This window comes from Dendrobates tinctorius, unplaced genomic scaffold, assembly GCF_039654945.1.
Source record: "Dendrobates tinctorius isolate UK_male_01 unplaced genomic scaffold, ASM3965494v1 ptg000039l, whole genome shotgun sequence".
Classification (NCBI taxonomy): domain Eukaryota; kingdom Metazoa; phylum Chordata; class Amphibia; order Anura; family Dendrobatidae; genus Dendrobates; species Dendrobates tinctorius.
This window is the reverse complement of record NW_027361707.1, coordinates 28,534,672-28,606,760: the sequence shown is the minus strand read 5'-3', so window position 1 is coordinate 28,606,760 and position 72,089 is coordinate 28,534,672. Positions and strand designations below refer to the sequence as shown.

Below are 72,089 nucleotides of genomic sequence, written 5' to 3'. Positions count from 1 at the left end.
TCCCCTCTGCCTCTGACACTACAAGTATGCAATGACGTCACTTCATTACGAATCCGCTGTATGCTGGGCAGACGACAATGGGAGTGCAGCTGCTGAGACCGGAGTAGAGCCGGAATTAGCGTGGGAACGAGGAGAGGCGAGTGTGTTCATTTTTGTATACATATATATCAGTGAGTCCTGGTTGCATTATACCCTATGAGGGGATGCATTATACTGTATGAGGGGGCAGCGTTATACCATATGAGGGGGGTGCATTATATCCTATGAGGGAGCAGCATTATATCCAATGAGGGGGGCTGCAGTAAACCCTAAGAGGGGGGCTTCAGTAAACCTTATGAGGGGGCTGCATTATATTCTTTGGGGGCTGCTTGATACTCTGAGGGGGCTACATTATATTCTGTGGGAGGATACATTATACTATACGAGGGGCGCTGTAATATACCCTATGAAGGGGCTAAATTATATTCTATGGGGGGCTGCATGATTCACTATGAGAGGGCTGTATTATAACCAATGAGGGGGCTACATTATATTCTAAGGGGAGGCAGCATTATACCTTATGAGAGGGTTGCATTATACTCTGAGGGGACTACATTATATTCTGGGGGGCTGAATTATAATATACGAGGCTGGCTGCATTATACCCTATGAGGGGGCTACATTATATTCTATGTGGAGCTGCATTATATTCTATGAGGGGGCTACATTATATTCTATGATAGAGCTGCATTATACTGTATGAGGGCTGCATTATATTCTATGAGGGTGCTACTTTATATTCTATGAGCGGGTTACATTATATTCTATGAGGGGGCTGCATTATACTATATGAGGGGGCTACTTTATAATCTATGAGGAGGGCTACCCCAACCCCTGCTACATAAATAAGACGTGATTAACAAAAGTGTTGAAGCCAAAATCTGAGGCATTTCTAACACTTAATCAAGTGAAAGAATATAAATAAGCCCCTTACTACATGCTGGACATACTATTGAGTTCAGATAAAGTTAGATAGATCCGAAAAGAGAGCACATGTGAACCCAAAAGAGTATATAAAAATATAATTTTTATTGAATAGGCAAAAAGACATACATAACATACAATATATTAAAAATTGGGAAACCCAAAGGTAAACACCATTACCCACATTTACAATAAAGAGAGATTTGCACATATCTAAAAAGACCCCAACAATCCCTCATAGAGACGCTGTATAACTGTGAGAGAGTGCCACAAAGGCACGGTAATTACCATATCAATAGCCAGTAGTCCTATTCAAATAGTGCAGAGATTAATTGTTTACCTCTGTGGGTGATGGTGTGAGCCCCAACGCACGTTTTGGGGTTCAGCCTTCTTCCGGGGGTTGGTATCACACCAGCAGGAGCACATCTTTATATTATGACCGTTACAATAACAAGTCACGTACCAGATTGTATATTCTTACATAGATTCTGATTGGTCCAGAGACCTACTATGGCCAAATATGTCCCACACCTCAGTCCACAAAGGACCAATGAATAAACAAAGGGGGAGGTTCCGGTCCTTCATATGGGAGGAATATACCTTCCTTTCAATCTATCAAATCGCCGCTAGATATGCCCACTTTCCAGCAGTGAGTATATGTACTTATTATAAAGTCCGGGTGTCCCAACGGCGCCCCGCTATAGCGGCGCACACTGTCCCGACAAGGCAGCTCCGGAGGATCACGAGACGCGGCAAAGCGCCACGCTCCGGGCTGCGAGTCAAACTCCGCCCACTGTGAGCAGAGCAGAGTCACGTGACTGGGATGAGGCGCCGAGAGCCGCCTCCTGCAATATCCCAGAAACCGTCCAGCGGGCGTGTGCTCACAGTGGTCACCCCGGGCAGCCAGAGTCCATAAAACTTATAAAAAATAGAAATACATAGAATGTAATAAGGATATTAGACAGCAAATATAAAGGAGGGTCATAGTACAGATGGAAACCTATTACAGACTTACAAATAACCAAATTGGGCCAAAAATAACGCACAAATTAACCCTATATATAGGCACATCATTTCTATGTACAAAAAAAGAAGCATAGCATAGATGGAAATATATTATGGACACCCAAATAAGACATGGACCATACTCAAGCAGGTGTAAAGCACAGATTAACCCTATGTATGGGCACATTATTTCTACAGTCATGGCCAAAAGTTTAGAGAATGACACAAATATTAATTTTTACAAAGTCTACTGCTTCATTTTTTCTAATGGCAATTTGCATATACTCCAGAATGGTATAAAGAGTGATCAGCTTAACAGCAATTACTTACAAAGTCAATATTTGCCTAGAAAATGAACTTTATCTCCCAAAACACATTTCAACATCATTGCAGCCCTGCCTTAAAAGGACCAGCTAACATCGTTTCAGTGATTGCTCCATTAACACAGGTGTGGGTGTTGATGAGGACAGGGCTGGAGATCAATCTGTCATGATTAAGTAAGAATGACACCACTGGACACTTTAAAAGGAGGCTGGTGCTTGGCATCATTGTTTCTCTTCTGTTAACCATGGTTATCTCTAAAGAAACACGTGCAGTCATTATTGCACTGCACAAAAATGGCCTAACAGGGAAGCGTATCGCAGCTAGAAAGATTGCACCTCAGTCAACAATCTATCGCATCATCAAGAACTTCAAGGAGAGAGGTTCCCTTGTTGCCAAAAAGGCTCCAGGGCGCCCAAGAAAGACCAGCAAGCGCCAGGACCATCTCTTAAAAGTGTTTCAGCTGCGGGATCTGGCTACCAGCAGTGCAGAGCTTGCTCAGGAATGGCAGCAGGCAGGTGTGAGTGCATCTGCACGCACTGTGAGGCGGAGACTCTTGGAGCAAGGCCTGGTTTCAAGGAGGGCAGCAAAGAAGCCACTTCTCTCCAGAAAAAACATCATGGACAGACTGATATTCTGCAAGAGGTACAGGGAGTGGACTGCTGAGGACTGGGGTAAATTCATTTTCTCTGATGAATCCCCTTTTCGATTGTTTGGGACATCTGGAAAACGGCTTATTCGGAGAAGACCAGGTGAGCGCTACCACCAGTCTTGTCTCATGCCAACTGTGTTGCTTCACAGCCAAGGGAATGGGCTCTCTCTCAGTCTTGCCTAAAAACACAGCCATGAATAAAGAATGGTACCAGAATGTCCTCCAAGAGCAACTTCTCCCAACCGTCCAAGAGCAGTTTGGCGATCAACAATGCCTTTTTCAACATGATGGAGCACCTTGCCATAAAGCAAAGGTGATAACTAAATGGCTCAGGGAACAAAACAGAGATTTTGGGACCATGGCCTGGAAACTCCCCAGATCTTAATCCCATTGAGAACTTGTGGTCAATCATCAAGAGACGGGTGGACAAACAAAAACCGTCAAATTCAGACAAAATAAAAGCATTGATTTTGCAAGAATGGACTGCTATCAGTCAGGATTTGATCCAGAAGTTGATTGAGAGCATGCCAGGGAGAATTGCTGAGGTCCTAAAGAAGAAGGGTCAACACTGCAAATATTGACTTGCTGCATTAACTCATTCTGTCAATATAACCTTTTGTTACTCATAATATGATTGCAATTATATTTCTGTATGTGATAAAAACATCTGACAAACACACATAAAAACCAGAGGCCAGCAGATCATGTGAAAATATAATATTTGTGTCATTCTCTAAACTTTTGGCCATGATTGTATGTACAATAATGGGAGGTCATTCAAGTATTATCATAAATTCTATTTGGCGATACAAAAAAAAAGTCCATAAAAACCCGACTTTGCCTAATATACTGTATGGGTATATTCTTTGACCAAGGGATACGGCCTCTCACCATTGCACATATAGTAATCCTACCCTAAATGGGCAGATGTATGTACCCATACAAAAAGGAAACCATAGGAATTAATGTGTATTGAGCTTGACTACAATTTTTAAAAACAAATCCCCTCAGGAACTCAATGTTGAACAAATTGTAAACAATTTTTGTAAGAAAAAGAAGGGGAGGCAATCTTGCATACGTCCCTGTATAGATTAGATAGTAGTAATTAGAGTTGAGCGAAACGGGTCGAAAAAATTCAAAAGTCGCCAACTTTTGGCAAAGTCGGGTTTCATGAAACGAAACCCGACCCTAGGATGAGGTCGGCCACGAGGTCGGCGACTTACGCGCCAAAGTCGCGTTTCAAAAGTTTGTTTTGCGCTGTTTTTCAGCCAATCAGGATCCACGGACACTGTGGGCAACGTGATGACCTAGGCACGGGTCACCACCATCTTTCAGAAGGGCATGCAAGTGATTGGCTTGCTTTGGTGGGCGTCACAGGGGGTATAAAAGGGCGTGCACGCCGACCGCCATCTTACTTCTGCCGATCTTAGTATAGGGAGAGGTTGCTGCTGATTCTGTAGGGAGAGCGTTAGGCAGGGAAGAAGACAAAAGAACTGCTTCTGCTGCTAGTGATTTGGCCTGCACAACACACAAGTCACTGTGTGTGCAGTGCAAGGGGAGGCTATATTGTGGTGTATCAGTGGTGTTGGTTGTTGGGCTGCCTTCTAAGGCTTCCTGACACGCTGGCATTGCTGTTTACCCACTGCTCCGCAAACTGCTTTTTTAAAAGCAATCCAATCTCCCTTATCCTCTAGTCACTTTTGTCACAGCTGTGCCATCGAGCGTGTCACATAGCGCTCAGATATCAGTGGGCCTCACACAATCCACAAGTGTCCAGTGTCCAAAAGTGTACGCAGAGATTCAAAATCTCCATTATCCTCTCGTCACTTTGGTCACAGGCAGCTGTGCCATTGAGCGTGTCACATAGCGCTCAGATATCAGTGGGCCTCACACAATCTACAAGTGTCCAGTGTCCAAAAGTGTACGCAGAGATTCAAAATCTCCATTATCCTCTCGTCACTTTGGTCACAGGCAGCTGTGCCATCGAGCGTGTCACATAGCGCTCAGATATCAGTGGGCCTCACACAATCTACAAGGGTCCAGTGTCCAAAAGTGTACGCAGAGATTCAAAATCTCCATTATCCTCTCGTCACTTTGGTCACAGGCAGCTGTGCCATCGAGCGTGTCACATAGCGCTCAGATATCAGTGGGCCTCACACAATCTACAAGTGTCCAGTGTCCAAAAGTGTACGCAGAGATTCAAAATCTCCATTATCATCTCGTCACTTTGGTCACAGGCAGCTGTGCCATCGAGCGTGTCACATAGCGCTCAGATATCAGTGGGCCCCCTCACACAATCCACAAGTGTCCAGTGTCCAAAAGTGTACGCAGAGATTCAAAATCTCCATTATCCTCTCGTCACTTTGGTCACAGGCAGCTGTGCCATCGAGCGTGTCACATAGCGCTCAGATATCAGTGGGCCTCACACAATCCACAAGTGTCCAGTGTCCAAAAGTGTACGCAGAGATTCAAAATCTCCATTATCCTCTCGTCACTTTGGTCACAGGCAGCTGTGCCATCGAGCGTGTCACATAGCGCTCAGATATCAGTGGGCCTCACACAATCCACAAGTGTCCAGTGTCCAAAAGTGTACGCAGAGATTCAAAATCTCCATTATCCTCTCGTCACTTTGGTCACAGGCAGCTGTGCCATCGAGCGTGTCACATAGCGCTCAGATATCAGTGGGCCTCACACAATCAACAAGTGTCCAGTGTCCAAAAGTGTACGCAGAGATTCAAAATCTCCATTATCCTCTCGTCACTTTGGTCACAGGCAGCTGTGCCATCGAGCGTGTCACATAGCGCTCAGATATCAGTGGGCCTCACACAATCCACAAGTGTCCAGTGTCCAAAAGTGTACGCAGAGATTCAAAATCTCCATTATCCTCTTGTCACTTTGGTCACAGGCAGCTGTGCCATCGAGCGTGTCACATAGCGCTCAGATATCGGTGGGCCTCACACAATCTACAAGTGTCCAGTGTCCAAAAGTGTACGCAGAGATTCAAAATCTCCATTATCCTCTCGTCACTTTGGTCACAGGCAGCTGTGCCATCGAGCGTGTCACATAGCGCTCAGATATCAGTGGGCCTCACACAATCTACAAGTGTCCAGTGTCCAAAAGTGTACGCAGAGATTCAAAATCTCCATTATCTTCTCGTCACTTTGGTCACAGGCAGCTGTGCCATCGAGCGTGTCACATAGCGCTCAGATATCAGTGGGCCTCACACAATCTACAAGTGTCCAGTGTCCAAAAGTGTACGCAGAGATTCAAAATCTCCATTATCCTCTCGTCACTTTGGTCACAGGCAGCTGTGCCATCGAGCGTGTCACATAGCGCTCAGATATCAGTGGGCCTCACACAATCTACAAGTGTCCAGTGTCCAAAAGTGTACGCAGAGATTCAAAATCTCCATTATCCTCTCGTCACTTTGGTCACAGGCAGCTGTGCCATCGAGCGTGTCACATAGCGCTCAGATATCAGTGGGCCTCACACAATCCAAAAGTGTCCACTGTCCACAAGTGTGTGCAGAAATTCTAAATCTCCCCTGTCCTATAGACACCTTGTACCTTGTTTTACATTACTATATAGTTTGTTGGATTTTGTCTACATTTCTACCAAAAATGAGGAAGGCTGGTGGAAGAGGCCGTGGAATTGGGCGGGGGTTGGAAGCTGGTAATGATGGTGTTGGTGGTGGATCTGATGGTAGTGGCAAGAGAAAAATAGGACCGAATGCAGGAGGTGCTGACCCTGCGTCATCGTCTGGCTACATAATGCCTCGAACGCTTAGTTTTCTAGGAGTTGGCAAACCGCTTTTAAAGGCAGAGCATCAGGAAAAAGTTTTGTCTTACATTGCTGACTCAGCCTCCAGCTCTATCGCCTCCTCTTCTTCAGTTGTAAAAAGTAAAAGCACTGAGTCGTCATTGGAGGCTCATGTTCATGAACCACACCTTTCCTTGTGTCCTTCACCCCAACCAAGATTGAAGGATGACGCAGGCCATACTACTGATTACTCCATGGAGCTGTTTTCACATACCATGCCTGGATTATCAAGTCAAATGGTGAATTACCCAGGCCAAGATGAATCTGACATGGAGTGCACTGATGCACAGCCGCTGATGGATGATTCTGCTGGTACATTCACTCAGAGCACTACATTGTCCTCGCAGTGTACAGAGCCAGATTTTGACCCTGATGAGACTCAGGTGCCCCTTCCCGCACACTATACCACCATACACGGTGACACAGAGAAAGGTGCACATGACATAGAAGAGGAGGTGATGGATGACCCAGTTGTTGACCCAGATTGGCATCCATTGGGGGAAGAGGGTGCTGCTTCCAATAGCTCAGATGAGGAGCATCCACAGCAGACATCGACATCGCAACAGCTGTTATCTGGCAGGCCCGGAGCACTCCAAAGACAGGTTCCAAACATCAAAAGAGTTGCTGGGCAGCTTGTCCAGAGGGTCAAAAGATCACAGCGTGCTAGGCCGCAAAATGTCTGCCAAAGTAGGAAGAGTGCAGTGTGGCACTTTTTTGACCAAAATCCTCATGATCAGGCCAAGGTTATCTGTAAGAAGTGCGCAAAGACCTTTAGCCGAGGGAAAAATCTGAAAAATTTGAATACCAGTTGCATGCTTAGACATTTAACCAGCATGCACTTGCAAGCGTGGACACAACACCAAACCTCAAGTGCCACATGTGCAACTGATCACAACGAAGGTAGTCAGCAACGCTACATTGTTTCCCCCACTGTAAGCCCACCGGTTAGCACAGCAGCAAATGTTGAGGTGTCGTTGCAAGGCCACAGCAGTCAGGGAATCCCACTGTTATATCAACGAAAGACTGATTCTAGGCCATCAGAAAGAACACCAACTCCATCACCATCATCAACCCTCTCTCAGTCCGCCCTGTCCACCGCTACTTCCACCATATGCAGCTCTCAAGTCCAGCTCACCCTCCCAGACACTATGAGTAGGTCAAGAAAGTACTCAGTCTCTCATCCGCGTACACTGGGTTTGAACGCCCACATTGCCAAACTAATCTCGTTTGAGATGATGCCCTTTCGGTTGGTGGAAAGCACAGCTTTCCGCGAACTCATGGCCTATGCAGTACCACGCTGTGACCTACCCAGTCGCCACTTCTTCTCTCGCAAAGCCATCCCAGCCCTCCACCATCATGTGAAAGACCGCATTGTCCATGCACTCAAGCAGTCAGTGAGCGGAAAGGTGCACCTCACAACTGATGCATGGTCCAGTCGACATGGCCAGGGCCGTTACGTGTCCATCACTGCGCACTGGGTTAATGTGGTGGATGCAGGGTCCACAGGGGACAGCGGTGGTGGGACAGTGCTGCCTATCCCACGGTATAGGAAACAGTTGGCTGTAGGCGTTCGACCCTCCTCCTCCTCCTCCTCCTCCTCCTCCAGAAGCGAAAGCTCGTCCACAGAGCGCAGTCGTACGAGCACTCCAACTGCAGCTGCCACTGTTGCACACGATGTGTCCCCCTATCGAGCAGCTAGTGGAAAGCGTCAGCAGGCTGTGTTGCAGATGATGTGTTTGGGCGACAGACACACCGCCGAGGTGCTGGCCGAGTACTTGAAGCGACAAACTGAGTCATGGCTGGGCAGTGTACATCTTGAGGCAGGCAAGGTAGTTAGTGATAACGGCCGTAATTTTGTGGCAGCCATAGCCCTTTCAAAACTCAGCCACATACCTTGCTTGGCTCACACATTGAACCTGGTGGTGCAGTGCTTCCTCAAAAATTATCCGGAGTTAACAGCCCTGCTCCAGAAGGTGCGAAGACTGTGCGCGCACATCCGCCGGTCGCCTGTACACTCCGTTCGTATGCAGAAGCTGCAGCGATTGCTCCACCTTCCCAACCACCGCCTCATTATCGACATTGCAACAAGGTGGAACTCCACCCTGCACATGGTGGAGCGGCTGTGCGAGCAGAGGCAGGCCATAATGCATTTGTGGGAGGATACACGGCCAGGCACTTTGAGAGCAGACATGGAGTTGACAGGCGTGCAGTGGTCGAAGCTGAAAGACCTTTGTAAAGTCCTTCAGTGTTTTGAGGAATGCACACGGCTGGTAAGCGCAGACGACGCCATCCTAAGCATGAGCATCCCACTTATGCGTCTGCTCATGCAAACTTTGACGCACCTTAAGGAGCAGGCGTCTGCAGCCAATGTTGATGAGGAGGAAGAGGAGGAGGGAATCCTTGATGACATTCAGCCATTGTCTGCTCAGGGACCTCTCCTGGACGAAGTGGAGGAAGAAGAGGAGGAGGAGGAGGAGGATGATGGGGATGATTACTTAGGGGAGGAGGATGCATCTCGTGGGGCAAGTGAAAATGTTGGCTTGGCAAGGTCTGGTACAGGGTTTGTGCGTGACTGGAGGGATGTGGATTTGCCAGAAAGTGCTCCTCCACCCAGCACTCGCAGTGCATCATTGACACCGGGAACATTGGCCCACATGTCAGATTATGCCTTGCGGATCCTAAAAAGGGTCCCCCGCATTGCCAAAATGATGAACGATGACGACTACTGGTTGGCCAGCATCCTGGATCCACGCTATAAAGGCAAATTACAAAACATCATGCCACAGGAGAACCTTGACCTAATATTGGCTAATAAACAAGCAACTCTGGTAAATCGGTTGCTTGAGGCATTCCCAGCACACAGCAGCGGTGATGGTTCTCACACGAGCCGTACGGGCCGGGGGCAGCTTGGCAGAGGTGTTCGTGGTGCACACAGCAGAAGTGGCGTTGGAGACAGGGGTTTCATGACAATGTTGTGGACTGATTTTTCAAATACCGCTCACACAACTGGTAATACTGCATCGATGGAAAGTGACAGGAGACAGCAGTTGTCAACTATGGTTACAAACTACTTTTCCTCCCATATCGATGTTCTCCCACACAGGTCATTCCCCTTTGACTATTGGGCCGCTAAACTGGACACCTGGCCTGAATTGGCCCAATATGCCTTACAGGAGCTCGCTTGCCCAGCTGCAAGTGTGCTATCGGAAAGAGTCTTCAGTGCAGCTGGATCAATCCTTACAGAAAAACGGACCCGTCTGTCAACCCAAAATGTGGATGGTCTAACCTTCATTAAAATGAACCACGCATGGGTTTCCAAGGATTTTGTCCCACCTTCCCCTGATGACACATAGGGTGACAGAAAAATGGCTTGCTTTGGTCCACCTCTTCCTGGTACTTCACCTATTTCGCCTTTTGCATCAGCTGAATGTCCAACATCAACATATGCCACTTTCTAAAACTCCCTAACTGTGCTGCCTCCCCCCCCATGGCCGGGGTCACCACCTACCGCACGACACCGTGCGAGTGCCGTTGCCCTGGACAGGTGGGTAGGCCGACTCTTGGGCGCGGGCACTGGCACAGGGTCCCTCATAGTGCAATCAAGTGTCTCTGACGGCGGTGGTGCACACCCGCCGTCAGACACACCGCTGTACTATGAGGGGCCCAGTGCCAGTACCGACGCCCACGAGTGGGCCCCCCTTGCTTGGGCAGGGCCCCAGCATTTGCAATCTTTACCTCTCCCTGCTCCTCCGCTGTGTAATCTGGGCCGTCAAATCCATACTGTGCCTGACACCGTCTGAGCTTGCCTCCTGAGACATATATTTTGAATGTGTACGCTATCCATACATGTTATCCGGGGATACGGTACCCTTTCTAACCTTTGTGCAATGATGTGCAATCCATACTGGGCCTAACACCGTCTGAGCCTGCCTCATGCTGTATAGACATATATTTTGAATGTGTACGCTATCCATACATGTTATCCAGGGATACGGTACCCTTTCTAACCTTTGTGCAATGACGTGCAATCCATACTGGGCCTAACACCGTCTGAGCCTGCCTCATGCTGTATAGACATATATTTTGAATGTGTACGCTATCCATACATGTTATCCGGGGATACGGTACCCTTTCTAACCTTTGTGCAATGACGTGCAATCCATACTGGGCCTAACACCGTCTGAGCCTGCCTCATGCTGTATAGACATATATTTTGAATGTGTACGCTATCCATACATGTTATCCGGGGATACGGTACCCTTTCTAACCTTTGTGCAATGACGTGCAATCCATACTGGGCCTAACACCGTCTGAGCCTGCCTCATGCTGTATAGACATATATTTTGAATGTGTACGCTATCCATACATGTTATCCGGGGATACGGTACCCTTTCTAACCTTTGTGCAATGACGTGCAATCCATACTGGGCCTAACACCGTCTGAGCCTGCCTCATGCTGTATAGACATATATTTTGAATGTGTACGCTATCCATACATGTTATCCGGGGATACGGTACCCTTTCTAACCTTTGTGCAATGACGTGCAATCCATACTGGGCCTAACACCGTCTGAGCCTGCCTCATGCTGTATAGACATATATTTTGAATGTGTACGCTATCCATACATGTTATCCGGGGATACGGTACCCTTTCTAACCTTTGTGCAATCACGTGCAATCCATACTGGGCCTAACACCGTCTGAGCCTGCCTCATGCTGTATAGACATATATTTTGAATGTGTACGCTATCCATACATGTTATCCGGGGATACGGTACCCTTTCTAACCTTTGTGCAATCACGTGCAATCCATACTGGGCCTAACACCGTCTGAGCCTGCCTCATGCTGTATAGACATATATTTTGAATGTGTACGCTATCCATACATGTTATCCAGGGATACGGTACCCTTTCTAACCTTTGTGCAATCACGTGCAATCCATACTGGGCCTAACACCGTCTGAGCCTGCCTCATGCTGTATAGACATATATTTTTAATGTGTACGCTATCCATACATGTTATCCAGGGATACGGTACCCTTTCTAACCTTTGTGCAATCACGTACAATCCATACTGGGTGTGAGAACGGCTGGCGAGCTGTTAAGCAAGCTACAGCACCTGTCCAGACAAGTACAGGGATTCCCTAGCGAGGAGACTTATTTGATTGTTTTCAATGTTGGGACAGCAATTTTTGGGGAGCACTATACTCTGGAGAATGATAGATGGGGCCCACCATACACTGGAACATTCCAAAGGTGGACATCAGACACTGGAGCAGCATTTACAGGGCCCATTATACACTAGAGCATTAGAAATGGGGCCCATTATGTTTGGAGCATTATTTGGGCCCATAAGACAGTGGAGCTTCATCCATGGGGACCAACATATACTGTAGCATTATGTGGAGCTCATCATATACTGTTTCAAACATTATATGGGACCAATGATTCTGTATGGAGAAATAGATGGGCCTCGTCATGAGATGTAAAAAGTGAGGTATTTTTCATTGTACTATACCGCTATTTATCTGCCGTATCGGAGCATGATGAGTTGTGGTATGTGTTAAAGGGGCGCTCTTTCGCCCAGGGCACCTGAAAACCTGCAGCCAGCCCTCCCCCCCACAACTTTAGCCAAATAACACCCATTTTTCAGTGCGTAACTTCTATTATGAAGTTAATTTAGGTTGACAAGCTTAAGTAAGAAGAATTGATGCTTTTGGCATTCAAATGGGCAATGTTGGTGTGTTTCCTGTCCTCCTCTCACTGCCGACTTTTATTCCCCATTGACTTACATTGGGTTTCGTGTTTCGGGACGACCCCGACTTTTCCCTATAATCGGACGATCTTGCTCGACCCGACTTTTGGAAAAGTCGGGTTTCACGAAAGGAAACGCGACCCTAAAAAACCAAAAGTCGCTCAACTCTAGTAGTAATAAACGTTCACAATAATAACCACAACAAGAGGAAAATCTTGTATATTCGTCTTGGAGTATTTGACCCGTCGTCCATTCCACGATTTTTATATTGTCCCAGTCCATGTTATGACTTGTAAGGAGTGGTCACACAAAAAAACAGGATTTTTGGGTTGCTTACCGTAAAATCTGTTTCTCGGAGCATTCATTGGGGGACACAGAGACCATGGGTGTATGCTGCTGCCACTAGGAGGCTGACACTATGCACAAAAAAGGTTAGCTCCTCCTCCGCAGTGTACACCCCACCGACCGGCAGGAAATTCCTCAGTTAGTGAGAAAGCAGTAGGAGAAGTAACAGAATAGATTGAAAACAGAACAGACAACTCAACTGTAAACAGCCAACAAACATAATAACAGGAGTTGTAGAACATGGGAGGGTGCTGTGTCCCCCAATGAAGGCTCCGAGAAACAGATTTTACGGTAAGCAACCCAAAAATCCTGTTTTCTCTGTCGCCTCATTGGGGGACACAGAGACCATGTGACGTCCCAAAGCAGTCCCTGGGGTGGGAAAAACAAACTTCCATCAGGCCAGCAGACTCACTACCGCAGCCTGCAGGATCCTTCTACCTAGGCTGGCGTCCGCCGAAGCGTAGGTGTGGACCTTGTAGAATTTCACAAACGTGTGAACCGACGACCAGGTTGCAGCTTTGCAAAGCTGCAGCGCGGAAGCTCTGTGACGTACCGCCCAGGAGGCCCCCACTGCCCGGGTAGAATGCGCTCTAATTCCCGGAGGGGTCGCTCGATGTTTGACCCAGTAGGCCTCCAAAATTGCCGATCTGACCCAGCGAGCAATAGTGGCTTTGGAGGCCGGCTGACCTTTTCGCGCTCCATCTGGAATGATGAAGAGAGAGTCTGTCTTCCGCAAAGGAGTCGTCCTAGCTAGGTAGACCTTCATCGCCCTGACCAAGTCCAGCTTGTTTTAGGAGCGCTCCCGAGGGTGAGTTGGACCCGGACAAAAGGACGGGAGAAAAATATCCTCATTCAGGTGGAAAGTGGACACCACTTTAGGAAGGAAAGAGGACGGAGGCCGCAGAACTACCTTGTCCTGGTGGAGTACCAAGAAAGGAGAGCGGCAAGAGAGCTGCCAATTCCGACACGCCGGATGGAGGTGATGGCTACTAGGAAGGCTACTTTCCATGAAAGGAGAGATAGGGAAAACCTCCCTGAGAGGTTCAGAGGGAGGACCTTGCAGGGCCTCAAGAACCAGGTTAAGATCCCAAGGATCTACGGCCGCTCGGTACGGAGGAGCCGTATGAGCCACTCCTTGAAGGAAGGTTTTGACCTGAGGACGAGAGGCCAAGGTCTTCTGGAATAAAATGGACAGCGCCGAAACTTGACCCTTTAAAGAGCTGAGGGCGAGGCCTGCATCAAGCCCTGCCTGAAGAAACGCCAGGACAGAAGGGAGCGAGAAACGCATGGGCGGAATATCGTTGGCTTCGCACCAAGTGAAATAGGCTTTCCAAGTACGGTAATAAATCTTGGAAGACGATGGCTTCCTGGCCCAGATCATGGTATGAATAACTCGATCCGAAAAGCCTGATCGTTTCAAAACCTCGGTCTCAACAGCCAGGCCGTTAAATTGAGCGGCCGAGAATTGGGGTGGCAAATCGGACCTTGAGACAGCAGATCTGCCCTGTCTGGAAGTTTCCAGGGGGCTTCCGCGAGAAGGTTGACGATGTCCGCGAACCAAGCCCTTCTGGGCCAATTCGGGGCGATGAGGATGACTGGAATTCCTTCCGCCTTGATTTTCTTCAGCAGCCTGGGAAGAAGAGGCAGGGGAGGAAACAGGTAGGGGAGCTCGAACTGCGACCAAGGAATGGCCAGAGCGTCGGCGCCCACTGCGAGAGGATCCCGAGCCCTGGATACAAACTGTGGGAATTTCCTGTTGAGGCGAGAAGCTAGCAGATCTACGTCCGGGGTTCCCCAACGACGGCAAAGCTGAAAAAATACTTCCGGATGTAGGGACTACTCTCCCGCCGCGAGACCCTCGCGGCTTAGAAAATCGGCGGCCCAATTGTCCACGCCGGGAATGTGCACCACGGATATTGCCGGGACTGAAATCTCCGCCCAAAGAAGAATCTTGGACACTTCTGCCAGGGCTGAGACACTCCGCGTCCCCCCCTGGCGGTTGACATATGCCACAGCCGTGGCATTGTCTGTCTGAATCCGGATAGGCAGTCCCCTGAGAAGTCTCTCCCAGTGAACGAGAGACAGATAAATCGCTCGTATCTCGAGGACGTTGATTGGCAGGGCTGACTCCTGAGTTGACCAACGACCCTGAAGAATGTGAATGCAGAACACTGCCCCCCAGCCGAGGAGGCTGGCATCTGTCGTCACAATCTGCCAGTGAATGGGGAGGAATGACCGTCCTAGGGAGATAAGAGGAGACGTCAGCCACCAATTGAGGGACTGCTTGACACGGTTTGAAAGACAAATTGGGTGATCCAGGGAAAGGACAGACCTGTTCCACCGGGATAGGATGGCGAGTTGGAGAGGTCTGGAGTGAAATTGGGCAAAGGGAACCGCCTCTGTTGCCACCACCATCTTTCCCAGGACTTTCATGGTTGTCCGGAGAGATGGAAATCTCATGATCTGCAGCGATCGTACATCCCGTTGCAGGGAGCCAATTTTCTCTTGAGGGAGAAAAACCCTCGATCGACGAGTATCGAGCAATAGACCCAGAAAAACAAGACGTTGTGTCGGGACAAGACAGGACTTCTTTTTGTTGATGAGCCACCCGAAATTGGACAGGGTGTCTAGGACAATGGTAAGACTTTGGCAAGCTTGATGAAAGGAAGGAGCTTTGATCAGAATGTCGTCGAGGTACGGAAAAAGAACGAGACCTCTGATTCTCAACAAGGTCATCAACGCCGCCATGATCTTTGTAAATACTCTGGGTGCGGTGGCGAGACCGAACGGCAGTGCAACAAATTGGTAATGTTCCTGGCGAATCGCGAAGCGCAGGAATTTCTGATGCCCGGAGAATATGGGAACATGTACATAGGCATCTTGAATGTCTATTGAACACATGAACTCCTGCGACTCCATGGAAGCGATTACCAACCGAAGAGAATCCATTCGGAAATGACGCAGTCGGACTCTCCTGTTGAGTAACTTGAGGTCCAAGATGGGACGAACTGTCCCGCCTTTTTTTGGTACCATGAACAGGTTTGAATAAAACCCTGTGAAACGTTCTGATTCGAGAACGGGCACAATCACCCCGGAACTGAGGAGAGAGGCGATGGATGCAATGAACCCCGGAACTAAGGCTGGATCTTTTGGAGGACGGGACTCAAAGCGATCCCGTGGACGAGAAATGAACTCGATCTTGTACCCTAAAGATACAACCTCCCTGACCCAAGCGTCCTCTACTGAGGCCAGCCAGACGTCCCTGAAGAAACAGTCGACCTCCCAATTGGGAGGGACCCTCGGGAGATCGTTGATAGTCATGCTGATGTGGACCGTCCAGATCTGGACCTGGAGGGTCTGCCCTGGGAGAAGTGAGATCGCCAGGAGGGAGTGGGTCTGAAGGACACCTTCTTTCTATCCTGGCGTGCCTGTGGTCTTTGTTGGTTAGAGAAGTTCTCTGTCGTATTGAAGCAACGGTAAGTCCGAAAGGGCCGAAACTGACGCCTTGGCGGGGGTCTGCGAGGCTTGGACTGAGGGAGGAAGGTACTCGTGCCTCCAGTGGCGTCCTTAATAATCTGGTCCAGCTGGGACCCAAAGAGACGCGCTCCCTGAAAAGGCAGATTGGTAAGAGACTTTTTAGAAGACAAGTCCACCTGCCAAGCCTTGAGCCAAATTGTACGTCGGATTGCCACAAAGTTGATTGACACCTGAACAGCGCAGGACGCGGCATCCAAGGAAGCAGAAAGCAGATAATATCCTGCATGGGAAATCTGGTTGGCCAGAACGGCCAATTGCTCTGGTTGGGCCTTATCTAGGATACCCTTACGGAGATGCTCTGCCCAAGTGGCTATGGCCCTTGCCACCCAAGATGAGGCAAAGACTGGACATAGCGCCGCTGCAGCCGCTTCAAATGCTGACTTTGCCAAGGATTCAATAATTCTATCATTAGAATCCTTTAGTGAGGCTACACCTGAAAGCGGGAGAACCGTGTTATTAGAAAGTCTGGACACGGGTGCGTCCACCGAGGGGGAAGCAGACCAGTTGTCAGTGAGCTCTTTAGCAAACGGATACAGCATGCTGAGGCGCTTCCCTCTTTGAAATTGCCTGGACGGATTTTCTCTTTCCCTGGCAAGGATCTTGCCAAACTCAGAGTGGAAAGCGAATACCCTGGATGGTGTTTCTGCCCGTCTGAACGAAACCTCCTGATCTGAGGATTTCGCAGGGGAGTCAGATATTTCGAAGGTGTGGTTAATCGCCGCAATGAGGTTCTGTACCATAACCTTCATGTCCGCGTCTTGGTCAGATCCAGCTCTAAAATCCCTTCAGAAGACATATCCGAGAACGCTTCACCTGACTCTGGTGAGGAGGCACGGGAGGGCAACTGCTGGGAAGGACTAGGTGCAGATGAGAGGCCAGGAGAGGATTCCGGCCGGGGATCCTGCCTGGGCCTTTTGCGGCTTCTGCTAGCTGGCTCAGATGGAACGTCTTGCGACCTGCTGGACCCTGCAGAAGTGTCCAGGGGCAACTTATCAAGAACGGCCACTAGGGACTGAGACACCCTGGTGAGGTCTGCCACTGATTGTGATAGAGACGAAGCCCAGCCAGGAATGGGGGGTTCACTCTCACGTGGAGCAATAGAAGGCTCCTGAGCGGCGTCGGGCTGAATGGGGTTGCTGCAGTCGATGCAGAGGGGAGTGGACTGACTTGAGGGAAGTTTGCAATTGCAGGAAGAACATGCAAAGAACTTGACTTGAGTGCAAGAGGGAGCCAGAGGACGGGCACGATCAGGCTTAGAGTTAGACATAGTGAAGGAGAACAACTGAAGCAGTGCCGGAAGGTTGGGGGACTGAAGGCAAAGGAGGGTGTCAGTCTGCAGTTGCAGAGCTTACTCACGGTCCGGTGTCCCAAGAAGCTATGCTACACGACTTGTCTGCAGATGCAGGGCAGAGGAGAGCGGTGTCCGGCTGACAGGCTGAGAAGATGGCTGCCGCCTGAGAGGAGCAGGAGGAACACGCGCTTTCAGGGGAAGAAGGGTGGAGCTAGCCGTCGAGCTGAAGGAGGTACTGCCCGCTGGCCAAGAACAAGCTAGGGTCCAAAGGAGAGGCGGTGGGCGGACCTAGAACGGGCGGGAGAGAAGCCCACTTAGGAGAAAGGGGCGGGGGGCGTGGCCGCAACGCTGAAGTCGGCCCAAAATGAAGCCGGGACCTAAATTAATAGCGGCGGCCGCCTGTCAGCGTGGGGTGGCGCGGAGGTCCCGCAGCGCTGCCGCGGCAACCGTCTTGAAGAACGCCGCCTGATGTCTGCCGGGCGGGAGAAGCCCGCCTAGGAATGAAAGCGGGGGGAGAAGCGCAGAGCAAGGCCCACACTGAAGCCGGGGCCTGGATTAATTGCGGCAGCCATAGAGGTGCGGGCGGTGCAGAGACCTTGCATTAATGCCGCAGCAACCTCTTTGAAGAATCTTGAGGAAACCGGAAGCAGCTGAGAAGCCCGCCTAAGAATGCGGAGGACCCCATACTTACCTCCGTTTGCATTCAATAAAGGTACCTCAATATCCCACGCTGTCCGATCCGTCTTCTGTTGTGTCCGCGCCTCATCCAACCGACAGGCTCTGGTAGGCGAGTGGGTGGGAGACGGAGGGCGAGGACCATCTGGATCGCTGGCACGCAGACGTGTTCTCATAGTCCTGCTGTGAAGAGCTATGAGGATACGGGGTGGCAATACACGCCGTACTCAGTCTCTTTGTGGGAGTACAGTTGTGACTATTCACACTGTATCCCTCTGGAAACCTGAAAAGGACCGACGCACGTCGAGGTAGATAGGGGTCTAACGAAAGACCCGTGTCCACCTCCTACTGACACTAAGCTAAACTGAGGAATTTCCTGCCAGTCGGTGGGGTGTACACTGCGGAGGAGGAGCTAACCTTTTTTGTGCATAGTGTCAGCCTCCTAGTGGCAGCAGCATACACCCATGGTCTCTGTGTCCCCAATGAGGCGACAGAGAAATACAAAGATATGCTCTACAAAAGACAAACAAAATAAAATTAGTAAAATAAAAACAAGGTGAGATAAAAATTGACCCAAACATATCAGAGAAATGGAACAAAAGTGCAGGTTTCATTTAGACCCTGTGGATGCATAGTCTTCAGAGTCCAAATCTATTTGGTCTCTAAACGTGCTAGAGGCCGACTCACTTCCCCTCCCCTGATATCAAGTAGAAGTCTATCAATGCCTCTAACTTTCAGCCCTTTGGGGTCGCACTGGTGATATAATATGAAATGTTTTGGCAACGTGCGTAAATGATCTATACATGTCTCCTCTTAGGCAGCAAGAATATCACGCACATGTTCTCTGACCCGTATTTTCAAGGCTCTAGTCGTAAGACCTACATAAATCTTCCCGCAGGGGCAGCGAGCATAATATATAACTGCCTTGGTTGAGCATGTAATAGATTGAGTAATCATATAATTCTTGCTGCCATCCGAGGAAGAAAAAGTAGTTGCACATTTAATGTTTGGACACGCCACGCATTTTCCACACGGAGTGCAGCCCCATTTTTCTTTTTGGGGTTGAGTAAATGGGAGTTGTTTCTGATCACTTTTTTCGTAAAGACTACGAATTAGAATATCCCTCAAGTTTTTGCTACGTCGAGCAGTAACAGTTGGAGTTGGTGACAAATAGTTGCCAAGGGTACGATCGGCAAGAAGTATAGGCCAGAACTTGGCCATAGTCTTACGCATGTGATGTTTTTATGATCTGGCAAGGTACTTTAGAACAGCTAGCCTCTTTTTTCTCGACGTGAAAAAAGGAAGTGAGTGGGCCTCTATCACGTTTAGAGACCAAATGGATTTGGACTCTGAAGACTATGCATCCACAGGGTCTAAATGAAACCTGCACTTTTGTTCCATTTCTCTGATATGTTTGGGTCAATTTTTATCTCACCTTGTTTTTATTTTACTAATTTTATTTTGTTAGTCTTTTGTAGAGCAAATATTTGTATTTTTTATGTGACCACTCCTTACAAGTCATAACATGGACTGGGACAATATAAAAATCGTGGAATGGACGACGGGTCAAATACTCCAAGACGAATATACAAGATTTTCCTCTTGTTGTGGTTATTATTGTGAACGTTTATTACTACTATCTAGTCTATATGGGGACGTATGCAAGATTGCCTCCCCTTTTTCTTACAAAAATTGTTTACAACTTGTTCAACATTGAGTTCCTGAGGGGATTTGTTTTTTAATAATTGTTGTCAAGCTCAATACACATTAATTCCTATGGTTTCCTTTTTGTATGGGTACAAACATCTGCCCATTTAGGGTAGAATTACTATATGTGCAATGGTGAGAGGCCGTATCCCTTAGTCAAAGAATATACCCATACAGTATATTAGGCAAAGTAGGGTTTTTATAGACTTGTTTTTTTGTATCGCCAAATAGAATTTATGATAATACTTGCATGACCTCCCATTATTGTACATAGAAATAATGTGCCCATACATAGGGTTAATCTGTGCTTTACACCTGCTTGAGTATGGTCCATGTCTTATTTGGATGTCCATAATATAGTTCCATCTATGCTATGCTTCTTTTTTTGTACATAGAAATAATGTGCCTATATATAGGGTTAATTTGTGCGTTATTTTTGGGCCAATTTGGTTAATTGTAAGTCCGTAATAGGTTTCCATCTGTACTATGGCCCTCCTTTATTTTTGCTGTCTAATATCCTTATTACATTCTATGTATTTCTATTTTTTATAAGTTTTATGGACTCTGGCTGCCCGGGGTGACCACTGTGAGCACACGACCGCTGGACGGTTTCTGGGATATTAGCAACAAAAATCCCATAGGTAAAATAAATGGTGTGGATACAAGGGACAACCCTGATCCAACACCATAAACATAAGCTCTGCAACTGATATGAAAAACCAGGAGGAGCAAAAAGAGCATAAAGTCACATAATTGTAATAAAATGTCAAAATTCTTTATTTAAATATCAACAGTGCAATACAGATCATAATGAGGTGCTCATGAATAAATATGGACATATATCCCAGGGAAAACCCCCCTCAAACTCCCCAAGTTGGAAACAACCCGGCAAGTATACAAAAAAAAAATATATATATATATATATATATATATATATATATATATATATATATATATATATATATATAGCACGAAGCCCCAAAAAGGGTCCTATTACCATATTAGTCACCAGGGGACGGAGTCATATCAAATCAGTAACAAAAATAGGCCTTTAGTGCTACCTAATATAAGAGCATAGTGGCAATAGATCATAGAAAATGCTCATAAAAGTTTTCACAAGAAGCCATGTGGCAACTTACCAGGAAGGGGAGAAGAGGGAGAGCCCAGCGTAGGTACCCCCGACGCGCGTTTCGCGACGTCCCCCGTCGCTTTATCAAGGAGGCGATAACGCTAAGTGTCCCAGTAGGGCCTTAAAATAACCCTTAACCCCGATCATGTGACCGATATCGGCCAATCAAAATGGCGCTTGCGGCGCATGCGCCATGACGTCTGCAGGGCCTGCCCTGCAGCCTGGCGTCAAACACAGTGCGCACACGCCGGGAAAACCCAGAGCAGTGCACACCATGTAAAGAGACACCGGCCACAGCGCGGAGCCGCAGATAGCATGGCGATGCGCTCGGCCATAAGGGCACAAGATAGTAAGGATGTAGGTACAATACCACGGATCAAGGAGAGAGAGGGAATTACAATAATATATTTAGTGGCCTTCTACCACCATGTAGGTCTATACGCCAGAGTAAAATTCATCTCAATAACATATATAATTTAACCCTCTATCTTCCTGCAAAAATTGGAAACCACCACAAAGAAAAATATATGACGCATATACAATGAGATCATTAATATAATGCAGACTCAATAAGCATATAATAGGTTTCTGGGATATTGCAGGAGGCGGTTTTCGGCGCCGCGTCCCAGTCACGCGACTCGGCTCTGCTCACAGTGGGCGGAGTTTGACTCGCAGCCCGGCGCTTTGCCGCGTCTCGTGATCCTCCGGAGCCGCCTTGTCGGGACAGTGTGCGCCGCTATAGCGGGGCGCCGTTGGGACACCCGGACTTTATAAGTACATAAACTCACTGCTGGAAAGTGGGCATATCTAGCGGCGATTTGATAGGTTGAAAGGAAGGTATATTCCTCCCATATGAAGGACCGGTACCTCCCCCTTTGTTTATTCATTGGTCCTTTGTGGACTGAGGTGTGGGATATATTTGGCCATAGTAGGTCTTTGGACCAATCAGAATCTATGTAAGAATATACAATCTGGTATGTGACTTGTTATTGTAACGGTCATAATATAAAGATGTGCTCCTGCTGGTGTGATACCAACCCCCGGAGAAGGCTGAACCCCCGAAACGTGCGTTGGGGCTCACACCATCACCCACAGGAGGTAAACAATTAATCTCTGCACTATTTGAATAGGACTACTGGCTATTGATATGGTAATTACCGTGCCTTTGTGGCACTCTCTCACAGTTATACAGCGTCTCTATGAGGGATTGTTGGGGTCTTTTTAGATATGTGCAAACCTCTCTTTATTGTAAATGTGTGTAATGGGGTTTACCTTTGGGTTTCCCACTTTAATATATTGTATGTTATGTATGTCTTTTTGGCTATTTATATAAAATTATAATTTTTATTGCTCTTTTGGGTTCATAATTAAGACATGTACTACCTTACATTATACCCTGATATTAGCGCGGTTTACGCACAATTGGTGGTCTTGTATTTATTTCTTTGTAGCCACATAGTGGGCCCCATGAATGATTTTCTCTGGTGGTCCCAAGATGCTCCACTCCGATGCTGCCAACGAGTAAGGATTAAATTACTTTAGATGAGGTGGGAGGGTTGGTATTTCGATAGGACACATTATGGGGCTATGGGGAAATGAAGGGAATATTGTGAAAAGGGGAATAATATAGCGAGGGACAGTAGGGTGGGAGACTTTATGCAGAGTGGCAATGTGGGAGGATATTTTGGAATGCCTCTCTATTCCCTTTGCCTTTATCGGTGGCTCATAGGTTAATGTCACCTTGCTATTGAAAGGTGACATTAAAGATGGATGCCACAGTCTACAGGAAAGCACCATCACCAGCTTCCAGCCTTTCACCAAACTACTTAAACCAATCCTAAAACCAGGGGTCTAACTGGTTAAATACGAATGGATTTTTTACGTGTGGTGCCACAATGTGCAAGACTTGTAAGTTTGTGCAGAAATGCCCCCATGTTACTGACTCTAGTAATAAAGTCGCATATCCAGTAAAAACGCTTTTAAACTGCAGCTCACACAATGTAGTGTATGTAATGGAATGCAGAGTGTGTCATCTCAAATATGTCGCCAGCACCAAGCGCCAACTAAAGAATAAGGGAGCATGTTACTGATGTCGCGAATAGTAAAGTAGATAAAAACACATCTCAGATTTCCACTCATTTTATCAATCAACAAAATAGTAACTTGGAATCTCTAAGAATCTATGCGATTGAAAAAGTCCATAAACCACCAAGAGGAGGAGACGTAGAAAAAACGCTCAGAAAGAGAGGCCTCGTGGATGTTTAAACTGGAAACTAGAATTCCACAGGGTTTAAATAAAAAGAGACATGATGTTATTTTATTGATATAATCCCAACAGATTGCATAATTGGAAGGAATATCATTATCATGCTAAGTTTTGATAATAACTTTTATATCTTTTTCTTATATAGAGATGTTTATCATGAAAATTTGTTGTATACAGCTTATTTCGACAGACAAGGCTTTAGGCTGTGTGCACACGTAGAGGTTTTTTTTTTTCGCGTTTTCACGGCATTTTTTAACTTGCAAAATTGCCACAAAAAAGGGGGAAAAAAAAAGCATCCCATGTAATCCTATGGGATTCCGCAATGCTGTGCTAATGCTGCGGATTTTTCCGTGGAGGAATCGCATCACGGAAAAATACGCAGCATGCTCATTCTTTTTGCGGAATCGCGGGAATTCCGCACACATAGGAATGCATTGTTCCGATTACTTTTCACATGTGGCTATGCCCATCTTGCACAAAGTAAGCGGATAATTTGCGGATGGTACCCTGTGTAAAAAAAAAAAAAATTAAAATAAAAAATCATGATATTCTCACCTTCTGGCGTCCCACGCAGTGTTCCCGATCCTCGCGATGCTCCCGGCAAGTCCTGTTCCCAGCGATGCCTTGCGACCATGGCCTTTGATGATGTAGTGGTCTCACGAGACCGCTACGGTATCGCGAGACCGCTATGTCATATGGGGTCATTGTCGCAAGGCATCGTTGGGAACGGGATTTGCCGGGAGCATCGCGAGGATAGGGAACACTGCGTGGGACAGCGGAAGGTGAGAATATCACGATTTTTTATTTTTTTTTTATTATTTTTACATTCTACCTTTTACTACTGATGCCGCATAGGCAGCCTCAATAGTAAAAAGTGGGTCACACTTGTCAAACACCATGTTTGACGAGTGTGACAAACCTGTCAATCAGTTTTCCAAGCGATCTGTAGCATTCTGCAAGCTAATTACGCTTGTAAAGCGCTATTTTTTAACCCCAATTTAGCTGTGTGAATATTTTTTTTTTTTAGTTCAACATAGTGATAATTATGTCTTGTCTTTGGTAAAATTAACATTTGCAGCAGACTATTTGTCTGTTCGTTGCTTTATCTATGCTTCATATGTTTTTGATTTGCTCAGCTAATTAACCAGCACACTGCTGTGTGGAAAGGAAACTGGGCATATAAGCATTGTGACACTGCAAACTTAGATGTCATGATTAAGGGTGCTAGTCCACCAGAAAGGCGTTGATATCGCATTTCCATCTTGAATTATGCTGATGCTTTTATCCTCAACTTGTCACTTCGCATGGTGAATAAAATATTGGTTTCACTATATTGTTGAGCTGGATATTTTCCTTTTCGTAATTTTAATTCCTCCCCCAAAGAGATTTTAAATGATCTTTTTACATACACAAAATCAGCAGGGAATGATTTAGGATTTGAGCTCAGATGTAATTGAAATGCTACCATATCAGTCACATTTGGATTGGCAGATGGAGCGCTCTTCACGCTTGTTAATGCTCTGTTCATAGAGGCATAATAATGAATCGATTTTCACACAGATCACATTGACTTGAAGGTGCAGGATAAAAAAAAAATGGTTAAAAAATAAATGTACAAAATTTATTTTAGCTTAGAATTATAATATAACCCACATAAAAGCATAGCTTTTACTCCACACTTAATACAATTACTTCTGCCGACGAACTCCGTGCTTGCTTGATAAGAGACGGCTTTATTCCACATCTCAGTCTCTGATATCCCATTTTGAAATATTGGGAAAAAAATGCAAACAATTGCAAGGATAATTTCCACACAAAATGGAAAAAATGGGAACCAGCCTGTCCCTATAAGAGACAGGAGAACACACAAGTCTATGAGAAGCTTGTACCGAACGGCTCCAGTCACCATTGTCTCTGCGATGCTAAGTCCATATTACTTCCCTCTCATTTTTCTTCTTTTCAATTCTTTCCATTCACCCTCCTGTGTAGATAAACTGTGGAAAAGTTCCTTTACCTTCCTCTTCCTCTCTGAATCCCTGCAAAAAAAAAAAAAAAAAAAAAACACAAGACAATGGGTCAGTTAAAGAAGGTAGAAACATGTATCAACCGTCCTCTAATGGGAAACTGGAAAGTCATCCCCTACATAATTCCAGGAAAAAGTTATAACAAAAATAGTTTGAAAAAAATAAATAAAATCACATTTTTATGAACAATTCTGGAATAAAATACACTTGCAGTCCCATGCCACCAAACTTAGAGAACATCACTGATGTCAGTAATAGTTGATATTAGCAGCGCTCTTTACAGGACGTAAATATGAAGACAAAGGACGTTTTCCATTGTCCTCACTGCTAATATTAAATTTGATGAGGGGCGCTACATAGGCACCACTGATCTCCTGGCAGACGCTGTCTGCACAATTCTGCAGGTAATTCATTCTCTTGCGCCAGTTACTGACCAATAAAAGTAAATAAGCTTGTTACCTCCACAATTGGTAGCACCAGGAAATCACCCTACAATAAGTCAATGTCCTACCCCATTACGAGCTTTGCACCAAGACTTAGCATGCTCAGTCAGAAGAAAAAGACAATGACAACTTCTAGACTCGGGGTTATGGCTTCTCACCCGTGCAGAATAGGATATTAGTTGGCTGGGGGAAGAGGCCTGGAAAAGGGCAAGAACCCTAATGGCCGACTGCAGGTGGATGTCTTTTCCTATTCTAAAGAAGACTCTGGTTTGGTTGAAAATCTAGTCATGATGCCGGGGTCAGACATGAAGTTATAAGGTGGCCATCTTCAAAAGATGGCACTAGAGAGTCACCTTGCTTCTTTCTGAAAGAGACCAATTTACATAGGTTTTCCCCAAGGTGCAGGGCCTGGTCTTTACCTTACACCCCTGGACCTTAGTCATCAAGGTGACTCACATATACTACACCCTCTTTATTTGAAAAGAGTTTCTTCAGCAGCTGCAGTTGATATTTTATAGTTTCATGCAGCTGCAAACCCATCTGTAGGCTTCTTTTGTTCTACCCCTTGCTCTTCACAAAAGAGGTTATTCAGCATCTGAGGCATTTAGTTTAAGGATACGTGCCCACGATCAGGAACGGCTGCGGGTCTGACGCTGCGTATTTATGCAGCTTTTAACCCGCAGTGGCAAGTGTTGACAGCACAGTGGATGGCATTTCAAGAAATCCCACGTGCAATATGCGTGCATGTGCGCCTGCGGATCACCCGCGGACACCAACATGTGGCACAACTTTTAAGACTACAGTATGTCAATTGCTCTTGCAGAGACGCGAGTCTCTGCAACAGAAATTAAGAAATTACACCAACAGAATGTATTGAATGTGGCCAATCTGTACGGTTCAGTGAACACATGCAGATTTACCTGTGTTTAATAGAAGGCAGCGCTTTGGATTCACTGAACATGTGCTGTCCAAAACACTGTTATTTTCAGATCGTGGGCACCCGGCCTTAACTTTATACACCCTTTGAGACCAGGAGCCTTTTTCCAATACGCAGGGCATAATGACTATGAAAAGTCAGTAGAAACCCGCTCCCACCCCCCAAAAAAAGGACGTCAGACAAGACTAACCTCTGTGCAGTCTCTTGAAGTTTCTCTCTGGCCAGGAACTGATTGTCCCTGCGGATTTCTCGGACGGCGCCCTTAAACTCCCTCTTGTGTTTATGGATCAGCCTCTTTCGCTCGCGCTCCACTCTGTTGCATCCCTGTTTCCTGCCAAACTCCAGCCTGCCAAGTGAAAGCAACAGAAATGACCAAAATTGTGCAAAAAAAGACCCTCAACAGTCTCAGTTGTATCAGAAGTCACCACACTCAGTGTGTACCGACACCAGGGTGGCAGCTCTAAATTTCCTGATACATAAGCTGGACATACTCACACTGGCATGACTTTGGGAGTGAACATCTTCTTTAGGATGGGCATCTGTTTCTCAAAGACGAGAGGACTGTAGGGCTTCGAGCTGTACTTCCCAATATCTCCTAGTATGTTCTTACATGCGTCCTGAAGCACAAAAGATACTGGTCTCTTACCGGTATAGAATAGGTCCATATGTACACTATGAGGCCACACGTAGCCCTAGCCTGGATGGACAATCACAGCACCGACATGTAAATCTAAACTCTATATCCCAAATTACAACATAGTAACTCTAGAGCTGCATTCATAATTCTGCTTTTATCAGACACAGTTGTTTAACATAAGGAGCCATCATGCAGCACATCTAATGGTGCAAATCACCAGGCAAGCCATGTGAAGACATGGAGCAAACCGGGGAGGCTAGGAAACTTCAGATCTGAAGCCAAGAGAATGGTATACACAGACTGCAAATCAGTGCAGAAATCAGGCTTATGATTGGCGACAGCGGTCAAGAACGGCATGTCATGGGACAGCAGCACTGCTGAAGTCAGTGATTGATAGCAGCAGTTATGTGAACAGAGAGCACATGATCACTGCTGCAAAGTCAGTCAAAAATGAGGTGGTCTTAACATAGAAGTGGATCATGGGCGATTTAGTTCCCCCTCTGAACCCTCTTAAAATAAAGTTAAATTCTTCAATTTTATAACCAGTCCTCCACCTAGGACAAAATATTTACCTGGATTTTCTCAGGGTATGTGTTTCGGGGCAGATGTTCGCAGATAACCTTCTCTATTGGACCGAAAATCTCATGAAAGGCAGGTAAAGTGCTATAGTTGTCTAAACATCTCTGGACCAGATCCAAACACACCGAAATGCACGTCAGCCTACACAGGAGCAAGGCAGAAAGCGTTAGCAAAGAACAGTACGTCTATGAAAATGTACACAGAGTGGAAAAAAAAAAGCCACCGATGGGCTGCAGTGGTCATACACACTGTCCAAGTGATGTCACCGCTGCAGTCAAAAAGAGACCCAAGCAGCGGAGAGGGACAGTCCCTGCTCTGTTGATTATTTTAGGTATACATGAGCATTTGGGGTCCCCTTTCCTTATAGTGGAAAACTCCATTAAAGTGGTTCTCTGCTTGGTCCACTCCCTCAATTGTTACATTGGTTTCCTTACAGGCAAAATCAGATCAGATGTGATCTCTATGAGAATCTGGTAGTAAGTGTTCAACTTTCCTGCAGAGCCAACTACAGAGGAAGATAAAGCATTACATGGTTCCCCCTGCAAATCAATAGGTTAATTGTATAAAGCAGGGCAGGACGGGTTCTGCAGAGATGTAAATGTGTTTCCATTTTTTGTCAAACACAGAAACCCCTCTATAACTAAGAAAAGAACTTTCCAAAAATTTTTTAGGTTAGTCCCAACTACAATCCTTGCAATACAAGAAAAATGGAAATGTGCTAGTTAACATTTTGCTTAAAGGGAATCGGTCACCCTTTTTTTCCCCTATTGGCTGCCGGCATAGACATCAGGGGCTTATCTACAGCATTCTGTAATGCTGTAGATAAGCCTCCGATGTAACCTGAAAGAGAAGAAAAACACGTTATATTATACTCACCGAGGTGGGCGGTCCGATGGGTGTTGCGGTCCGGTCCGGCGCCTCCCATCTTCATGCGATGATGTCCTCTTCTCCCGTCCTGAAATGGCTCCGGCGCAGGCGCATTGCTCTGCCCTGCCGAGGGCAGAGCAGAATTCTGCAGTGCGCAGGCGCCAGACCTCTCCCGACGCCTGCGCACTGCAGAACTGTTGAGGGCAGAGCAGTGCGCCTGCACCAAAGCCATTACAGGACGGAAGAAGAGGACGTCATCGCATGAAGGGAGGCGCCGGACGGGACGGCGTCACCCATCAGACCGGACCACCCACCTCGGTGAGTATAATATAACATGTTTTTCTTCTCTTTCAGGTTACATCGGAGGCTTATCTACAGCATTACAGAATGTTTTAGATAAGCCCCTGATGTCTATGCCGGCAGCTCAAAGGCCAAAAAAAGGGTGACAGATTCCCTTTAAGTTATACATTGACATCAGAGGGTGAGGTCCTTTCATCGATACTCACTTAAAATGATTGATCTCTGTTTCGTCCTCCGAGTTTAGGCCATTGATTGCCCTCAGGGGCAGATTCTTCTTCACCCACGACGCAGCGTCCTCCGTGTTATCGATCAGCAGTAGCTCCGAGAACTTCCCATGAAGTTTGAATGGAGGAACCACAACATAATCTGTCAAAGATAAAGAAAACCAAATACACTAGTTATGAGACTGGACACAAAACAAAATGCTGAGGTAATAATAATAATAATAATAATAATAATAAATTTTATTTTTATAGCGCCGACATATTCCGCAGCACTTTACATTTCAGAGGGGATTTGTACAGACAATAGACATTACAGCATAACAATAATCACATACAGTAGATTATAACAAATACCAAGAGGAGTGAGGGCCCTGCTCGCAAGCTTACAGTCTATGAGGAAAGAGGTAGACACGAAAGGTGGGTGGTAACAGTTGCCCTGATTGTATGGACCAGCCATAATGTTAAGTGTGTAACAGTACAGACACAGAGGGCTAATGGATGCATAAAGCATGTGGGAACATGATGCTGGGAACCTGGTTATGGTAAAATTTTTGGCTCTGCCACACAGGGATAGGTTAGGTTAATGTGTTGAGGCGATAGGCCAGTCTGAATAAATGCGTTTTCAGGACACGCTTAAAATTGTGGGGACTGGGGACTAATCGTATTGACCTGGGAAGTGCATTCCAAAGAATTGGCGCGGCACGTGTAAAGTCTTGGAGACGGGAGTGGGAGGTTCTGACTATTGAGGATACTAACCTCAGGTCATCAGCAGAACGGAGGGCGCGGGTAGGGTGGTATACTGAAACAAGGGAGGAGATGTAGGGTGGTGCTGAGCCATGGAGGGCTTTGTGGGTGAGGGTAATAAGTTTATACTGAATTCTGGAGTGGATGGGTAGCCAGTGTAATGACTGGCACAAGGTAGAGGCATCGGTGTAACGATTGGTGAGGAATATGATCCTGGCTGCAGCATTCAAGACAGATTGGAGAGGGGAGAGTTTTGTAAGAGGGAGACCGATTAGAAGAGAGTTACAATAGTCGAGACGAGAATGAATAAGAGAAACAGTAAGAGTTTTTGCAGAGTCAAAAGTAAGAAAAGGTCGAATTCTAGAAATGTTTTTGAGGTGCAGATGACAAGAGCGAGCCAGTGATCGAATGTGGGGGGCAAAGGAAAGCTCGGAATCAAGTATGACCCCAAGACAGCGGGCATGTTGCTGGGGAGTAATAGTGGAACCACAGACGGAAATGGCAATGTCGGGTGTAGGTACATTAGTAGCGGGAGGAAACACAAGGAGTTCAGTCTTTGATAGGTTCAGTTTCAGATATAGTGAGGACATGATATTAGACACAGCGTTTAGACAATCGCCAGTGTTTTCTAGAAAGGCTGGCGTGATGTCAGGAGAAGAAGCGTATAATTGGGTGTCATCAGCATAGAGATGGTACTGGAAACCAAATCTACTGATTGTTTGACCAATAGGGGCAGTGTACAAGGAGAAGAGGAGGGGGCCTAGAACCGATCCTTGAGGAACCCCAACAGTAAGAGGAAGGTGAGAGGAGGAGGAACCGGCAAAAGAAACAGTAAAGGAGCGGTCGGAGAGATAGGAGGAGAACCAGGAGAGAACGGTGTCCTTGAGGCCAATGGAACGGAGCATAGTGAGGAGGAGCTGATGATCCACAGTGTCGAATGCTGCAGAGAGATCCAAGAGAATTAGCATGGAGTAATGACCATTTGATTTAGCTGTTAGCAGATCATTAGAGACTTTAGTGAGGGCAGTTTCAGTGGAGTGTAAAGAGCGGAAACCGGATTGGAGAGGGTCGAGAACAGAGTTTTCTGAGAGATAGCGGATAAGACGGGAGTGGACCAGGCGTTCCAGGAGTTTAGAGATGAAGGGAAGATTAGAGACAGGTCTATAGTTAGCGGCACAAGTTTGGTCGAGGGATGGTTTTTTAAGTAGTGGATGTATGATGGCATGCTTAAATGAGGAGGGAAAAATACCAGAAGAGAGAGAGAGGTTAAATATTTTAGTTAGGTGAGGGGTGACAGCAGGGGAAAGGGACTGGAGGAGATGTGACGGAAATGGGTCACTGGTGCAAGTAGTTGGGCGAGAAGATGCAAGGAGCCTGCTTACTTCTTCTTCTGTGACTGGTTCAAAATCAGAGAGTGAGTTAGATGCAGTGGGGGAGGGAGGACAGTGCATGGTATGAGGGGATTTGGAGATAATTTCCTGTCGGATCTGGTCAATTTTTTCTTTGAAGTAATTGGCCAGATCGTCAGCTCGGAGCTCAGTGGTTGGGGCCTGTACTCTTGGATTGAGTAGAGAATGAAAAGTGTCAAAGAGACGTTTCGGGTTATTGGACAGTGAGATGATGAGGGTGTTGAAATAGGTTTGTTTGGAGAGGTGAAGGGCAGTGTTGTATGTTCTAAGCATAAACTTAAAATGGATGAAATCTTCGTGTAGATTGGATTTTCTCCACAGACGTTCGGCGCACCTGGAGCACCGCTGCAGGAAACGTGTTTGCACCGTGTGCCAGGGTTGTCGCCGTCTGCGTTGTGGTGTTCTATTTATAGGGGGTGCAAATTCATCCAGGGCAGTTTGAAGTGTTTCATTGTAATGCTTCAATGCAGAATCAGGACATGAGAGGGAGGAGATAGGGGCCAATGAAGACTGCAAGTTCTTCAGAAGTTTCTGGGTGTTAATGGCCTGTGTGTTTCTATAAGTCTGGACAGTGGGGGTGACCTGAGCAGCCTGGCAGTTCTTTATAGAGAATGAAAGAAGATTGTGGTCAGAGAGCGGGAGAGGGGAGTTTGCAAAATCATCCACTGCACAAAGCCGAGATAGCCGAGGTAGACCCCACAGTACTACAGGGAGGGCACATTGGGCAGCGTGCCATCTATTCACATAAGTTTGCAATCTTCTGCTGCAGACACTACGTGTTAGTGCCGAGAAGAGAGAAGATTCCTTTGGTCTTCATGACAACCCTGGAGATAACTAAGGAGACCTCCAGAAATCCACCACCCCGTCTCAACCCGTGTGCACAGAAAATGAATATTTTGGGTACTTACCGTAAAATTTTCCCCTTCATTGGGGGACACAGGAAACCATGGGTTGTATGCTGCTGCCACTAGGAGGTTGACACCAGCAGTATATACCCACCAACTGGCAGGAAGATCATCAGTTAGTGAGAAAGCAGTAGGAGAAGCAACAGGTATACAACTATCATAACATAACCACAACGAACAAAAAACAAGGGCGGGTGCTGTGTCCATCAATGAAGGCGCCGAGAAAGATTTTACGGTAGGTAGGTACCCAAAATCTTAGTTTCCCTATCGCTTCATTGGGGGACACAGGAAACCATGGGATGTCCAAAAGCAGTCCCAAGGGTGGGTAAAGGTGGTACTGTCAAATCAGAGCTCGGGTCAAACCTATATGTGCACCTTGTAGGACTTGGCAAAGGTATGACAGGAGGACCATGTAGCAGTCTAACAAATCTACGAGACCAACGCCTGGCTGTGGGTGACAAAGGAGGCCCACCACTGAGCGAGAGGAGTGTGCGGTGACCTCAAATGGATGCGATCTGTCCATTAGTCAGTAGGCTTCAGAATAGCAGAGCGAACCCAGCAGGCCTCGATAAACTTGGAAACAGCCAAGACCTTTATGAGTACATTCTGGGATAAAGAACAGTTAATCTGCACATCTGACTGGTGCTGTCCTGGGAAGGTAGTTACAGAGAACTCTACCAAGTACAGTTTGTTTAGAGACCATACTTGATAAAGAAAGGGAACACAAATGGACAAAAGGAAGAAAAAAAACAGTATCCTCATTGGGGAGAAACACAACAAAAAAAAAAAAAAAAAAAAAAAAAAAAAAGACACCTTAGGATGTAGCGGATGGTAGCGGATGTAAGGCTGGTTTCACATTAGTGTTTTTTAGCGCAGCGCATTGTGCACGTCCATGCGCCTCTATGTTTAACATGGGTGCGCATAGGCTAGCGATTGCACGCGTTTGTATGCGTTTTTCGTGCGCATGCGGGTTTTTTGTAGTGTGCGCCTAGGCGTGCCGGACGCAACCTGTTGCATTTTTGGTCCGTCTAACCGCTGTCAAAACACGGAATGCGCCAAAATACAACATTACAGTCTATGGGAACGCAGGCGCGCGCATGGACATGCGCACGCCTGCTTTTAAAATCGCATGCATTTTAAGAGTTAACATGGCTAGAAACTTGTTAAAACGCATGCACCTAAAAAAAAAAAGCAAATGCATGCAAAACGCATGATGCAATTTTTGCATGCGTTTCTATTGCGCACGAAGCACAGTGCTAAAAAAAAGCTAATGTGAAAGTAGCCTAACACCACCTTGTCCTGGTGACACTCTAGATAAGGAGGAACAAGAGATCTGCGAGTTTGGAAACTCATCTGATAGAAGAAATGGCAACCGGGAAGGCAACCTTCCAGGGAAGGAGTGAAAGGTGCCTCTTAGAGGTTTGAATGTTGATTCTTGAAGAACATCGAGTACTAAATTGAGATCCCAAGGTGTTACCGGAGGCCGGTAGGGGGAATACAGTGCTCAACTCCCTGCTGAAAGGTCTTGATCTACAGGTGAGACGTTATAATCTTTCGAAAAGGATGGAAAAGCAAAAACACCTGTCTCTTGAGAAAACTGAAGGAGAGGCCAGATCTCAGACCCAAACGTAAGGACAAAATGGAAACATGCTAGGGGAGGTCTGATTAGTTACAACCAAGCGGAAAGATTTTCCAGGAACGATGGGAAATGTGAGAAAAGGAAGGCTTCGTAGCTCTGATCATCATCTTGAAAACCTGATTGGAGAACTCGGCTTATTTCAGAAACATGGTCTTAGTCATGCTGTCAAAACAGAGTGACAGAGAATTCTGGTGGAACACAGAACCCTGTGAGAGAAGATCTGGAAGTTCCTGGAGTTTCTACGGCGTGCCTGTGAAGAAGTTGATTACTTCTGCGTATCCAAGTCTTCTGGGGTGAGGAGAATGATAGGCACTCCAAAGCGTCAGTGCTGATTGCTAGCGTGACGTGTGATCTGGAGATCACATTAAGAATTTTGTGACTTAGACTGGATTATCAGGTTTATGTCAGGAAACCCTCAAAGGAGCCAAATGTCATAGGAGACTGAATGATTCAGGGACCACTCGCCGGCGGCGGGAACCTCTCGGCTGAGAAAATCGGCGGCCCAGATCTCCACTCTTGGAATGTGCAGTGCCAAGATCATAACCGAGTATGCACTTATGACAATACTGCTAGACTTTGGGTTCTTCCTTGAAGGTTCATCTCTGTCACCGCTGTGGCATTGTCAGTTTGGACCCAAAACTAATGGTAGAGAATAGGATCCTTGCTAGAAAAGTAGAGCAAGAGGGAGGGACCCAAAATCCAGAACGTTGATGGGAAGAGACGATTCCTGGGTGGTCTATCAGTCCTGGACTGTTAAGTTCTGAAAATAAGCTCCCCAATTGAGAAGATTGGCTTCTGTAGTAGCGATCTTCCTACATGGTGTGGGAAAGATCTACTGCAATTGACTAGAGGAGATTAAGTCCACCAGACTAGAGACTTATTTATCCGGAGAGGGGCATGATTAGTCGATACAGGCCATTTCAGGACGGAAGAAGAGGACGTCATCTCATGAAGAAGGGAGGCGCCGGACGGGACGGCGACACCCATCAGACCGGACCGCCCACCTCGGTGAGTATAATATATCGTGTTTTTCTTCTCTTTCAGGTTACATTGGAGGCTTATCTACAGCATTACAGAATGCTGTAGATAAGCCCCCGATGTCTATGCCGGCAGCTGAAAGGCCAAAAAAAGGGGTGACAGATTCCCTCTAATCACAGAGGAAAAAAGCACAAGATTACTACTCTAAATACTTGGAGAAGACTCGTTTACGTGATGTTCGGACATCAGATCCAAGGCTGAAGAGGCTCTTGTGCTCTTGGCTGCAACTTGACAAGGACAAAGTGCTAACCAATCTCTGTAAAGGCCCCGTCACACACATCGATATCGCCCGCGATATACAGTGCCTACAAGTAGTATTCAACCCCCTGCAGATTTAGCAGGTTTACACATTCGGAATTAACTTGGCATTGTGACATTTGGACTGTAGATCAGCCTGGAAGTGTGAAATGCACTGCAGCAAAAAAGAATGTTATTTCTTTGTTAAATTTTTTTTTTAATTGTGAAAAGTTTATTCAGAGGGTCATTTATTATTCGACCCCTCAAACCACCAGAATTCTGTTTGGTTCCCCTAAAGTATTAAGAAGTATTTCAGGCACAAAGAACAATGAGCTTCACATGTTTGGATTAATTATCTCTTTTTCCAGCCTTTTCTAACTATTTAAGACCCTCCCCAAACTTGTGAACAGCACTCATAAATGGTCAACATGGGAAAGACAAAGGAGCATTCCAAGGCCATTCAGAGACAAGATCGTGGAGGGTCACAAGGCTGGCAAGGGGTACAAAACCCTTTCCAAGGAGTTGGGCCTACCTGTCTCCACTGTTGGGAGCATCATCCGGAAGTGGAAGGCTTATGGAACTACTGTTAGCCTTCCACGGCCTGGACAGCCTTTGAAAGTTTCCTCCCGTGCCGAGGCCAGGCTTGTCCGAAGAGTCAAGGCTAACCCAAGGACAACAAGGAAGGAGCTCCGGGAAGATCTCATGGCAGTGGGGACATTGGTTTCAGTCAATACCATAAGTAACGTACTCCACCGCAATGGTCTCCGTTCCAGACGAGCCCGTAAGGTACCTTTACTTTCAAAGCGTCATGTCAAGGCTCGTCTACAGTTTGCTCATGATCACTTGGAGGACTCTGAGACAGACTGGTTCAAGGTTCTCTGGTCTGATGAGACCAAGATCGAGATCTTTGGTGGCAACCACACACGTGACATTTGGAGACTGGATGGCACTGCATACGACCCCAAGAATACCATCCCTACAGTCAAGCATGGTGGTGGCAGCATCATGCTGTGGGGCTGTTTCTCAGCCAAGGGGCCTGGCCATCTGGTCCTCATCCATGGGAAGATTGATAGCACGGCCTACCTGGAGATTTTGGCCAAGAACCTCCGCTCCTCCATCAAGGATCTTAAGATGGGTCGTCATTTCATCTTCCAACAAGACAACGACCCAAAGCACACAGCCAAGAAAACCAAGGCCTGGTTCAAGAGGCAAAAAATCAAGGTGTTGGAGTGGCCTAGTCAGTCTCCTGACCTTAACCCAATTGAAAACTTGTGGAAGGAGCTCAAGATTAAAGTCCACATGAGACACCCAAAGAACCTAGAGAACTTGGAGAAGATCTGCATGGAGGAGTGGGCCAAGATAACTCCAGAGACCTGTGCCGGCCTGATCAGGTCTTATAAAAGACGATTATTAGCTGTAATTGCAAACAAGGGTTGTTCCACAAAATATTAAACCTAGGGGTTGAATAATAATTGACCCACACTTTTATGCTTAAAATTTATTAAAATTTAACTGAGCAACATAACTTTTTGGTTTGTAAGATTTATGCATCTGTTAATAAATCCTGCTCTTGTGTGAAGTTTGAAGGCTCTAACTTATTTGCATCTTATCAAACTTGCTAAATCTGCAGGGGGTTGAATACTACTTGTAGGCACTGTAGCTGTGTGTGACATGGATCAGCGACCGGCCCCCCTGCCGGGTATCGCTGATCGTGCAGCAGGATCGTCCTGGGCCATTTTTTGATCGCTGGTCTCCAGCTGGCCAGCACGCATCGCTGCGTGTGGCAGCGAGAGACCAGCGATCAGCAACACTGGTTTCCAATGCAAACAGCGGGTATCTAAGAGCCGCGCGGCTCTTCAGTCTTTTGACGTCAGTCGAAATCCTCCGTTTTTAGAAAAAAGCGGATCCTTTTTTTCTTATAGACTTGCATTAGCGACGGATGGATGTCCGTTGCATCCGTCATTTGACGGATCTATCGGAATCTCAGCGTCCGTCGTCTGGATACAACGGACATAGTAACGTTTTTGTCTGCGTCGAAAAGACGGGCGTTGATGGATCAGTCTCCGTCCGTCGTCTGCTAGAATGGACGTCGGATCAGTCACGTAACGGAATCCGTTTATTTAAACTGAGCATGCCCAGAAGAATTTCCATTCATTTAACCCCAAAAGCCGTTCTGGCCCAGAAGATCAATCTCTCTCAGAATCCTATTCCTTTAAATTTCCTACTGTGGCAGCTTCGACGGATCCGTCAAAAAAACGAATCCGGTGCATCAGTTTTTTGCCAATCTTCACTGGATCCGTTTTTTCACAATTTGATGGATTTTCGCTGACACCAAAAGACTGAAGTGTGAAAGAGGCCTATAATAAAAGTGTGTCCTGGAGTCATGAACTTTTTTTTTTTTTTTACATAACATTAGGCTGGTTTCACATTAACTTTTTTTGCGCAGCGCATCGTGCGCGTCCATGCGCACCTATGTTTAACATGGCGTGCGCATGGTCTTGTGTTTGCACGCGTTCGGATGCGTTTTCATGCGCATGCGTTTTTTCAAGGTGTGCGCCTAGGCGCGCCAGATGCAACCTGTTGCATTTTTTGGTCCGCCGAAAGACGTTAAAAAACTGCATGGGCACGCTTGCGCACGGAATGCGACAAAATAACGCATTACAGTCTATGGGAACGCAGGCGTGTGCATGGACATACGTTCGTCTGCGTTTTCGGCGTAAAAATGTGTAGACACTTGTTTTAACCCCTAGAGAATGAATGCGCATAAAAAACGCAAATGCATGCAAAAACGCATGATGCGTTTTTGCATGTGTTTCTATTGCGCACGATGTGCTGCACAAAAAACCGCTTATGTGAAACCAGCCTTTAAGCCCCCATCACACTAAGCGACGCACCAGCGATCCCGACAACAATATGACCTGGTCAGGATCGCTGGTGTGTAGCTACATGATCAGGACCAGCGACGACGCGGATAACAAGCGCGTGCGTCGCTTAGTTACTCGCTGTGTACCCTGGATACCAGCGTGCTCGCGCTGGGAGCTGGTATCCAAGGTAAACAGCAGGTAACTAAGCGCGTGGCACTTAGTTACTTGCTGTTTATCTTGGATACCAGCTCTCGGCGTCTGCTTACAGCACTGGGAGCTCGCTGATCGATGGTTCCCGCTGCCACCCGCAGCGATGCGTGCTGGCCAGCGGGAGACCAACAATCAAAAAAAAGCCCAGGACATTCGTGCACGATCAGTGATACCTGGCGGGGGGGCCGGTCGCTGGATAGGTGTCACACACACAGCAAGATCGCTGCTGAGCTCACTGTTGCGTCACAAAACTTGTGACTTGGCAGCTGTCTCACTAGTGATCTCGCTTAGTGTGACGGGGGCTTTAGAGACACAGGTGGTTTAAAGCCCCCGTTACACATAACGATGCCCCAGGGATCCCACCAACGATCCAACATGATGGGATTGCTGGGACATCGTTAGACAGCCCCTCCAGCGATCAGGACCAGCAACGCTGGACGCTGGTTTCTAATGTAAACATCGGGTATCCAGGAGCCGCGCGGCTCTTAGTTACCCGATGTTTACCTTGGAAACCAGCGTCGCTGATCGTTGGTCTCTCACTGTCACATGCAGCGATGCGCGCTGGCCAGCGGGAGACTAGTGATCGAAAAACGGCCCTGGCCGATCGAGCACGATCAGCGATACCCGGCAGGGGGCCAGTCGCTGATCCCAGTCACACACAGCAATCTCGCTGGCGAGATCGCTGTGGCGTCACAAAATCAGCGATCTCGCTGTGTGTGACGGGGCCTTAAACTGCTGAGCCACAAGCTCTGGACATTAGGAGGGAGAGGAGGAGGGGGTAGGCTCTCCTGCAGGGAGAGGAAGAGGGTGCAGTTCTCCTAGAGGGAGAGGAAGAGGGGGCAGTTCTTCTGGAGGAGGAGGAGGAGGAGGAGGAGGAGGAGGAGGAGGAGGAATCTGCTGCGGTGTACAGTAGTGTACGGTAGAATTTAAATGAAGCCAAAATGAAAAACGCTGTGCACTTGCTGCGGCTTTTGTACAGATCCGCGTTTTGACACCTGCTCCAAAACCTGCAGTAAATTTGCACAAAGACTATGTGCACACGGAGTTTTTTGCCTCTGCGGATTTTGTAGTGAAAACCGCAGATAAATCCGCACTGCGGTTAATCTGCGGTTTTACACCTCATAATGGATGATGTGTGAAACCGCAGCGTTTCAGGACAAAAGAATTGACATGCTACGGATGGTAAACCGCGCGGAAAAATCTGCAGCATGTGCACAGCGTTTTCCAGTTTACCATTGAAAACAATGGTACTGTACAACGCACCTAAATCTGCTGCGGACCCACAGCTGCAGAAACGCTGCGGATCCGCAGCAGAATCCACACCGTGTGCACATAGCCTAAATCCGCAAGTAAAACGCAGGACATTTTACCTGCGGATTTAGCAAAATCCACACAGAAAATTCCACAGCAGAATCCGCAACCTGTGCACATACCCTTAGGCCAGGTTCACATAGTATTATGGCAGTCCATTTAACGGTTTGTTACAAAGCGTCATTACCGCAATGTAACGCATTCGTTAACGCACCCATAGACTGCCATATCGTAGCACATTGCGAACGAATCTCAAAATCGGCATGCGTTAGCGATAAGCCGTCATGCTGTGACGGAACCTCGGACGCGGTCTGCAGCGTTCGAGGGTCTGTCACGGCTAGAGTAGATGGAGCAGCTGCGCTAATGTGAACGCATAATGCGATCAGAAAACAGTAGCGTTAGCGCAGTCCGTTTAACACATGTGTTGAATGGACTGCCATAACGCTATGTGAACCTGGCCTTGGGCTGTGTGCCCACATTGCGCTCAAGCGTTTCCGTAGCATTTTTACCGCTGCAGAAACGCTTAAACACACTAACAAAACACATCCTATGGGATTCCACAGTTGCTGTGCCAATGCTGCGGATTTTTCCGCTGCGGAATCGCATATCGGTAAAATCTGCAGCATGTCCATTACTTTTGCGGAATCGCAGCGATTCCACCGCCATAGGATTGCATTGAAATGCTCACTTTACGCATGTGGCTATGCCCACCATGAGTAAAGTGAGCGCTTCATGTGCGGATGGTGCCCAGGGTCTGGAGGAGAGGAGACCGCTACGACATCAGAGGTCATTCGCGCAAGGCATCCTTGGGAACGGAAGTTGCTGGCTGCACCGCTGAGGGCCGGGAGGACTCCGGTGTCCGACAGAGGGTAAGTATATCCCTTTTTTTTATTATTATTTTTAACATCCTATGTTTTACTATTGATGCTACATATGCATCATCAATAGTAAAAAGTTGGTCACACTCGTCAAGCACTATGCTTGACAAGTGTGACCAACCTGTCAGTCACTTTTCCAAGCAATGCTTCAAATCGTTTGGAAAAGCGCAAGCATTCTGCAAGCTAAAAACATTTGCAAAACGCTTGTGTTTTGCGGGAAAACGAATGCAAATTCCGCATGCGTTTTACCTGCGGCGGGGAGTTGCGGAAATGCTGCAGACAATTCCGCAGCATTTCTGCAACGTGGGCACATAGCCTTAAGGAATAAAAGGGCGCTTTGAGTTCCCGTCCTTCTGGGGAACAAGTCACACAGAGATAACTGTCATGAAGGTCAGGGATCCATCTTCGTAGCATGATAATGAAGACTGTCATCAGACGTCCCGGAGGGACAGGGGGCTGGAGGGTACCTGGTCCCGAGGAAGTATGGCGGGCAGCTATAAGGTACCGAGACCGTCTTCCCATCCTGCATGTCTGGCTCTGGAGGGTGAGCGGGCTAGGGGGTAGTTGCAAGGACCAGTCCGCATCTTCCTCCTTGCGGATGCCCCAGACACGCTTGGAGTGTGAGGGTATGTGCACACGGTGCGGATTCTGCTGCGGATCCGCAGCGTTTCTGGCCCTGCGGGTCCGCAGCAGTTTCTGCTGCATTGTATAGTACCATTGTTTTCAATGGTAAAACAAAAAAAACGATGTGCACATGCTGCGGATTTTTCCACGCGGATTTGCTGCAGGTTACAATCTGCAGCATGTCAATTCTTTGTGCGGAATCCGCTGCGGTTTCACAACTTATCCATTATGAGGTGTGAAACCGCAGGACTTTTGACCTGCGGTTTTTAACAAATCCGCGGGGACAAATCCGCGGGGACAAATCCGCAGCTCTCAAAAGTATGTGTGCACATACCCTTAGGAGGCATGGGGTCCTGCCAGGTAGACACGAGAGGGTACAGTAGTGACGCATTCTCACACTGTGCTCCCGGTCTCTAGGAGGGAGAGCGGAGAGACCAATTACACTCCGTCGCCCAGAATCACAAGCTATATCTGAAAAATAAAGATTAGTATTAGGAGTGCAGCCGATGTCCAGCTCCTACTGAAACTAAACTAAAACTGAGTAGCTTCCTGCCAGTTGGTGGGTATATACTGCTGGGGAGGAGATAACACTTTTTTGCAGAGTGTCAGCGCCTCCTAGTGGCAGCAGCATACACCCCATGGTTTCCTGAGTCCCCCAATGAAGCAATAGAGAAACAAACATTACATTTGCAAATTAGCTTTAGTCTCTTCAGCAGAGTTTCCCCTAAAAGGTCGTAACCCCGGAGCCCAACAGGCAAGCGGCATTACGCCTCCCCGACTCTACAATGTCTAGTGTCTGCACAGGTAACTTTCTTTTGGGAGAAACAGGTTCTTCTTGGAGAGATCCATCAAAAACACGAAAGTCTTAAGGGAAATGCTTCTTGGAAAAAGGTAAGTTAGATCTTACAGGTTAGAATAAAACAAAAAAAACCCTATAGTTTCCCCAACCCTTTAGGTAAGTATCTGATAAGTCAAAGTCAATGTCCCCATTATTGGGGTTAGCCACTATTTTTTATTGATGGCCTATCCTTATCTGACAGTCACACCCCCACCAATCAGCTATTGAAGTAGTTGCTAACCTATCACCAGTCTGGGGTTGCCCTTATTTTTGTAATTTTCAGGAGATTTTTCCAAATACTACTCATTAGCAAAAGTGGCCATAAGGATCCCTGCAGTCCCTACCTAAAAGGCCTGACTTTCTTGCAAAAGACAGGCACAAACTTCCAGAGTAAACAGAGCAGGACCCCATGACTCTCAGCAGTCTCCTCCGAGATCTCACGCATTGTCACGAGATCCTGCTCTTTCCCTTAACCCGATGCAGACACGCTACCGTTAGGTAACCGTTTAGTAATGTACACCGCCGCAGCACCGGGATCTCATGATAACAGCGCCACCAGCATGGGGGTCATTACATATCATTTAGTATATACGGGAAATGTAACAGTTGCAGATGGCGCTGGTTGTTTGCTACAATGTGCCAGCATGGAGTCTGAGCACTGGCCAGACTGGACTCAGTGGTCCGCACTCTGACTAACGATATACAGGTTATTTTCCACCAGATATAAACCATAAATGTTACCATTCACTGACAGAAAAACAAATATTTTGAGAATACTAAAAAGGAACACAAACAAAAGCTTATACCTGTACGACGTGCACTTACCTACAGAAGCTTTGCGTGGCGTGGCCAAGTGCAAAATTCCCAGTAGGAAGTTTATCATCTCCGGTATAAACCTCTTGGACAGGGATACATACTCCAGGAACATGCAGCTAACGAACAGGCCAGCAGCGACATCTTCACAGGAGGTGACGGGACACTAGAAGTAACGCAGGACACTGGTAAGTGACTAGGACGTCTACATGGGACGGTGTGGTGACCATAGTACAGACCTGGGCTCTCACCTTTGTCAGCAGCTGGCTCATCACGGTGACGGCTGGAGTGACCACCGGGTGCCAGAAATCAGACGTGGGGAATAAAATCCCAGTAATTTTGAAGTACAAGAGCTAAAAGCAGAGAATAATAAGGAATGTGATTACCACACACTCATGAGACTGCTTGCAGAATAAAAAAAAAAAAAAGTATATGGAAAAAATAAAAAATTAAATGTCTAACCACATGTAATGCCGGATAGGAAGCTCGGCGTTTGGATTCAACTGCTTTATCCATGGTACAAGCGATATCCCGCAATGCATCCCTTACACAGTTAGCTGCTGCTTCTGGAAACATCTGGCACAGCTTGTTCAAAGGCCTGCAACAAGACAAGAGAGGAAGGTTTAGGATTATCTCTTCCGTTGTACAGAAATGAAGGGTACCAATTATAATTACCTTCCCCACCAGCAGCATTAAAGGTTTATTCACACCTTCATAGATGGATAATGTTTATGAAAACAAGCAATTTTGCTATTTATTGCTGATTAAAATTTGAAGCCGTTCTTACATTAACAACTTGTTTACAGTTTGTTGCCTGTGCGACCGACCACTGCTGTCTTGTAAGCATTGTGCTGGCCAGGATTAACAAGTAGCAGCGATCCAGGGCAGCTTCAAAACAAAAACAGTGCTTACAAGCTCGATAGAAAAGCTCTTGCAAGCGCTGCACATGTTCTGCTGCTTAGCAGTAGCGGTCGTTCTCTAGCTGTAAAGAAAAGAGTTAATATTAAGATAAAAATGTTAATATGCAATAAACTGCAAAATTATTTGTACTTAGAAGCATTATTTATGAGAATAGTAATGGCTGACGCCATCCTGGATCCAGACGTTGTCCACGCCAGCGACATGTTCTTGCGGCGACGCCATCTTGAGTATCGTGAAATCCCGCGATAGTCAAGATGGCGTCGCCGCAAGAACATGTCGCCGGCGTGGAGGACGTCTGGATCCGGGATGGCGCCGGGGGAAGAAGATGTCGGGGATCGTGGATCAGCGGCGATGACGGCGTGAGTATGAGGGACGGAGTGAGAGAAAGGGTCGTATGTGGAGTGAAAGAGTGAGTGGACGTGAGTGGAGATGTGAAAGGTGAGAGGAGTGTGTGTGTGTTGAGGGTTAACATGGAAAGAGGTGTGCGGTGACGTCACCGGTTACAACTGGACGGAAGTTGTTACAACCGGAAGCTGCTTAGGGCAATTATTATTATAGAGCCTTGTCTGCATGGCTCCTTATCCCCTAGCCTTGTCTGCATGGCTCCTTATCCCCTAGCCTTGTCTGCATGGCTCCTTATCCCCTAGCCTTGTCTGCATGGCTCCTTATCCCCTAGCCTTGTCTGCATGGCTCCTTATCCCCTAGCCTTGTCTGCATGGCTCCTTATCCCCTAGCCTTGTCTGCATGGCTCCTTATCCCCTAGCCTTGTCTGCATGGCTCCTTATCCCCTAGCCTTGTCTGCATGGCTCCTTATCCCCTAGCCTTGTCTGCATGGCTCCTTATCCCCTAGCCTTGTCTGCATGGCTCCTTATCCCCTAGCCTTGTCTGCATGGCTCCTTATCCCCTAGCCTTGTCTGCATGGCTCCTTATCCCCTAGCCTTGTCTGCATGGCTCCTTATCCCCTAGCCTTGTCTGCATGGCTCCTTATCCCCTAGCCTTGTCTGCATGGCTCCTTATCCCCTAGCCTTGTCTGCATGGCTCCTTATCCCCTAGCCTTGTCTGCATGGCTCCTTATCCCCTAGCCTTGCTTGCATGGTTCCTTATCCCCCATCCTTGTCTGCATGGCTCCTTATCCCCCATCCTTGTCTGCATGGCTCCTTATCCCCCTAGCCTTGTCTGCATGGCTCCTTATCCCCTAGCCTTGTCTGCATGGCTCCTTATCCCCTAGCCTTGTCTGCATGGCTCCTTATCCCCTAGCCTTGTCTGCATGGCTCCTTATCCCCTAGCCTTGTCTGCATGGCTCCTTATCCCCTAGCCTTGTCTGCATGGCTCCTTATCCCCTAGCCTTGTCTGCATGGTTCCTTATCCCCATCCTTGTCTGCACGGCTCCTTATCCCCTATCCTTGTCTGCACGGCTCCTTATCCCCCTATCCTTGTCTGCATGGCTCCTTATCCCCCATCCTTGTCTGCACGGCTCCTTATCCCCCATCCTTGTCTGCACGGCTCCTTATCCCCCATCCTTGTCTGCACGGCTCCTTATCCCCCATCCTTGTCTGCACGGCTCCTTATCCCCCATCCTTGTCTGCACGGCTCCTTATCCCCCATCCTTGTCTACATGGCTCCTTATCCCCCATCCTTGTCTACATGGCTCCTTATCTCCCATCCTTGTCTACATGGCTCCTTATCCCCCATCCTTGTCTACATGGCTCCTTATCCCCTAGCCTTTGTCTGCATGGCTCCTTATCCCCTACTAGATTATGGCCCGATGCTATCCCATCGGGAGGATGCGATAGCATCACACCTCTTGCCATGTTAACCCTATCCCCCTATCCTTGTCTGCATGGCTCCTTATCCCCCATCCTTGTCTGCACGGTTCCTTATCCCCCATCCTTGTCTGCACGGTTCCTTATCCCCCATCCTTGTCTGCACGGTTCCTTATCCCCCATCCTTGTCTGCACGGTTCCTTATCCCCCATCCTTGTCTGCATGGCTCCTTATCCCCCTATCCTTGTCTGCACGGCTCATCCCCCATCCTTGTCTGCACGGCTCCTTATCCCCCATCCTTGTCTGCACGGCTCCTTATCCCCCATCCTTGTCTGCACGGCTCCTTATCCCCCATCCTTGTCTGCACGGCTCCTTATCCCCCTATCCTTGTCTGCACGGCTCCTTATCCCCCATCCTTGTCTGCACGGCTCCTTATCCCCCATCCTTGTCTGCACGGCTCCTTATCCCCCATCCTTGTCTGCACGGCTCCTTATCCCCCTATCCTTGTCTGCATGGCTCCTTATCCCCCATCCTTGTCTGCATGGCTCCTTATCCCCCATCCTTGTCTGCATGGCTCCTTATCCCCTATCCTTGCTTGCATGTGTCCTATTAAAAAAAAAAAAAACACAGACTTCCTACTTGCCTTGCCTGCACGCCTTTGCTGCATCTCGATCTAGTGCCAGCTGCTCTTCCGGCCGAGCGATCACGTGGCCCCGCTCAGTAAGGTAATGAATGAATATTCACTCCACACCTATGGGAATGGAGAGGCATGCATATGCATTACCTTAATGAGCGGGGCCACGTGATCGCTCGGTTGGAAATGCTGCTGGCTACCGATCCAACGAGATGCAGCGAGGGCGCGCAGGAAGGCGAGTAGGATGTTTTCTGGAAGCCGGCGGCTGCGGCTGTCACTGCTATAAGAGAAATGAATATTAATTTCACTAATAGCTGCGGCACAGTTACAGCCGCAGCTGCCGGCTCCTGCCTCCTGTTGCTCCGCCGCACCCCCTCCCCCACGGCCCTCTGGGACAATTGACTCGTGCATAAGCCGAGGGGGGCGTTTTCGGCACAAAAAAATGTGCTGAAATACTCAGTTTATACACGAGTATATATGGTAAATGCCTTTATTTTCGGCTAAATTTCACTTTGCTCTTATTAAACATTTTCCCTCTGTAGCCTCAGTGTTTCACTGCACTGCCGTTTTCAGAATGAGTTAACAGAGAATCCATCAGCAAGTTCATTCTGATAGTCTGTAACTCTTCTTGGTCTTCCTCTGAGATTCTCCCAGCCGATTTATGAACACATGAAGGTTCAGCAGTCCTTTTATGTAGTTTGTGCATATGAATCAGCTGAGAAAAGACCATTCATATACTGACAGTACTTGTTAGTGGTCGTAACGATACCCAAGCTTCTGCAATGCCCTACACATGGGGCAAGTGACATAGCTAATCAGAAGAACTATACTTTTTAATAGGAGTTAACTGCAAATATATTTATTATTACACCTACTACATATTGAGCTATGATCTTAGAGATGGGAATACCCCTTAAAATTAAATCATGTACTTGATAACGGTCTAGTGTTACATCCGTGCCTCCCCTCCACTATTCTTGTATGCCACCAGGGGCAGTATACAGATAAATCCATCGAGATTTAGAGCAAAAAGGAAAAAAAAAAAAAAAAAAAAAAAAAAAAAAAAAAAACTTACCCGATCATCTTGTCAACGGCTTGAAGATCAGGGGTTTTCTGCTCTGCCAGGTCCGTTATATAGTCCAGAAGAAAACTAAATAGTTTCTGAGAAAATATGTAATATAAATAATTTTAGTATTCCGATGTAAAAAAAAAAAAAAAAAACATAAGTCACCCCAAGCGCAGATCTAAAGCATGTCACAGACACGTGATTCATGAGACACATATTACCAGACCACTTTCCCAAAGAGAGAACTGAACAGTTTACATATCCGTAGCTAGGGGCGGCAGACCCGTGGCTAGGGGCAGCAGGGCGGCGGACTCGTAGGTGCCAAGGCCACGGCTTTGCTGCATTGTTACGTGTGGGTAGTTCAAGCATCACAATTGCAGAAAAAAAGCAGTGGGACGTCTGCAGTAGCGATGAGGGTTCAGGCGATTAGAAGTTATGCATCTTCTTTATTTTCTGAACCATGGCTGTTAGCCTCACCTCTAGCTTCGCCTTGTTCCCCTGAGACAGACTTGGATGATTGCACTTCTGTATCCTCTCCAGGATGACAAGCTGCTGATCGGGAGACTTCTCACTCAGGAGAGACAGGAAACCTTCATAAGACTCCGGGACTAGAACAAACAGCAGAAGGTGGAGACTTTACAATGCACTCTGCATTAGAGATCAAGATGCAGGGTTTGTTCATATAGATTTAAGGCGTGTTAACGGGATTGTTCATGGATGATGTGACATGGAGTGTGGATGGAAACTTATGCCCATTGCTGTACAGTCAGTATTCGGCCCGGGTCCTATGCTAATTATTGGGCCCAATACTGGCTGTACCACCCCGCATGCACTAGTATCTCTCCAATCCCGGGAGAGATCGCCTAGACATTCATTTGTGCTTAATGGCATACTTAAGATCTCAAATGTTCCCCCATGTCCCAGTGTCAGCGCTCCTTCTGCCACCCCCAGCAGCTAGCCCTCCAAAATTCATCTTAACAGAAGAAAGAGCTTCCTCATCCTTTAAACTGGCTGATGGGGATTGGTTATCCATTTCTACCGCTCGCAGCATCAGTTACTGTCTGCAGCACTGACATTCGACAGCACTGCTGCCAATCAGTCAGCTCAGCAGCTCATGCAATCATCTCAAGCAGAGCCGCTGAGCTCAGTTATTGGCTGTAGCGCTGCAGACAACACATCAGAGCTGCAGACAATCACAGACACCGAGAGTGAGGAGGACAAAGTCCTGATCGGGAACCAACAGCATTTGATTAGAATTGGTCTTACAGACTACATATCCTCCAAGAAACTCACCATCAAATGTGAATGGGAGCTGAGAAGTGACCTCATCGGGATGTTTCACTTTCATCTCTTTGTTTTTCTTTGTTATCTTAACTTGCACTTCTTCATCTTCCTCGCTGTCTTCGCCAGATTCCAGGTCTGAGAGGTTGTCAGAGGCATTGCTTCCCTCCTCCTCTTCATCATCACTTCCTTCATCAACTTCACCCTCGCTACCCTCATCTGCACCATCACCACCATCTCCGGTCTTCAGCTCACTATCGTCTGATTCAGGAAGGTTTATCTTGCCATCCTATCAAAGATGAAAAATACAGATGTGAAAACAGGTTGTCTTGAAATATCCTACAAAGGCTCTGCTCACATCTCAGGTGCCAGCTGACCTGTACTAAAAGTAATGTTGCTGTTGACCGTAGGAAGGAGCCATGTTTTTCTAACCTCATACAACCACTTTCATACCTTTTTCAGTTGCTGGGAAGTCTAAGACCTGACCATCACAAACATGTGGAGAAACCTTGTATACAGTTAAAAGTACCATGGGGGAACCCAATGCATTCTTACATTGGGAGGATGAGGGAGGCTTCAGCCTTGGAAGCATTTGTCACAATAGTCAACATAAAACGCGTCCCTTGGCTGCCAATTCTGGGCATTCGGCCGGGGTCACACTTGCGAGAGCAATGCGAGAAACTCACGAAACTCCATACCTGGCACTGCTGACGACACTTGGGACCGGAGTGTGCGGCTGCATGTCTTTAATAATAATAATTATATTTGTATAGCGCCGACATATTCCGCAGCACTTTACATTTGTCTTTCTATGAAGCTGAACGCTCCGGTCCGAACTGCCAGTGGCCATGCCGGGTATTGAGGAGCGAGCTTCTCGCCTTGCACTTGCGAGTGTGACCCCGGCCTTACTCACTTTCCCCAGGTCCAGAGCCGAGTCTCCCCTGCTGCTTCCTGTGTCTGTTATTGTCTGCAGCGTCCTCAACAGATATCGGGAAGGGCGAGAAAGCACTTTTTTTCAATTAAAAAAAAAATAATGCAGCCAGCGGACAGGGGTTATCAGAAACTAGAAAACTTCTTTAACTTTGACATTTCAACCTTTAATAGTTTGGGGTCTGCGGGACAGGATTTAAAGGGAATCTGTCCCCAGGTTTATGGTGCTGTATCTAAAGGAAGCATAAAGTAGATTCCAGGGCTGGATGTATTGAAGTATTTCACATATAATGAAAGTATAACTTCCTGCAACAAGAGCATCATCCTGATAGTCACAAGTGTCTGGCTCCCTCCGCAGCTGATTACCAGCATTTTCACCATAAAATCCAAAGAGAAACCTCCAATCAAGGAGAAGAAGAACCAGCAGTTCAAGAATATCAAAGACAAGCCAGGCCATGCCCACCAGTATTAGGCTGTGTTCACACACAGGTAAGCACAATACCCAAGCCCATTATCCTTCAAAGTTAATAAAACATGTATTTTATGAAATGAGTGTCACTCTTGGTTATTGGGTCACCTGACAGTGACATAACCTTTGTGATATTTGTGTTCACACACACAGCGTTTTTTTTAGCGGTTTTTACCGTGGTTTTCACTATAAAACCGCTAAAAATAAGCTTCCCAGTCATTTGTATGCATTTTGCACTTTGTGCACATTGATGCGGTTTTTACCGCGAAAAAAACGCATCGCGGTAAAAAACGCAGCATGCACATTAATTTTGCAGATTTTTCCGCGGTTTAGGCTTCTTCCATGCGGTTTGAAACCGCTGCGGAAAAAAAACGTCTCAAAACCGCGCAAAAAATGCGCAAGAACTGCCACGGAGAAATACGTGCGTTTTCTGGGAAGGGATTCAGGTTTTTGAGCATAAATTTTCTGCAACGTGTGCACTTAGCCTTACATGGCAGGACAAGAAACTACAGCAAGACACTGGAGTGACAAAATGCTTGAATCAGGGTGGAAGCAAAGTAAGAAAAGCTAGAATTACTGTGACTAATGCCTTCAAAGCTCACACTTACCTTGTAAGAAAGCATCAGACGATCGTCCTTATCCAGCACGAACCCATCCATCAAATCATCTGCAGATGTGTGTTTGGGCTTGTTCTTCACTTTGTCATCCTCTCCTCGCATGCGGCGCATACGTTCAGCCTAAAACGGGAGCACAAAGGAAATGAACCAAAAGTCAAAATAAAGGACAATATAATCCCCAACCATGTAGACACTGATGGCAAATCTAATCAATAGGTACAGATCAGGGGCGGACACAGAGCGAGAGGGACCCGTAGTAAGAAAAATATATGGGCCCTTGAGCAGTACAATAGCTCATAATAAAGCATAATTCCACCTGCTCTGGAGGTAGAAGTGGCCCCAGTACCTCTTCGGCCCCTGTGCAGCTGCCTCAATGGTATGTTTGCCACCAAGACGGAGGGGGGAATAAATAAAACTTCTACAGATTCTGAAAATAAAGGTCAATGATGGATCATTATGTTACCTCAAGTTTCTGAAGCCGCTCTTGTTCTTCTTTAGCAATGTCTTCTTCAGACTTCATCTTGTCGGAGGGCTTAGCTTTCATGTCAAAGACAAGTTGACGGACCATCACGTCATAATCATCAGCCTGGAAATAGAAAAGAAAAAAAAAAAAAAAACAACACAGGATAATCAAGAATAGTGTATACATGACAGACACCAAGAGACTGAATTTATTAAATCTTAGAGATCCAGTGATAGAAGGGCTGCGGCCATCTTTTTACTGCTCCAATGCATCTAAAATAGTATATCCAATTTTAGAAAACTTCCACATGTCAAAGTGACCCTGGGGTTTTGTCCAGGGTGAGGATTGGGATGCAGAACCCAACATCGATAACTATAAGGCTGCGTTGTGTCCTCCTAGTTTCATTGGATTTCTTTGCTTCTAAACCAGTTAAAACGACTGAGAAGGTCAAGATATTTTATCCAAATTGATCAGTAAACAACATATTTGAAAGACAAGGAAGCAAGATGGAAGGTGTCGGATTTGCACCGTAGTTTTAAAGGACCCTACTTGTATGGATCAGAATAGTCTCACAATTCTCACACTCGGATGCGTGACTATCATGGATCCAGGTGTTATCCGAGGGGAAAAAAAAAAAAAAAAATCAGACATGTGAATTCAGTCTCACCACTGGACCGAAGTGCTCAGCTCTGCTCCATGCACAGGCTCTTAGATGGAACAGCTTTTACAGCAGATAAGGAAAAATGCATAAAAATACAAGAAAATAAATCCCAGACCTCATCAGAATTATCTCTGAATGTTCACGCCATTAAGAACCTCTTGACGCCTTACCTTTGGCTTCTCGATCTCCACCTTCCTCTCAGATTTCGGAACTTTGTGTGATAATAATCCCTGGATCGCCTTCCAGTCGCTGTCGAGTTTTTCGGTCAGCTCCAGCGCCTTCTCTCTTTGACTCTGCCGTTCTCTCTGAAAGAGTGAATATCCAACAGAAGTCAGAAGAGTTAAACTCGTACCCCCTTACAGTCAATATTAGGGAACTATGGTACTAAAGCCATCTAACAATATTATGTGGAGCCCCCAAACCTGAGAACAGCAGATTGGATACTCAGGGAGGGGGATGTTCCATCTGGAGGTGCAGAAAATACTGAAGTTGCTGATCTGTAGTTTTAGTCATCTTATTCTTGAGCCCAGGGCCATACAGACACCCGGGCTACAGAAAAATGCACAGTCCCTGCTGTCTCCTCTTTTTGGTCCGATCCATCATGCTGTGAGATGTGAATTAACCCTTCCAATGAATTGTACCGAGCTAAGCATTAGGCCGGGATCACAATACCGAGTGTGATGCAAGAAACTCACACGCCGGCAATCAAGACTGGAGCTGCAGTTGCATGTATTTCTATGCCGCCGCAGCTCTGGTCCTTAGTGCTGGCGGCAGCACTGGGTGTTGATGCAAGAGACTCATGCGAGTTTCTCGCATCACACAGGTAGTGTGATCCCAGCCTTAGTAAGAAAACAAGAAGGAGCACAGTTCGAGCAGAGACAAGATTGCAAAGGTAGTCGCTTTGCAGCAGAATCTTTTTCATTCACACCCTACTACCAGAAGATGGCAACTAAAATAAATGAAAGCTTCTCAAAGTGTTTCTGAGCCACTCTGTCCCAAGACGCTCTCCATTCCATTCATATATGTATAAAATAATTTATGCAATTGGGTTTCATCAAAAACATTGCACCGTTTGGCTCTTAAAGGCGGTGCACTTCCCCGCACCTTTCACTTTGATATGGTTTGTGGTCATAAATCAGCTCAGAAAAATAAAGAGGGATTTTTGGTACTTACTGTAAAATTTCTTTCTTTCTTGGAGCCTTCATTGGGGGACACAACCATGGGTGTATGCTGCCGTCACTAGAAGGCGCTGACACTACGCAAAAGTAAAAAATAACTCCTCCCCAGCAGTATACACCCACAGACAGGCACTAGGCTACTCAGTTGGTGTCAAAGCAGTAGGAGAAGCAACCAGAAACTCAACATATGTAACAGCTCAAAACAACAGAACGTAGGCCAACAACTGTACAAACATGCAGGGAAAGTGCTGTGTCCCCCAATGAAGACTCCAAGAAATATTTTACGGTAAGTACCAAAAATCCCTCTTTATCGCTTCAATGGGGGACACATAACCACGGGACATCCAAAAGCAGTCCCAAGGGAGGGAGAAGGAGAATATAGGTAAAGAGAAAGGAACCTAGGTCGGCCGGTGGGAAACCGCCGCCTGCAGAACTTTCCTGCCCAGGCCTGTGTCAGCCGAGGCTTGGGTATTAACTTTGTAGAACCTAGCAAATGGGTGTTAATACGACCAGGTTGCAGCCCTGCAGATTTGCAAGGCTGAAGCCTGGTGAGGAACGGCCCAGGAAGCTCCCACAGCCCAAGGTAGACTGAGTCTTCACTCCCGGAGGAGGCTGTTTGCCTTTAACACGGTATGACTCCAGTATCGCCGAGACAATCCAACGGGCAATCATGGACTTAGAGGCCTGGAGCCCCTTTCGACGACCCTCAGGGATGATGAGTAAGGAATCTTACTGATGAAAGGAAGCAGTCCTAGAAAGGTAGACTGAGTAGCTCTGACCAAATCCAGTTTGTGGAGGGACTTTTCCAGTGGATGAACAGGGGAAGGACATAGAGAGGGAAGGACGATATCTTCATTGATGTGAAAGGCAGGAACCACCTTGGGCAAAAAGGAAGGAACAGGACGAAGGACTACCTTGTCCTGGTGAAGAATAAGGAAAGAACACGACAGTGCCGCTAGCTCTGAAACCCTCCTGATTGATGTAATGGCGATTAGGAAGGCCACTTTCCAAGACAGGAGAGAGAACAAGATATCCTGGATGGGCTCAAAGGGAGCACGCTGAAGAACGTCAAGAACAAGATGGACATCCCATGGATCTATAGGAGGATGGTAAGGTGGCCCCCTGAATGAAAGTCTTCACCTGAGGAAGAGAAGCCAAATCTCTCTGGAAGAGGACTGACAGAGTGGATAGCTGCCCTTAAGGGTATTGAGAGATAGGTGTGATTCAAGGCCCGCTTGAAGAAAGCCAACGATGGACGGAAGGGAAAAGGACATCGAAAACAAACTTATCCTCGCGCCACCAGAAGAAGGCTTTCCAGCATCTGTGGTAGATACGTGAAGATGCTGGTTTCCTTGCCTTAATCATGGTCTGGATGACCCTGGTAGAGAAACCGGCTTCTTCTAGGACTGAGGCCTCAACGGCCATGCCGTTAAACTCAGAGACCGAGAACTCGGGTGGAAGAGGGGGCCTTTTGAGAGAAGGTATGGACTGTCTGGAAGCCTCCAGGGAACGTCCTCGAGCATGTTCACAAGCTCCGCGTACCAGGCCCGTCTCGGCCAATCTGGAGCAATGAGAAGAACTGGAACCCCTTCAGCCTTTATCTTTTTCATGACTCTCGGAATCAAGGGGAGAGGCGGAAAAAGGTAGGGAATCTGAAACTGGGACCACGGGATCACCAGGGCGTCACAGCCTAGGGTCCTTGGGTCCCAGGACCTGGCAACGAACAAAAAGGAACTTTGTGGTTCGCCCGGGACGCCATTAGACGTCCGGGGTGCCCCATCTCTGACATATTTGGTCGAAGACGGCGGGGTTGAGAGACCACTTACCTGACGAGATGCCCTGACAGCTCAGAAATTCGGCTTCCCAATTTTCCACCCCCAGGATGTGAACTGCTGATATGGTAGGGATGTGACGTTACGCCCACCAAAGAATCCTTGTCGCCTCTGACATGACTTGTTTGCTGCCAGTCCCACCTTGGTGTTTTATGTACACCACGGCCGTGACGTTGTCTGACTGAATGTGGATCGGCTTGCCTGCGAGCAGAGACTGCCAGCGGATAAGGGCAAGAAGGATTGCCCTGAACTCCAGGAGATTGATAGGGAGAAGGGTTTCCTGGGCGTTCCAGCGCCCCTGCGCTGTGTGATGCAGGAAGACTGCTCCCCTACAGGAGACTGGCGTCGGTGGTGATGACCTGACACCGGAGAGGAAGAAAGGACCTCCCCGCGCAGGAGAGGCAGTAGCGTCCACCAAGTCAGAGATTGCCTCACTTTGAGAGGCAGAAGAACCGGTTGTCTTGTCCCAAGCAGGCAAGAGAGCCTGCTGAAGAGGACAGGTGTGAAACTGGGCATAAGGGACGGCTTCCATGGCGGCAACCATCTTCCCCAGTACCCTCATGCAAGACAATAAAGGGAGAGGGAATGGTTTCTTTACAGAATTCCCTGATGTAGAGACGCAAACTTGTCCCTCGGAAGGAACACACGGGCCTGAGCAGTATTGAACTCCATACCCAGAAACACCAGGCACTTACATGGGAGAAGGAAGGATTTCTCCTTGTTGACTATCCAGCCTAGGCGGGCCAGAGTGTCCTGAAGGCTGTGGTCACAGTCCTGGCATGACGGTCCTTTGGTCAGGAGATCATCCACGTAAGGGATTATGAGAATCCCCTTGGAGCGAAGGATGGCCATGACCGCCGTGAAGACCCTGGGGGCAGAAGCCAGGCCGAAAGGAAGAACGGTGAACTGATAATGGTCCTCCTGCATTGCGAACCGAAGGAATCTCTGATGCTGCACACAAACAGGAATGTGAAGATAAACATCCTGAATGTCGACAGAGCAAAGAAACTCCCCCGGTTCCATGGAGGCGATCACCGAACGTAAGGACTCCATCCTGAAATGGCGGGTCCGAACATGGTGGTTCAACCGCTTGAGGTCCAGACGGACAGAGGGACCCATCTTTTTTCAGGACTACGATTAGTTTGGAGTAAAATCCTGAAAACCGCTCATTTTGAGGAACGGGCACGATTACGCCTGAGTGTAGAAGGGAAGAGACCGCCTGAAGGACCCCTGGAGCTTGACTGGGACTCTTTGAAGGGTGCGAGAGAAAGAAGAGTCTTCCTTGGGTGGAAGAAAAGTCGATCTTGTAACCGGACGTGACTATCTCCCTGACCCAGGCGTCACTGAATACTGACAACCATGCGTCCCTGAAAAGAAGGCGGCGGCGTCCTCCCACCCTGGAAAGATTTCCAGGTGGGGGGTGACCCGTCATTTAGAGGAAAACCTGTGAGAGCGGGATCCAGAGGTCTTTGAGGGACGTCGCTTTGGTCTCAGTGAGGTGCTGGTTTGGAGGATGGTTTTCTCCTTTCCCTGGGGATGGACGAAGGGTCTTGCTGGGAGGAAGTCCCGGAAGAAGAGAAAGGTCAAAAGGAGCGGAAGGTCTAGGGCCCTTTCCTATTAAAGGGACGTTTAGGCTTAGACTGAGGAAGGAAAGTACTCTTCCCCCCGGTGGCATCCGAAATTATTTGGTCCAATCTGGACCCGAAGAGCCTGGATCCTTGAAATACCAGGCCTGTGAGATTTTTTAGAGGTAGGATACGGCATATGACAATGATATTGTTGCTTGCTCTGGCGGAACAGCCAGCCGCATCCAAAGAAGCGGCCAGAAGATATTTGCCAGCGTGAGCTATCTGATCAGCCAAATCTGCGAGTTCTTCTGAAGGAGCTGCAGCTACAATGCCCTAGCGGAGGAACTTAGCCCAGGCAGAAATAGACTGTCACCCAGGTGGAAGCGAAGCTAGGGCAGAGGGAAGCACCGGTCACTTCAAAGGCCGATTTGGCTAAAGATTCATTCTGCCTGTTCGTGGCGTCCTTGAGAGATGGGAGGGACAGAACTGTCTTTGAGGCTAGGCGAGAAATTGGAGGGTCCATCTTTGGAGACTCTGCCCATTTACCTGTAAGGTCTGGGCTGAAGGGATATAGTATCTCTGTCTCCTTCCGGGGACGCGCTTTTCTGGGTGCTCCCAGTGCTTGGCCATGGTCGATTCGAACTCTTCATGATTGGGAAAGGTCCGGGGAGGACGTTTTACCCGTTTGAAGGAGACGGAGTGTTCTGGAGTGGGAACCTCGTCCTCTTTTAGCTTAAGGGTTTGAGTGATAGCTAGAATAAGGCTATCAACCATGTCTTGTACCTTGGAAGTCCGGTGTGAATCAGAGCTGGAACCAGACTAGAAATCCAGTTCAGACCCAAACGCCTCCTCCGAGGAGGGAGAATGGGGAGAAAGGGGCAACCTGGAAATGGTAGAGGGACCCGGAGAACTGGATGAGGAGCTAGAGAGTCCGCTTTCTAGATTCTTTTCTCGATCAGTCCCTGCGAAGGATGTTGTCAGGTGCGTGCGTATCACCTGTGAGGCGTTCGGAGCACTGGTGGCGGCAGATACATTCGCAAGACGTTCCAGAGTCTGAACGAGGGGACAAGGATACTTTTGTCAGGTCCGAGACCGACAGACATGGCAACAGCCCACCCCGAAGGGAGGGGTGTGCTCTCATCCCGGGTATTAGAGAGCTCCTGTGGGGCAGACATGGTGAAAGGACTGTACAGTCATGGCCAAAAGTTTAGAGAATGACACAAATATTGTATTATATTTTCACATGATCTGCTGCCCTCTGATTTTTATGTGTTTGTCAGATGTTTTTATCACATACAGAAATATAATTGCAATCATATTATGAGTAACAAAAGGTTATATTGACAGAATGAGTTAATGCAGCAAGTCAATATTTGCAGTGTTGACCCTTCTTCTTCAGGACCTCAGCAATTCTCCCTGGCATGCTCTCAATCAACTTCTGGATCAAATCCTGACTGATAGCAGTCCATTCTTGCAAAATCAATGCTTTTATTTTGTCTGAATTTGAAGGTTCTTGTTTGTCCACCAGTCACTTGATGATTGACCACAAGTTCTCAATGGGATTAAGATCTGGGGAGTTTCCAGGCCATGGTCCCAAAATCTCTATGTTTTGTTCCCTGAGCCATTTAGTTATCACCTTTGCTTTATGGCAAGGTGCTCCATCATGTTGAAAAAGGCATTGTTGATCGCCAAACTGCTCTTGGACGGTTGGGAGAAGTTGCTCTTGGAGGACATTCTGGTACCATTCTTTATTCATGGCTGTGTTTTTAGGCAAGACTGAGAGAGAGACCATTCCCTTGGCTGAGAAGCCACCCCACACATGAATGGTTTCAGGATGCTTGACAGTTGGCATGAGACAAGACTGGTGGTAGCGCTCACCTGGTCTTCTCCGAATAAGCCGTTTTCCAGATGTCCCAAACAATCGAAAAGGGGATTCATCAGAGAAAATGACTTTACCCCAGTCCTCAGCAGTCCACTCCCTGTACCTCTTGCAGAATATCAGTCTGTCCATGATGTTTTTTCTGGAGAGAAGTGGCTACTTTGCTGCCCTCCTTGAGACCAAGCCTTGCTCCAAGAGTCTCCACCTCACAGTGCGTGCAGATGCACTCACACGTGCCTGATGCCATTCCTGAGCAAGCTCTGCACTGCTGGTAGCCCGATCCCGCAGATGAAACACTTTTAAGAGACGGTCTTTCTTGGGCGCCCTGGAGCCTTTTTGGCAACAAGGGAACCTCTCTCCTTGAAGTTCTTGATGATGCGATAGATTGTTGACTGAGGTGCAATCTTTCTAGCTGCGATACTCTTCCCCGTTAGGCCATTTTTGTGCAGTGCAATGATGACTGCACGTGTTTCTTTAGAGATAACCATGGTTAACAGAAGAGAAACAATGATGCCAAGCACCAGCCTCCTTTTAAAGTGTCCAGTGGTGTCATTCTTACTTAATCATGACAGATTGATCTTCAGCCCTGTCCTCATCAACACCCACACCTGTGTTAATGGAGCAATCACTGAAACGATGTTAGCTGGTCCTTTTAAGGCAGGGCTGCAATGATGTTGAAATGTGTTTTCGGGGATAAAGTTCATTTTCTAGGCAAATATTGACTTTGCAAGTAATTGCTGTTAAGCTGATCACTCTTTCTAACATTCTGGAGTATATGCAAATTGCCATTAGAAAAAATGAAGCAGTAGGCTTTGTAAAAATTAATATTTGTGTCATTCTCTAAACTTTTGGCCATGACTGTAGGATGGGCAGTGGGGGGACGGCTGAACTGAGGACCACTTTCTCTTGCAGCGGGCACAGTCATAATAAATTACGGTGGGCTTAGAGGGAGGACAGAAGCCCCTGCAGAGTTGGGCATAAGCTGAGTCATGTAATAATGCTGACGAGGGATATACTGGTAAAGACTGCCAGAGCTACACTGCTGAGGGGTGCTATGGCGCAATAGGAACAAGAAAGGGGAGCAGGGCAGAGCCTATCCGATGCCAAAGAAGGTGCAGCCGAAGACCAATGGTTCCAGTGTCCCCATTTCAGATGTCTGCAGAGTACGGTCTGTGTGGCGCAGGAAGAGCACGAGGAGGAATGCCGCAGGAGCACAGGGGGTTAAGAAGGCCACGTACCACACTGAGCTGCACGATGCGATGGTGGGCGTGGCCAAGTACAGGGAGAAGAGAAAGGCTGAATGCGGTTGTCTGGAGCGTCGGAGGGGGCGTGGCCAGTAAGAGCTGCCGGCCTGCAGAAGAGGTACAGTAATTGAAGCCGGAAGGCGTGTCCCCGCCTCTGACAGGCTGGAGAGCAGCGCGCACAGAGCAGGGGGCAAACGGGAGGCGTGTCCACACAGGAAGCTCCGTAACAGGGGCGAAGAGGAAAGATGGCATGCGGAAAGAAGAAAGGGCGGTCTGTGATCGGTCTGCCTGGGACGGGGGGAGGCATACATACCAGCCACGGGGATGTCCAGGATCCTCTTGCTAGGAGCCCTCGGATAGTGGAGGATCGCTGTACAACAGGGATCCTCCTTCCCGCACCAACTTCGGATGGTGCAAAAGACGGCATCAACCCCTTACAAGAAGGGGGAGACCATCGCTGGTGACCATAATCTTCCTCTCAGCCCTCTCCGAGGAGAGGGGTGAGGAGGGGAAAAGGCAAGGAACTGGCCACCATAAATCACCCTGAGACACCCCTGAAGGTGACAGAGGATAAGGTCTTGCCTGTGGGTCTGAGAGTGGGCAATGTGGGTGACACCACACTGTTCTCTCGGTCGCATACATGTGGAAAAACAGGGTGAGACTTTACACTCTGTTACTCTGAAGATGAAGAACATGGAAAACAAAGGAGAAATAGTAATAAAACATAACAGGGTACCCGAAAGAGAAAAAACTGCGGATCTGGGATCAGATCCAAGTCCGCCTCCTACAGACACTAAGCTTAAACTGAGTAGCCTAGTGTCTGTCGGTGGGTGTATAGTGCTGGAGAGGAGCTATTTTTTCCTTTTGCCTAGTGTCAGCGCCTCCTAGTGACAGCAGTATACACCCATGGTTATCTGTGTCCCCCAATAAAGCGATAATGAAAAGGAGATTAAGTGTTACAAACTCTTCATCAGATTGTAATAACGAGCTCACAGACAGTCTCAGTTAACTCATTATGCAGTCAATAGACAGCACAACACAGAGGCTATAAAAGGCAAACTGTGCCTTTTATTATAAAGAAAAGAAAAAAAAAATATCTAGGCTTAATTACATGCACTTAAAGTTCTGAAAAAAAATGTGTCCAGAGGTGGACAACCCTGATAAAGTTATTCCCCATTGCTAGGAAGGGCACGTGAAAGGTGCAAGTGTCAAGCATGATGTATTTGGTACATTCAAGGCAGGGTTCAGCAGACCTCCAGCAATCAGGGGGATAAGCTAACATTTTGGTATAACCCTTTAAATGATAACAGATTTTGCCAGTAACCACCACTAGGAGGCATTTACAGTGTTCAGACTAATACAGCCAGCACTGAATTTTACTGATGTTTTGGGAGAATGCTCCAGGCATTCACAAGAATAACTGTGCACATTATACTCTGTTTAGGATCACAGTGGGGGTCCTGTAAGCTCTGACATCATACAGTGGGGTCCTGTAAGCTCTGATATCCATATCCCTCTATGATATATAAACAAGAGTTGCCCTTTAACAACAGCTCCTTTAAAACGCTTCCCGGTTCCATCCATACAACCCCGTACCTTCTCAATCTTAGATTTGGCAATGAGCTCCTCAATGAGCTCTTTCCGAGTCTTCGGCTTTTCAGGTTCCTCCTCCTTTGCCTCAGAAGTGGCTTTCTTTCTTAGCAATCCACCACCTCCAAAATGCGCAGCCGTTAATTCAGCTGTGGGGGGGGGGGTACAAAAGTAAAAGAAATAAGAATCTAGTTACATACTGCTATTGTTAAAAGAATTACTGGCAGTAAATATATCCTACCAGACAATGCCCCCCGCTCCTCTGTGTCACTATCACTGTCCACAGGGTCGTTCATCTTTTCCAGTGCTGCCAGAGACTGGCCATAGTGAGTGAGTTCCTCCTCCTCGTTCAGATTGTACACAGTTTTCTTGGTAGCATGTTTCTATTAAAAAGAAAAAAAAAAAGAAAACTGATCAGAAAATAAATGTTTCAACCAAGGAAAAGTTGACCAATCAAGGACACTAGTTTTATTGCATTCTCCCTACCCGATGGCTGACGTCAACTTTATGCAACTCCTTACCTTTCGCTCCAAAGCAAATCTCTTCACCATCTTCTCCTCCGGAGTCAGTTTGGTGTCATATTCCCCAAATCGTTTGTCACTGAACATGTTGGTCTTTCCTCTTCGCTGATATTCTTTAAGAAGAGTATCCTTACGCTGGAAAAAAAAAAAAACAACACCACGATGTAAATGTTATGAACTTGGCTGCAAAAAGAAAGTGAGAATCAATCATGACTGGTCAGCTTCTGCATTTCCTCTTTTTCATAATCTATCATTTGTGACAAGTTTCTGTCTTACCATTTTGTTAATATAAACAAGTTGCCTGGGATTTAAATTAAAAATTAATGTTAGTGCTGGGAAGTCAATCAAATAAAAATATACTCTGGGTGGTTCAACCAATAAACAATGTCAGTGCTGGAGCCACAAGAAACTGAACATGAAAGCAGGGCTGTGGAGTCGGAGTCGTGGAGTCAGAGCTCATTTTGGTGGAGTCGGAGTCGGTATAAAATGGACCGACTCCTAAAATATATAATAAATTGGGTACAGTAGTACAATGCAGAATGTGCTGAATATTTTTTCAGAGGAATTTGGGAAAGTTATGAAATGTCCTATAAATGACTGTTCTATTCCTGATCTAAGGCTACATTCACACACAGCGTTTTTCCTGCGTTTTTTGAGGATACGTTTTTCAGTTGCAAAAGCAGATAAGCTTTTTAAAAAACCGCATCACCTGAAAGGTTTTTGAGCTCATAGATAATGTTTTCAATAGCAAAAGCAGATTAGAAATCTGCTCTATCTATATATCCATATCTGTCTATCCATATCATATCTGTACCAAAAAGAATGAAAGCCGGATAGCACACAGACTAACACTCCTTTTTTTTAGCACCAGTCAGGTACACCTCATAGCTGCCCAAAAGGACGCCCAGGACAGGCATTGCTCGTCTTCAGTAACACATCAACATCAACTGATAGTTGGAATAAATAGACTGCATTCATCACCACATCTTCTTAAGGTGCAGGCTTTATTTTCAAGTGTAGGGGTGTGAAGTATGAGGTTCTGCAGCAGCTGAGGTGTGCAGTCTGAAATTCTGCGGAACAGTATGAGATTCTGCCCCCCCCAGGATTGATCCTGGCTACGCCCATAGTGTGAATGTAGCCTGAGGATCTAGGCTTTATCTTAGCCGAGATAAGTCATAGTGTGTATATATATATATATATATATACACACACACACACACACACACACACACACACACACCAAAAGTTTGGACACACCTCAATCAAAGCGTTTTCTTTTTTTTTCATGACTATGAAAATTGTGGATTCACTCTGAAGGCATCAAAACTATGAATTAACACATGTTGAATCATATAATTAACAAAAAAGTGTGAAACAACTGAAAATACTATATGTCTTATATTCTAGGTTCTTCAAAGTAGACACCTTTTGCTTTGATTTCTGCTTTGCACACTCTTGGCATTCTCTTGATGAGCTTCAAGAGGTAGTCACCGGAAATGGTTTTCACTTCACATGTGTGCCGTCAGGTTTAATAAGTGGGATTTCTTGCCTTATAAATGGGGTTGGGACCATCAGTTATGTTGTGCAGAAGTCTGGTGGATACACAGCTGATAGTCCTACCGAATAGACTGTTAGAATTTGTATTATGGCAAGAAAAAAGCAGCTGAGTAAAGAAAAACGAGTGGCCATCATTACTTTAAGAAATGAAGGTCAGTCAGTCCGAAAAATTGGGAAAACTTTGAAAGTGTCCCCAAGTGCAGTGGCAAAAACCATCAAGTGCTACAAAGAAACTGGCTCACATGAGGACCGCCCCAGGAAAGGAAGACCAAGAGTCACCTCTGCTGCGGAGGATAAGTTCATCCTAGTCACCAGCCTCAGAAATCGCAGGTTAACAGCAGCTCAGATTAGAGACCAGGTCAATGCCTCACAGAGTTCTAGCAGCAGACATCTCTACAACAACTGTTAAGAGGAGACTTTGTGCACCAGGCCTTCATGGTAAAATAGCTGCTAGGAAACCACTGCTAAGGACAGGCAACACGCAGAAGAGACTTGTTTGGGCTAGAGAACACAAGGAATAGACATTAGACCAGTGGAAATCTGTGCTTTGGTCTAATGAGTCCAAATTTGAGATCTTTGGTTAAAACCACCACGTCTCTGCGACACAGAAAAGGTGAACGGATGGACTCTACATGCCTGGTTCCCACCGTGAAGCATGGAGGAGGAGGTGTGATGGTGTGGGGGTGCTTTGCTGGTGACACTGTTGGGGATTTATTCAAAATTGAAGTCATACTGAACCAGCATGGCTACCACAGCATCTTGCAGGGGCATGCTATTCCATCCGGTTTGCATTTAGTTGGACCATCATTTATTTTTCAACAGGACAATGGCCTCAAACACACCTCCAGGCTGTGTAAGGGCTATTTGACCAAGGAGAGTGATGGGGTGCTGCGCCAAATGACCTGGCCTCCACAGTCACCAGACCTGAACCCAATCAAGATAGTTTGGGGTGAGTTGGACCGCAGAGTGAAGGCAAAAGGGCCAACAAGTGCTAAGCATCTCTGGGAACTCCTTCAAGACTGTTGGAAGACCATTTCTGGTGACTACCTCTTGAAGCTCATCAAGAGAATGCCAAGAGTGTGCAAAGCAGTAATCAAAGCAAACGGTGGCTACTTTGAAGAATCTAGAATATAAGACATATTTTCAGTTGTTTCACACTTTAATTATATAATTCCACATGTGTTAATTCATAGTTTTGATGCCTTCAGAGTGAATCTACAATTTTCCTAGTCATGAAAATAAAGAAAACTCTTTGAATGAGAAGGTGTGTCCAAACTTTGGTCTGTACCGTATATGTATACAGTGTATTACATATTTACAATTTATTACAGTTTGTGTTCTAAAGTTGTATTCCAATAAATAGATATTATGTTCTATCTAAATATCTTGATTATTGGATCATAGAAATGATTAAATGTCTGATGTTCACATTGTACTACAATAAATTTTTCACTTAAATATAAGCAATATATGTGGGAGTCGGAGTCGTGGAGTCGGAGTAAGGGAAATTGAGGAGCCGGAGTCGCAGGTTTGGCTTACCGACTCCACAGCCCTGCATGAAAGTACTGTTTTTCTTTTATGGCAGCCTTGCATTTATTTGTTATCATCCCAGATGAATCCTATAAACCAGTATGAGCCAGAGGAGTAAGCAGTGGCACATCCATGTTTAGCACTGGCCACGACTACCCCATGTAATACAAGTCTGCCAACAGGGGAGCTGCTCATACAGATCCGCGCCCGATTATGCCATAAAGCGTTGGATGCCTCCCGCTAAGATTTCCACATACCCTACCAGAGCCTGGGGACTGAGGGTTGCTGACGTTCTGACAGATCCATTACAAGGCAGACACCTGTAACTCCCAGCAGACCCCGCTGACTTATAAGGGGGTCCGTTGGGTTTAGCCGTGATGTGCATTACTTTAAGTGAATAAATATTGCTCCTATTCCAGGGGGGGGGGGAAAAAAAAAAAAAAAAAAAAAAAAAAAACAGAATCCGAGACGGATCATCCTACCAATGTGAGGAAAGCTTAAGGCTACGTGAACACGCTGCGGAATGGGGTGCGGATTTGGCCGTGCGGATTTTGTAAAATCCGCAGGTCAAAAGACCTGCGGTTTATCAGCGGATTTTCCTGCGGTTTCACCATCTCCACAATGGTGGAGACAGGAAACCGCTGCGGTTTCAAAACCGCAGGATAACCGCGCGGAAAAATCCACACCGTCTGCACTGCGGTTTTTTATTCCCATAGGAAAAAACTGCTGCGGACCCGCAGCGGCACCGCAGCAGAATCCGCAGCGTGTGCACACACCCTTAGGCTACACAACAACTTTGGCAGCGACAGCTATTGCACAGCCAGAGGTCACTCAGGGCCACTGCTACGCTGCGGTGCTGTAGAAATAAATGAATGTTTCCCCCCAGTAATAAGTAACACTTATACTCACCTCCTGTGCTGTTCCAGCGATGTCAGCACTCACTTTCCTAGGGATTGCGTGACATTATGTCACGTGATCCCTGAGGCCATTCAACACTGGCTTCACTCTCCTCATCTCCCTCGGACGCCAGAGCTACTCTCAATTCCTCTGGATGTCTTGATTTAAATAAAGAATAGGAGAGTGAAACTGGGGCTGATTGGCTGCGGGGCTCTCATGACATAATGTTATGTGATCCCTGGGAGAGAAAAAAGGGATAAGAAAAACTTTTTTTTGTTTGGGCAGAGCGGGACACAGAGCTTGCCCGATGCAGACCTTGAGCCACAGACTAGGTTAGGATTTTTAGTAACAAATATTGCATTTTAGCTTTCATGTTCCCTGCACAAATCTCACATTTTCATGGAGGTGTTCACGATTGTAAAGTGTGCAGAAATTGAAAGGGTTAATAGTTAATGTTTCCCTTTCCAGTGGCACAGTTGACTTTTGGGATAAAATGTATTAATGACACCTGATCTGTATAGGTCCTGGCACATAGGGGTTTGGCGGGCACCACTTACTGGGACAAGCTTCTGCAGACCCTTCATTGCAGTTACTGAAGAAGACAGACAATACGCCACAGTCCAAACAAACATTACAGGGATTTTTTTTCTTAAATACAAGTATTTGGGGCTATGAAGAACTTTTGCATTAAAAATGTTACATCTCTCGGCTTTCACAGGCCATTTGTTTTCCTGCACATTCAGCTTTAGCTTTGATGTGGTCATAACCCAGCGGAGGAGCTCAGAAATAAAAAAAAAAAAAAGAGATACTTAAAGAGTTACTAAATCTACAAGACCATTAGGAGCTCAATAACTGACTCTCAGTTGCCTCATTCCGCAGCCAGCATTAGCAGTGCTAAGTTTATAATGTAAATAAGTTATTTTTAAGCCAAACTACATACATTTAAGAAAATGTTCCCAGAGCTGGATAATCCCTCTAAGCTATAACATCCAACCAAGAGCATGCCCAGCATTGCTGCGACTTGTAGTCCCACAGTGAGGCGCTGAGCTCGGTGTCTAGGAGCAGATCGCAGCGCTCATTTACCTTCTGCAGAGCCTTAGTCTTGGACACCCCGGGCAGCCCCACATCATGCTTTGTCTTCCTGCCCAGGACGCTGAATTTCTGCTTATTGATCTTCACTTCAAACGGGTTATCCCGGACCTCGCTGCGGGCTTTGCTGACTCGTGCAGCGGCTCCGGCCGGCGGCTGCTTCCCTTTCTTTTTATGCTTCGCCATAACGCGGCGGTGACAGCTCCGCAGCCCAAACCCCGGCCTGTAGAAAAGACACGTGTGCTCCCGCGACCGGAAGCTGCAGGATCCAGCGCACGTCGCACACTTATGACGTCACGTGTATTTCCGGGTGCTGAGACGCATAGCCATTTCTCTTGGTAAATGCTAGACTGTATGGGCTGCTTTCAGGTGTGACGCCATTTCCGGGGGCGTTTCATACCGGAAGGGGGCGTGTTCTGACAGCAAAGACACTGGTCTGGAAGAGAAGCCTGAGCCTCCATTACACGTTTGTCTCGGCCGTCTGGTGACTGTCTATCTCTGCATTGGTTCCCAGTAACCAATCACTGGACTGCTTTCATTTTTTATTCCCCGCTTAGAAAATTAAAGCCGTGCCGTGATTAGTTGCTGTGGCCGTCACAGACAGTGTCTTTTTCAGGTTTGTCTGTGCGCATGCTTTCTGCTGCTGATTTCCACAGTGTCACATACTGATTGTGTCCTAGATTTGCTGATAATTTTATCCATTGCAATAAAAGCATATCTACAGACAAATTATGTGGAGAACTGAAGCAAATTTTGGCCACGCCCCTGGCCACCCACAAGCCACGCCCGTTTATCATTTCTTTCTTCCCCTGACAGGAGGAGTTGTCAGAGGGACGCTGGTAGTGAGGAACATTCAGCAGACCCCTGAGATTGCAGGGCGGAGACCCAAGTCCAGGACGGTCCGCTGCATGCAGGACAATTTGGACTTGAGATGAGCCGATCGATTCACCAGACTCCGGTCCACCGTCTAGATCAGTGGTACCTGGCAGCTGGACAGAAGGCCGCCAGTCTCTAACTTCCCGGTGTCCTCGTCGCGGCTTTTCATCTATTTTTTGTTCCTTCTTTCACAGTCGGAGCCGCCAGAACTTTCTGACCCTTATGTAGCTTCACTAGACGAGGTCCAGCTTTTTGGCCTCTGTTCGGCCGTGTTCACACCTTGCACAAATACTGGGTTCTGGGTTTTCAGCAGGATCCACACCAAACTACACAATAACAATCTTCTCTGGTTACTGCTGCACTTTTTATGCCTTTTCCCCCTTATTTGATGCGTTTTTAATGTGTTTTTTTATAGTACAAAAAAGCTTTGATTCCGCACTTAAAAAAGTAACTGCAGTTTTTTACGGTTTTCTTTAGGCTCCACAGAGAAGCCTCTAGAGAGAAAAATATCACCAACGCTGCACAGTTCAGCAGCATTTTTAGACAACAGAGGGCACAGTTTTCATGTGGCACGTGGGGTGATCAGGTTGGGGTTAATGTCAGCTGTTTCTTTGTGTGTTCTGGCTGACTTTCATGCCACCGCTCAGCAAACCACCCAGATGTAGCAGAGCTGGAGTTCTTTGTGGGACAGCTACACATAGGGATTCTCGGCGGACAGGTGAGTTTGGTGGTTTAGTATTTTTTATTTTACAGTAATGAATGGGAAAGAAAGGGACAGGGCATATTTATTTAAAATAAAGGAGTCTGTGTCTTTGTTTCAATTAAACTTTATTCTTGCTGTGTATTTACTATGGGGTTAGTAATGGGAGTATCTTATAGACCATTACTAACCCCTGGGCTGTCAGCAGCCATAAAACAGCTGACTTCAACCCCAACCCTATTACCACACTTGCCACCACACCAAGGCAAGTGGGAAGAGTGAGGCTAAGCACAAGATTTGGCGCATCTTATGAATGCGCCATTTCTAGGGTGGCTGAGGGCTGATGTTTTCAGTCTGGAAGGGCTTCCAATATCCATGGCTCCTTCCTAGGCTATTAATATCAGCCCAGCCTGCAGCTGTCTGCCTAGGCTTTTCTGGTTATTAGTTCTAAAAGGACCCCACATAATTTCTTTGGGGGGGGGGTCACCGGGGGGGTCACCCATAATAACCAGTAGACATGTGCAGACACCTGGATGTTCGGGTTCGGCCAAATAGATACAAAAAGCTCAGGTTCGGGTACCAGAAAAGTACCTGGACCCTATTCACTTGAATGGGGGGCTCAAACATCCAGTGTTTGTCATGCTGTCATGTGAATGACAGAGTGGTAAACAAACGCTTCTGATCGGCAGTGAAGTCATCACCGCTGGTCAGACAGTCGCCTTGCCCATGCTGTCAAATGACAGTGTGAGCGTGCAGCTGTGATCGGAGGTATAAAGTTTACCTCCGGTCACTGGTGTCAGCTGATGGGACTACTGATCCCATCATCCGACACCTCATGCCGCTAATTACAGTGAGAGCAGGAGCGGTGGATGGGAGTATTTATCAGCCGGCGCCTGCACTGTAAATAATTAAAAAAGAAACTGGCACGGGTTCCCCTGTATTTTTGAGGCAAAATTCACTTCTGGTGGCTCACGGTGCAGAGGCGAGTTCACCGCAGTTCAGAGGGAGAATTTCACTGCGGTGAATTTGAACTGCAGTGAACTCCCCTCTGCACCATGAGACTTTTTCTCACTGTGCTAGCGGGGATCTCTCAGAGGTCACTGAAGTTCATTTGCCCGGCTGGGAATGCAGCCTCAGTGACCTGAGGTAACCTCAATGACATCCCTGCTAGTCACTGACGGCTGCGCTTGCAGCGACTCATTCATCAGTGGTTCACAGCCTGGATGGTCGCATCTTGGCACCCACCAGGTTGAAAACTATTTATCCCCAGACATGGATTACGGAGTGGGACCGAACGATGGACAGGAAAGGGATATTGTTGTTTCTTTATTCTTGTTTTATTACAGGAGATGAGTATTCAATGGTGAGTATAGCAGTGTTTGTTATTTTTAAATAAAAAAGGAGAAGTTTGTTTTATTTGAAATAAAAGACTTTATTCTGGCTGTGTCTTTATTTACAATATAACTATAGGTTTTGTGATTGATAGGTGTCTTATAGACGCCTCTCCATTACTAGGCCGTGGGCTTGATTTCACAGAATTGGCACATCTAATAGCCATGGCCCCTTACCAGTCTGAGAATACCAGCCCTCAGCTGTCTGGTTTAGCTTAGCTGGTTGACAAAATGGGTCCTGTCCCTACTCTAATCAGAGCAAAATTGTGGCAGCAAGCACGTTCCAGCAATTATATAGGCCGGGCCACGTGGTGACATGACTGTCACATGACTGTGGTGAATCCAAAAGTGTACACAGCCTTAAATCTTGTTGATTGGCTGTGCAGCCCAACAAACTTTATTAAGCATCCGTACAGTAAACCAGACTTCGGCTAGAAAGTCTGGGTTCGTGACCCGTACTGGACAATAGGTGACCAGTGCGAATTCCAAACGTTACAGTTCGAGTTCACTCATCCCTAGTCCTTACAAAATGGAGAAGCATATTGGATGCCTGTCTGCCACTCCATTCTTTATTTTTGGAGCTACCAGAGAAAGCCAAGTGCAGCTCTCAACACCCCAATAGAGAATGAATACAGTGGCAAAGCATGCACACAGCCTCTCCATTCTAATGGGGATAAAAGTGCCCCTTTCTCCTGACTGGTGCAAGTCCCATTGGTCAAACTAGTTTTCAACAGACATCCCCTTTAGGCATTGGGACTTCACATACCTATTCTCAGTGTCGCCCCTTAAAGCAGCAGACTTTGTATCTACATTTCCACTTTATTATTAGTACAAATATATCATATATAAAGTTTTGTCATTTCCTTGTTCCACTCGATAAACTTGAGGTTAAGTTTTTAGTAATTGACCAGCTCTGGACAAAGTTTGGCAATGCTGTAAGTAACCACACAATATTGTAGCCCAGATATAGGAAACTGCTGAACATTAGATATTCCACCCGGTCACATTTGGTTTGGACCTTCCGATTATAATATTGTAAGTCATTCTTTGTAACAGCCACTTATTCTTATCCCAAAATACAAGTAGTTTCCAGGTGGCACACCCATGGTGATGGCAAGGTGAGTAATCGTACTGATGTCCTGTACGCCAACACACAAATCTAAAGTTGTACTGGAACTTTATAGAAACTCCAACAATACTTCCCTTTGTTCTATGTGTTGGTCGTCAATAAACAGATTTGCCCCAGAAACGAAAGAATCTCAGTGGCGGTCTCTGGATCTTCGCCGATTACACGGTGGCTCCAGTATCGCAAGCCAAACTCCACAGTGTCTTTGTTAGTTTCGGAAACCGCTCATTGGCACGCGCTTTTTATTTTCTTTTTTTCTTTTAATCCAAGTCATCCTTGTTTGCGACAAAGTGTAATACATTTTTGGCCGTCATCACATCTGAGTTTATTTTCCTTTAAGCTGTATTTAGTATGGGATAGAAAGCTAATATTCCAGAGTCGCCTGTTTAATACATTATTCTTCAACCCAAATATGCGGAGGGATTCTGTTTCTATTTGTGGATTTATTTTAAGCTGTTTTTTTTTTTCCATAGTTTATGGAAGGAAACTTGACTTAATATAATGTAGCTGTTACCAATTCCGAAATGATTTTTCTTGTAGAATTTTTTTTGTATGATTTTGAATTGTGGAGGATGTAATTAAATAATGGGTAATGGGGTAAGCACTTATAGACCTTTCTGCCTCTTGCCTATTAGATTTGGGATTTTCAGTGCCAGCCGTTTATTAGTTTGGCTTCTGTGGGATCCAATGTGTGCTGTCATGGGAGTCTGTTCATTTCAGGTAAAACCAATTATTTGGGATTACATAGTAATCCTCTGAATTAAGGACTCGTGTACACAGCAGAGCTGCAGCTATGTACAGCTCTAGTTGTGCACAGCCATACGGTACGATTGGGTGCATGAGACGTTTGTCCTTTGCCTCTGCATGCCTGGGATATTATGCATCACATATAAAAAAAAGTGTGGGTTGTTCTATTATCATAGGGAACAACTAATCTATTACGGGGCCATATATTGGCACAAGGAGGCGGCACAGCGACTGCCTATGCTCACACAGCAGAGTGATTGCTTTTTGCATGTCCTAAAGTGAACCTGTCAGGTTGGATAGCACTACAAACCTGCAGATTTAGGGCTAATCTATTGGTTAATAGGCAGGTGCACGGCAATCGAAATGGATTCCTCCAGGGAGCCGCTGGCTTTCAGTCATAGGCCGGGATCACACATGAGAGAAACTCGGATGAGTCTCGCATGTTAATACCCAGCACTGCCGCCGGCACTCAGGAGCGGAGCGTGCGGCTACATGTATTGCTATGCGACCGCACGCTCCAATCCGAGTGTCGATCCCAGTGCTCCATCCCTTCTGAGCCCTGCTATGCGCCCA

General features: G+C 46.8%; 1 protein-coding gene and 1 long non-coding RNA gene across 2 annotated transcripts; one reads left to right on the top strand and one right to left on the bottom strand.

The window, feature by feature from the left end:
• Positions 1 to 25,072: 25,072 nt before the first annotated feature.
• On the bottom strand, positions 25,073 to 67,003 carry NOP14 (NOP14 nucleolar protein). Its single transcript, XM_073574571.1, has 18 exons — positions 66,671 to 67,003; positions 61,604 to 61,738; positions 61,324 to 61,465; positions 61,089 to 61,231; positions 51,962 to 52,096; positions 51,131 to 51,253; positions 50,659 to 50,787; positions 48,664 to 48,940; positions 47,848 to 47,978; positions 47,380 to 47,465; positions 43,449 to 43,584; positions 43,238 to 43,339; positions 42,999 to 43,152; positions 29,459 to 29,618; positions 28,079 to 28,226; positions 27,365 to 27,486; positions 27,060 to 27,215; positions 25,073 to 25,501 (listed from the first exon to the last, which is right to left on the bottom strand). The coding sequence occupies exons 1-18, from the start codon at positions 66,860 to 66,862 to the stop codon at positions 25,399 to 25,401; spliced, it is 2,574 nt and encodes an 857-aa protein (XP_073430672.1). The 5' UTR covers positions 66,863 to 67,003; the 3' UTR covers positions 25,073 to 25,398.
• A 114-nt stretch (positions 67,004 to 67,117) lies between these two features.
• On the top strand, positions 67,118 to 68,121 carry LOC141088481 (uncharacterized). Its single transcript, XR_012231959.1, has 2 exons — positions 67,118 to 67,292; positions 67,493 to 68,121. It is a non-coding gene; the product is annotated as an uncharacterized lncRNA (long non-coding RNA).
• Positions 68,122 to 72,089: the final 3,968 nt, after the last annotated feature.

Coding starts and splice junctions, on each gene's coding strand:
- NOP14 (XM_073574571.1), bottom strand. CDS start 66,862: ATGGCGAAGCATAAAAAGAAAGGGAAGCAGCCGCCGGCCGGAGCCGCT. Junction 51,254..51,961: donor TGGAGATCGAGAAGCCAAAG/GTAAGGCGTCAA, acceptor TTCTATTTCCAG/GCTGATGATTATGACGTGAT. Junction 50,788..51,130: donor AGCGGCTTCAGAAACTTGAG/GTAACATAATGA, acceptor CTCCCGTTTTAG/GCTGAACGTATGCGCCGCAT.